The sequence below is a fragment of the Dipodomys merriami genome, unplaced genomic scaffold (genome assembly GCF_024711535.1).
Source record: "Dipodomys merriami isolate MVZ:Mamm:240054 unplaced genomic scaffold, mDipMer1.0.p SCAF_20, whole genome shotgun sequence".
NCBI classification, from domain to species: Eukaryota; Metazoa; Chordata; class Mammalia; order Rodentia; family Heteromyidae; genus Dipodomys; species Dipodomys merriami.
The window spans coordinates 7,598,952-7,671,040 of record NW_027203382.1 but is presented as its reverse complement, the minus strand read 5'-3'; the positions used below and the strand labels follow the sequence as shown (position 1 = coordinate 7,671,040).

General features: G+C 38.3%; 1 protein-coding gene across 1 annotated transcript; it reads right to left on the bottom strand.

The window, feature by feature from the left end:
• Window positions 1-14,296: 14,296 nt before the first annotated feature.
• Window positions 14,297-70,739, bottom strand: Lix1 (limb and CNS expressed 1). Its single transcript, XM_070030946.1, has 6 exons — window positions 70,380-70,739; window positions 48,511-48,674; window positions 29,928-30,068; window positions 27,604-27,699; window positions 17,141-17,218; window positions 14,297-15,100 (listed from the first exon to the last, which is right to left on the bottom strand). Exons 1-6 carry the CDS (start codon window positions 70,459-70,461, stop codon window positions 14,813-14,815), a joined length of 849 nt encoding a protein of 282 aa, XP_069887047.1. The 5' UTR covers window positions 70,462-70,739; the 3' UTR covers window positions 14,297-14,812.
• Window positions 70,740-72,089: the final 1,350 nt, after the last annotated feature.

Sequence of the window (72,089 nt, the reverse complement as noted above, 5' to 3'; positions counted from 1 at the left end):
ACACACACACACACACACACACACACACACACACACACACACACACACACACACACACACACACACACACATTCTCAGAGGTATAGCAAAGCAGATTGAAGTAAGGTAAGAAAGCACAGGAAAGAAAAAGAGAAACTGCTAGCATCATTTGAAAGGGACCTCAAGTTTTCCTTCTGCTGTAGCCAGTCTGTCCAGAGGCAGCATAACCTCCAGAGAGCAGGGTCAGTAAAGTCGTGTGCATGCTTTAGTGTCTTTCCTTTCTTTTGGGTGTAACAAAATTGAGAGTATGGTGGAAGTATGTGAAGGAAACCCAGTGGCTGATTTGAGGATTTAAGATAAACTTTGGATAAACCTAGAGTAAATTGGTGTACATTCCCCATTTGGCAGAAATAGCAGAGATGTGATTTATTATAACCTATTTATATGTAGCCAATTTCTAAAATGAGTAAGTCTTCTTCATCTTTGTATAAATCTGATAATGATCTTTGTTAACCTGAATGACACACTTTCTGTTTACTCTTTGTTATGTTTGTGTTTAATGTTGTTGCCAACATTAGTCACTTTGTAAAAACATACATTACTTCCATATAATTTCCTCTCTATCTCTCTGAATCTCTAAACATTATATATACATAATTATTTTTCTCTCTCTTTTGGCTGAGTAAAATTTTAACAGTGAAAATAGAGAAAAACAGAAGAACACACCAATTAAACTTTTCTGAGTAGTTTGTTTTTTTATTAGATCACAACTCTAGTTTTTAAATCAAGTACTTTTATTCTTAGTGGAGTGTGTTTATGTTTTCAAAAAGAAATTTATCTGTTAAAGCAACAATAACAAGGATTCCAAGACTTTGAAAAGTTGTCATTGTAAGATGATTGGATCACATGTTATAATTGGTTTTCTATTTTTGGAGAGTATCACAAAATATGTAAGGGTATATTACATGTTATGGACTTTCCAATGTTCAAACCATTTGTCAAGTTAATTCTATTTGAGAAAATACTTACGATTTGAACATGAAAATGATTGAGGCAGTTTCTTTGAAAATATTTCAATAAGAGCATACTCAATAATATTTAAAATGAGAGGGCAGACATAGTAGAATACCCTTAGAAAAATATGTCAGACAGAAGGTAATTTGTATACCTATTTTAAGAATAGTGCTACTAAAAACTGCAAATAATGAACATTCCTCTGAAGAGCAAATAAAGTGGCTGCTGACATACTTGCAAGACAATTTTGGGAAACATGGAAGCACATGGGAAGATTTACATGAAATAATAAATGGCTACAATAGAACATAAAGTTACCATGGGCACAAATCAGAGCCATGTACATGCACGTAAACATGCCATAAAAAGTGAAACTATTTAATGTTGAGAAAACATTTTTCTCCTCCAAATCTACTTTTATAAAACATGGCGAGAATCTCCGGTCTAAAGCATGTTTAATTTGGGCTTCCCCTTAGCAAGGGAGCATGAGGTAGCTGCTTGGAATGGAATTTAAACCTTCTGTTTATTACCATCAACCCCTGAGGGAAGATTCTGATCTGCCAAACCAACTCTGCCTACCACCTAAACAAGAAATTTTGTCTGCTTATTGGCCTATTATTTTTATTGATATAAAACTGAACAAATAGTGGTAATAGGAAGACATTTTTACTATTATTTTGGGGGAAAGTTACATGATTTTGTAATATATCATCAAACGAAATTTCTATGGCTAATGAATAACAAGACAGCATACACATATTTGGATACTGACCAACATGGAATCCTGAAACTGTCATGGTTAGAACATTTTCCTGTGAGTTTGTTTTCAATCTTCTGCTTTAATTTAAACATTTCCCTTAAAATACATAGGATGTAGCTGAAAAGACAATGTAGAAAAGATTTCCTTTTTCACTCCAGTCCCTACTTCCTCAACAATTTTTGCAGCATATTCTAGCAAGTATGTCTTTACACATACCTCATCTTTAGTAGGAATTTATCCTTTCGGTATTACTTTGAAAATTGTTTTTTAGTCAATCTTAGATCTTTATGTATGTATAAATAAAATTTTGCCTTCTTTTAATAACATAATACTAAGAGAAATATATGCAGAGTTTAGATATGACTTATATGCAATTATATATATTCTACTAAAGCTAAAAAGACATTTTAACAATATATTTAGCCTAGTACAATCAAAGTGTAATTTCAGCATGTAGTCAATATAAAAATTATTAAGTATTTCACTTTGTCTTCAAATTCCACTGTTCTAAATCAGACTAGATATGCACATGAAAACACACTTCAGAAATGTATCATCAAAGTAATTATATCCATTTTGGATAACCAAAATGATTTGGTTATCCAAAATGGATATAATTATTCTCATCAACAATAAAATAAAGAATATCATTTTGCCCACACCTCTAAGAACTTGTAGGGATATATCTACAAAATGGATTTTGGCATACAAATGAAAATTTGGGTGTTAAAGGGAAAAACTCTATTAAGTTTAATAGTATTGAGTCCAAAACTATTATAAAGGTATACTCATAGCATCAATTTCTCAGACTTATGGCTGTTGAAAATTATAGTTAATTATTTTTGGCCAATCTGATAAGTGTAATTTTTATTGTTTGATAAGTCATATGGTTGAAAAATGAAATTGATTTTTCTAAAAATTACTGGTTGAGGTTGAATTCTTTTCATAACAACAACAACAAAAGCAAACCCATCTTTACTTTCTGGGTTAACCTTTTATTCTGTGGGCCCAGATTCTGAATTCTGCCCACCTCATGCATAGTGGAGCTGCTGACAATATACATCTGAGAATTGGCCCGAAAGCCTAGTGCAAGGAAGGAGGGCAGTTCTGAAACCTTTGGTTCAATATGCACATGTTGACATTGTTTGACACACATCATCATTCTCTGAAGTTCCCCATTTGCATAGAATTTAACCAGAAACATACCAGGTAACTATCTTTTCTGTGCCTCAAGTATATAAGAAGCATTGTTGTTATTAAAAGAAGAGAAGCTCCTGTGCATACAATAATATAAAATGATGTTTATCAAAATGAACTCCAAGAAATGGAATTGAGAATTTTTTGTTATTTTACTTTTCTGTGGGTTCTCCACACCCCTATCACTGTTTTTGACTTCTGTAGTTCTTGTTTCATATGTAAGTTTATCGGATTTGGGATGGTAAAGGGGAGTACAGAAGTGGTGGGACAAATGGTGAACTAATTTAGCAGTGGTACAAACTAGACACTTTGTTGAAAATGAACTATACAACTTGTAGGGGAGGGGGTTAGGAGGGAAAAACTGGGAGAAAACAAGGGAAGAGGTGACACTGTTCAAAAAGAAATGTACTCATTACCTAACTTATATAACTATAACTCCCCTGTACATCACCTTTACCATAATTTAAAAAAAAGGTAGAGGCTACTAGTGCCCATAGAAATTATATATAAAATATGAAGGATTCCAGGCACCAATAGTATGGAAATCCATTGCAAAATGAAAAAGAAAATGAGATTGTTTTAGAAATTACTTCTCTGTACATTACCTTGACAATAAAATTTTTATTGATTTGTATCATCTTATGTGGTCATATGTACATAGCTGTTGAGCTATTCTGCTCATCTGCTAAGATTATCCTAGATGTATACTAATTATTACAAATAAGGGAAACCCTGGGGCCTATGTTTCTTTGGGTCTGGCTTAATTCACTTAATATGATTTTTTCCAAGTCCTTCTATTTCCTTACAAATGGGGTGGTGTCATTCTTTCTGATGGAAACATAGAATTCATATCACACACACACACACACACACACACACACACACACACACATATATGTATATATATATATCACATTTTCTTGATCCATTCATCTACTGAGGGGCATCTGGGTTGGTTCCATATCTTAGTTATGGTAAATAATTTTGCTGGTAGCTTTAGTGTGGCCTTATTTGTGGTCATTTGGGTAAATGCCTAGAAGTGGGATTGCTGAGTCATAGGGGAGCTCTATGAGGAACCTCCATACTGCTTTAGAGAGTGGTTGAACAAGTTTACACTCCCACCCAACAGTGTAGTAGTGTTCCCTTTAAGCCACATCCCCTCCACCATCTGTTGGTACTAGATTTCTTGATGATAGCCATTCTAACTGGGTAAGGTAGAATCTCAATATCGTTTTGATTTTCTTTTATGGCCAGAGATGTTGAGCATTTCTTAATGTGTCTATTCTTTAAGTCTCTCTTTAAGTCTTTAGCCCACTTATTAATCGGGTGGTAAGACAAGAGGTTTTTCTTTATTGTTGTTCTGTACGTGATTTCTGTTTTCTTTTATGTTTTTCTCCCTATGCTTTTTTTTTCTTTTTTTGGGGGGGGTCTGGTCATGGGGCCTGAACTCTGGGCCTGGGCACTGTCCCTCAGCTCTTCAGCTCAAGGCTAGCACTCTACCATTTGAGCCACAGCGCCACTCCTGGCTTTTTTCTTATGTGGTGCTGAGGAATCGAACCCAGGGCCTCGAGCATGCAAGGCAAGTGCTCTACCACTGAGCCACCTTCCCAGCCCCTCTCCCTATGCTTTATCCCCTATTGTCACTGTATTTATTTTTGGTACCGGGGTACTATATATAAGTTTATCTGAACTAGGGAAGGAATGGGGAACAACAAAATGGTGAGACAGGACAAAGTGAGAACGTATGCAACAGCAATACAGGAAATGATTTGTACAACTTCGGGGGTGTTAGGGGGAGGGAAAGAGGGAGAAAAATGAGGGGAGAGTAACAAGTTAGACAAGAAATGTATTCACTATCTTACTTATGTAACTGTAACCCCTCTAGACATCACCTTGACAATAAAATAAAAATTTTTAAAGAAATATACTACTTTTGCAACTGTAATCCCCCTGTTCATCATCACCTTTACAATAAACTTTTTAAAAATTAAAAAATATGAAAATGACTTGTATTTAGCATATAGATGGAAAATGTTAAGGAAATGCAAGGTATATTACCTTGATCATTTTTACATGGTTTTCATTAAATCAAAAATGGCACCTTAGATTTGTACATTACTACTTTTCACAGTTTATAAATGTTTCTATTTATAGCATTTTCCAGAATGCCTGATGTCTAACAGGTGCATTATAAAGATTGTTTGGAAACTAAGCACTAGTGGCATACACCTATAATCATAGCTACACAGCAGGTTGAGATCTGGAGAACCAACATTTGAAGCCAGCCTAGGCAGAAAATCCTGGAGACTTTACTATCAGTTAATCAGAAAAATGCTGGGCTGTAGGCATGTCTCAAGTGGTAGAGCAAGAAGCAAGCCAATGGGGGGGGGGAGGATTGGGTGGGAGGGCAGGGGGAGGCTGGGAAGGGATGTGAAGGGTAAACAAAGGAGGAGGCTACAATGCTTGATAGGAAATGTACTCATTATCTTGCCCTTGTAATTGTAACCCCTCTGTACAGTATGTTCACAATAAAAAAAAAAGAAGCAAGCCAAGCAATCTTGAGGCTTTGACTTTAAACTCTGGTATCAGAAAAAAATAGATTAATTGAACAAAAAATTATATGTATGTATTATATTGCTTGTAATCCATGAGCAGTAAAGTAATAACAACAGTAAAGTAAATTTTTAAAAAAGGAAAGAAGAGAAAAAATAAGAAAAAGCCAAAGGTAGCTTTATTGGCAGTAAATGTAAATGAGAGGGTTTTATTACCACAGAATCCGTTGCCTTTAATTAGTCCCACAGAACTTTAATTCTCAAATGTGAATAAAGAGTCATTTGAATGAAACAAAAGAACCCAGTAGACAATAGCAAAAGAAGGAAACTGGGTATTGAATTCAAGGAAAAAATGATCTTTCAAGTTAAAACAGAAAATGAGAGATCAGTCAACAGAGCAGCATCAAACATTCTATTTGTAATAGATACTGTAGGAGAGAGAAAAATGCTATCTAAAGATATGATAATTTAGTCCATAATGTAAACTGGCAGTAGACAGATTCACAAGAGAAAACCCATTTAATTATGTGCATACAAGTGGGAGTCCCATAGAACAGGACTTGAACAAAGGTCAGATGGTTGAAGCTCTTACAGCATCCTGAAGTAAGGAAGGATTAGGGCCTTAGTGCTTGCAGTGGTGGGTGGGGTGGGAACAAGTTTTGGATGGGTGGGCAGAGGAACAAGATGGAGAAGAAAGGTTCTCTAGTTATGCAAATGAGAAGTCTCTCAGGTGGTGAAAATTGTTTCAGTGGATCCTGTCAGAAGGGTGTTTGGCTATCACTAAGTTCAGTCTGTGTGAGTGTGGTATCTCCTCCCTATGAGTTAACCTGTTCTGGTTGAAATTTCTGAAAAGCAGAGCATGACAGTACAGTTCCTTTGTGGACAATCTATCTATAGGACTAAAAGGAAGCGGCTTTGGAGAACCCCATGCTCTGGGGTAAAACGGCAACAGAAGGTCAGAAAGATCTTCTTTAGCTCAGCAGATCAAACTCCTCACTCTAGGCATCATTTTCTGAGTCCCAACAGTGTGATTAGCCCTCCATGAACTTGCTTGCATCTTCCTCTTCTTTTCTTTAAAAAAAAATAATGTACTTTATTGTTATTAAAAGGTGATGTAGAGAGGGTTTGCAATGACCTGACTCAGGTAATGATACATTTGCTTTCATACAGTATCTTTTGATCCATCCCTCCCAACCCCTCCCTCCCATCTCCACCCACTCATGAGTTGTATAGTTCACTTTCATTAGTGTCCAGTGAGTCCCACTGCTGCACTTGTTCACCCTTTTTTCCTTGAGTTTTGTGCCCTCCCTCACTCCCTTCTTTACTCAGTCAGCTCCTGCTCTTAACTCTGACACGATCTCTTCTAATTGTATATGTAGTTTCTGAGTCTTACTCTTATTTTCAGACACTTATTTTAGTCCGGATCAACCCTACTGTCAATGTGAATGGCCCTTGTAATGCCGGGGATGAGGTTGCTCATGTGGCAAGATGCTATCTGTTGAAGCTTTTTCCAGTGGAATGAGAGCCAAACTCCCTTAGCTTTTCACAGACAAATGCTAAACTGGACAAAGAGACCAGTTGTGTTGTCATCAAGAAAGAAAGGAGAATGCAGAATATGTTGCCAATAAGAATGCTGTAAAGGAACGAGGTATGATGTTATCATAATTTACTTATACCTATCTTTATTTTATTAGTTTTTTTAATGAGACTGTGGTTTGCCTCACACTCACTCAGCTTGTTTGCTCAGCTGGCACTGTACCAGTTGAGCCACATCTCCAGTCTGGCTTTTTGGTGGTTATTTTGGAGATGGAGTCCCTCAGACTTTTCTTTCAAGGGTGGCTTCAAACTGCAATCGTCTGGACCTCAGCCTCTTGAATAGCCAGAACTATATCTGGCTTAACTCAATCTTTAACAAATATATTTATAAGAGTCCTAACTAATATTAAAAAGCTATATTTGTCTTTAGGATACTTGAAAAGTACCTTCCCACATTTTGTTCGTATGGTCTTATGACCTCAATTTTTAAATTGAAGAAACATAAATAAATACAGAAACAAAGAAATTTCCTAAATAATTTTAAGAGATTAACTGAATAGGTAAAAATGATCCACTTTTTGTTTCAGTTTGTTAATGGTATTAGGTTGACTTTTCAACCTTTTTGGCAGTCTGGAATTTTTCTGGATTGTGTTTTCTCCATTTCCATTTGGAAAACAGCATTCGAGCACTACTATTTACTTCCTAGGTAACACTAACAAATCAAACCATGTAACCATGTTATAGAGACACAATGATTTGCCTCAGAATACATTATTTCCCAGATCATTTATGACTATCTGACTTATAGCTGAAGGTCAGAGAGGTTTGCAAGTCACTTGATATCAATAGGAATAAATCCAGATATTGAACTGTACAGTTTTGCTCTAACTACATTCACCTGTTTTTCTTTCTATAAAGGAATATTTGCAGCCACTGATAATGAAAGCCAGGGCCCAGGGTCTATTTCTAGACCAGAAATTTCCTGACTAACTTGCATAGCACCAATTCATCAGTTCTGAAGATACATGCAGTGTGACTGAAAAATAATGTAAGTGATTAGGTTTCTCCACACAATAGAACTCTCAGATAGAAATGAGCATCTCCTTCAGGGGTCCTCAGGGAACCTGTCTACTTATTCCAAAGTAATTGGTCTGGAAACATTTGTGGATTTCCCCTCTGGGGAGGGAATATTCTTTTGAACATCTTTAATAGTGACAGTTTGTCCTTTGAGGATAGATTTGATTTTTGGAAATAGTACAATATATTCATAGTATACATCTGTTATTATTGTCTGCCCAGAAATCTTTCTCCAAACTTCTGGTGGAAAAAAAACTGAATTTCTTCTATTATTTATTCTGTCTTTGAAGATTCTCATGGAGGAAATAGTTTTGAAATGTCTTGGGAAGTGGCCATTTCCCCCCCTTCTGGTAACTGAACCCATATTTTGTATGAGTTTATTGTCCTCTCCTACTAGTTCTAAGTTGTCCAAGTGAGGTTGACTTGATCACTGGTTCCAGAGGAACAGGCACATTGCACGGGTTGGACCACAGCCATCAATCTGGGAACAGATAGACATCTAACCAAAGCATCAAGAAGACACTCAGTTCTTGAGCATGAAGGCTACTGTGGGGTGGGGGCGGGGGGGTGGGGAGCGGAGGATGTCTCACTCTGCTCTAATGAAATCATGAAGCTGCTGGCCATCATCTCACTGCTACAAAAGCTGAATTTGTGTAAAAATGGAGCCAACACAAAAGAAAACCAATCTAAGACATGAGCAATAATACAGGGATATGTAAATATCTGAACACAAGTTTTTGTTTTTGTTTTTTGTTTCTTGGGGGTTTTTTGGTCAGTTGTGGGGCTTGAACTCCAGTCCTGGGCGCTGTCCCTGAACTCTTCAGTTCAAGGCAAGCACTCTACCACTTGAGCCACAGCGCCACTTCCTAAACACAAGTATTTGAGAGACCAAAGTTATAACCTACACTGCTAGACCGTGATGTACCAACAGCAAGAACGATCTTGGGTAATTTTTGTGTCCTTATCCCTTTCTGCCAATAGTGTTGATATGAGCTTTTGTTTTGTAACCAAGAGAGATAATCCAGTAGAAGAGAATTAATGAACCCATCAGGCATAGATATGCATGGCAACCTACCATGGAAGGCATTGATGACAAACTTCTCAAAAAACATTCACTAAGCACCTGCTAAGGGTTGCACTTGGTACCTGAGATGCTAAGATGAGACAGTCAGTTGAGTACCAAGGGGCTTGCAGCCTACAAAAGTGCTGGATTCTCTTCCTCTGCTCTCAGACGTTACGCTCCTCAGGGAGGGCTAAGTGCAGGCAGGGCTTTGTCTAAGATGGCATGTTTAGGCACAGCCAAACATGTTATTGATTTCCCAAGGTGACTAATTGTTGAAAAAAGACAGCAAATATTTGAGGTCATGAATTGTAATGAAAGTCTGTTTACCCTCTGTAGTCCCACATCTTGTGAAACATGAGAAGACAGGAATTTCTATGTAGGGGAGTAAGGGGGGAAGTGTTCGTGCCCATAATGCATAGGTTTATTTCAGAACTAAGAACGACTCTGGACTGATGAGAGATCTTGCATTGGAATGGGAGTCCGGTGACCCTGTCATTAGTCCTAGTTTTCTCAACAGCATTTCTGTTGCTCACACAGGATTCGTGTGTCAGTGGGTTTTTGGGTTTGGGGGGAGGTTGTGTGTTTTTACAAAGAAAAGAAACAAATGTCATTTTGCTCCAAAGTAATAAAGTGATATTCCTTGTTTCCAAGGTGTTTCATTTGCTTAAGTAAAACATAAATAAAGTAAAATTATATCAAAAGGTAGGTGTGTGTGTGTGTGTGTGTGTGTGTGTGTGTGTGTGTGTGTGTGTGTGTGTGTGTGTGTGTGTGTGTGTGTGTGTGTGTGTGTAGTTCTTTTAGTTCTGGGTTCCGTGGACCTCTTGTCCATGTAAAAGGTTTTGTTCTTTCCTTGACCTGAGGTATCCACATTTGAGTTTGGGACCAAAATCAAATGGAGCTGCCACTGCTTAGACAACAGACCTGTATTCCCTTAAGCCTCCACTTTCTGGGAAAAGCAAAGGCTCTCAATCTTGTTGTTTTAAAAATTCTTGAAAAGCTTTGAACTGGGCCACCCTCCTGAAAAGTCAGATTTCACCAGCCTGGAATCTGTCTGGGCATTAAAGACTTAAAACTCTTACATACTTCTTCTAATGTATAACCCAAACAGAATTACTGGTATAGGAAAACTAGTTTTGTTTTACTGGAGCTCTTGTTAAAAACAACCTTCATATTAGCTCTTAAGAAAATTCACTGTTAAGTTTCATTATATTAGAAGGTTTAAATGTGCATTTCTTTTATAGAAAAAAAACAAATAAACAACAAAAACAGTGGGAAAAGTTATCTTGAATAGTACCTGAAAATACAATCAAAGATAATGAAAGGTAGTCTAGCTTCCTTTGTCTCTTGACTATTATCGCATGGCATAATAAAGCTCAGAACCCTCTAAAGCATATCAACTGTGGATGAAGTTATCTTAGCCATTCTTTTGGCATCAAATGTAATCATCTATCATTTTCTAGGTAGTCAGATTCATAATTGAGCACATTTCAAGGATAGTTAAGGGATTGTTTTCCTTGTTAGAAATAAATGGAGAAATTTAGCAACAAAATACAAGTAAACTATAGCTTTTGAACAAATGGAAAATGGGATTCTAAATATTCAACAGCAATTGTATTAAATCTGTCATTTCTGATACATCCAACCAAGTTACTTTTTAATGATGAATCCATACTGTTTTCTCATAGCAATAAGGTATATTTTGGTTTTGTGAAAATTATACTCTCTTTTTTTCAAAAAAAGTTTGGGCTGGGAAGGTGGCTCAGTGGTAGAGTGCTTGCCTTGCATGCATGAGGTCCTGGGTTCAATTTCTTAGCACCACATACACAGAAAAAGCCAAAGTGGTGCTGTAGCTCAAGTGGTAGATTGCTAGCCTTGCTGAAGAGCTGAGGGACAGCGCCCAGGTCCAGAGTTCAGGCCCCAAGACTGACAAAAAAAAAAGTGCAAGTTTGTATTTCAGGACAATATGTTTGTCTCAGAAATAGGATAAATAGACTGTATCCAAGCTTCGCTGGATACAGTTTAAGAGATCATGTGCATGTTCGAATTTATGAGTTCTAAACTAGAGACCAAGGATCATCTGGAACAGTCCATGAAGTTCTTGGGTTCCATGTCCTCTTCAAATCTTAATTTGACATTTTTGCTCTATTTTTTTCTACAAATAATCTATAACTTGTATTAGATTCTCAAAGAGTGGATAATAAAAAACAAAAAATAAGGGAGGAGCAAGAGGGAATAGGAGAAAGAGGAGAAGGGAGAGGAGGAGGTAGAAGAAGAGAAGAACAAGGAGTAGGAGGAGGAGGAGGAGGAGGAGGAGGAGGAAGAGGAGGAGGAGGAGGAGGAGGAGGAGGAGGAGGAGGAGGAGGAGGAGGAGGAGGAGGAGGAGAAGGAGGAGGAGGAGGAGGAAGAAAAGGAGAAAGAAGAGGAGGAAAAGGAGGAAGAAGAGGAGGAAGAAGAGGAGGGCAGGAGGAGCAGGAGGAGGAGGAAGAAGAGGAAAGAGGTTTGGAGCTCCACACATTTAGTCTTGGCCCCTTTACTGCAGTGTATGTGTATTAAGAACAAGACATAAGGGCTGGGAAGGTGGCACAGTGGTAGAGTGCTTGCCTTGCATTCACGAGACCCTGGGTTCAATTCCTCAGCACCACATAAGCAGAAAAAGCTGGAAGTGGTGCTGTAGCTGAAATGGTAGAGCACTAGCCTGGAGCTAAAGAGCTGAAGTTTCCGCCCCAGAGTTCAGGCCCCACGACTGACCAAAACCAAAACAAAACAAAAAAAGAACAAAACATGGAAATAAAATCATTGCTCATCACCTGGGCTCCTCTCTGGGCCAGGATTACTAACATGTGTGTGAAATGCTGAGAACCATGATGTCCTGTTCAGAACTGATTTGCTATTAAATGAGTACCAAAGGGACCAGTCAAGATGTTGACATTTGTTTCTTTTGCGGTTGCTCCCTTGCAGTTCCAAGAAGAGTGGCAGTGTTGACAGTTGTAAAAAATGAATAGTGACCATTTTTAGTTTACATATGGGCACTGCTTTCTGATTGTAAGGAAGGGAATGAATTTGGCATTGTCACATCTAATCTTTGTTATTATGGCTAATTTGATTATATTTGTTTGAGAGTGCAATTGTCAAAGGCTGTAAATTTAGTAAAGGTGTACCTAAACAATCACAGACAACCTAGCAATTTTGGGTGGTTTTGAAATGATAATGTAAACTAATAATTTCCTGAAATTTTTCTTTAAGGAAAATGTTTGCCAAACATTCAAATTTATTAAAGAATGGAAACAATCTATTTCTAACTCAAGAATATGTGGTGCTCAAGTTTTTTCTTGGTAATGTTCATCCTCATGGGAAGGTATATGACTTTGTTAAAATAATATTTTAAAATAAGATTTGTATCATGTTAAATGCTGTTACCTTTTCAAGATATTAGAATGGGGGAAATTATGTAGCTAAATTTCCCCTAGTCTAAGAAATATGTTATGTGGTCATTTCATATTCAATATGAACTGCAAAAATACATACACAATATAATAATCATTATGGGGATTGAAGGAGTAAAAACTTCTGTATTTATTTAGATATGAGGTTAAAATATTTTTATAAGCCAGGCACTGGTGGCATATGCCAATAATCCTAGCTATTAGGAAACTAAGACCTGAGGATTGCAGTCCAAAACCAGCCTGTGCTGTAAACTACATGAGACTCTTATCTCCAATTAACAACTTCCCCCTCCACAACCCCCCCCCCAAAAGTCAGAAGTGGAGCTGTGGCTAAAGTGTTAAGGTGGGGTAGCAAAAAATGCTCAGGAGCCAGGCTCTAGTGGTTCATGCTTGTAAGCCTATCTACTTGGGAGGCTGATATCTGTGGATCATAGTTCGAAGCCAGCCCCAGACAGCAAAGTTCATGAGACTATTTATGTCCAATAAAGAATTCAGAAAAAGGCAGATGTGGTGCTGTGGCTCAAGTGGTAGAGTGCTAGCCTTGAGGGACAGTGCCCAGGCCCTGAGTTCAAGCCCTAGGACTAGCATTATATGTGAATGTGTCTGTGTGTGTGTGTAGATACATATTTACATATATTTATATATACTTATCTATATACTTCTTAAAATTGAACAAATTGTTTAATTTTAATTATTCAGCAAAATTCAAGAGTCATTTTCATATTGTAAACATAGAAGAACCTATTTTAAAATTGATATTGAGGGTAAATTTAATCAAAGCACACCATATGTATGCAAGAAAATGTCACAATAAAACTCCTTTGTACAGCTAGTATACACTAATAGAAAGCATTGAAATGACATTGGAGTCATTGAATTTGAGTAACTAGACAATCTAAAAGTTAGATTTTGATTTTCTAGTCTTTTCATTGATCCACAGAGATAGCCTGAGTAGAAATAACAGTGTCTCATCTTACCTTTTGAGAATATTCCAGTGACTTAAGCTTAATAATGATACTACTACTATATGATTTCTTGTGTTGTTGTCAAAAACATAGTTACAGTGTCCCTCTGATCACCTTTAAATAAAGCAAAAGCAAGTGCATTTGTTACGAGCTAAAAATTTTTGAAAGATTTACACCTTTAAAATGTGATTAATTTTCTCCATTGTAGAGTTTTATATCTTCAGTGACAAAAATGAAAGCACCTTAATTCAAGTTATCTCTTTCCAAATTAAAAATGAACACAACTGACTATAAAACTCATAGAAATTGGATATATCTTCAGGAATAAGATTAAGCATACAACACAAGGTGATATCCTCACCTATGGAACAATGTAAGTTTAAAAAATGATCACAGGGTCTGGGAAGGTGGCTCAGTATAGAGTGCTTGCCTTGCATGCCTGAGGCCCTGGGTTCGATTCCTCAGCACCACATAAGCAAAAAGAAAAAAGCCGGAAGTGGTGCTGTGGCTCAAGTGGTAGAGCACTAGCCTTGAGCTGAAGAGCTGAGGGACAACGCCCAGGCCCAGAGTTCAGGCACCACACCAGACTCCCCCCCCAAAAAAATGATCACAATGGTATTTTAATCCACATTAAATTTATCTAATATTTTATATCACTCTCACTTTAAGATCTTTGCTAGTGAAATGTCCAGATAAAATTCCCACTAATAGCCTTGAGTGATACCTAGTAGAATATAAACTATAGCTTATCATTCAAACATTAAGAAGAGACTCTAACCCTTTTATATTTTCAAAGCAATCGATTGTTTATTTAGTCTCAAATATTTTTCAAAAGTTGCTATTATGCTACTTGTCTTAATCTCTTGGCTGCTATTTTGTAGGGGTGCTATACTGGCCCATTCTTTGAAACAACATATAGAATTCTAACAAGGCACATATCAACTAAGCTTTAGATTGGAGCCAGCCCTGGAATATATGTCTCAAATGATCCTATCCTAATCTCTTCAGCTTGAGGTGAACCTCAGAGAGTGTAACAGAGCAACAACAACAAAAGCTTGGATGTCAGGTTCTATCAGAGCCCAACTACCTTCCCATTCTGGGAACAAAAGAGGTAAAGGGATTAGTACAACCTTCAGGTAGTAGCTACCAATGCTAAAAATGAATGAACTCTATCAGATAGTTTCCTAATGATAAGCATCCTGAGGGGCACCTGAGATCTTGGCTTGCTAGTGATAGCCACACAGGGCGGTGAGGCTCAGCTGGTCATCACTAGGTGAGGAAAGGTCCAGGTCACTATAGATTTGAGTGAGAGCCAAGCTCAGGATTTCTTTTTTTTCCTTGTAAAACCGTAGCTCTTGTCCAGCTTTCCTGGCTTCCTCCAGCTGCCTCAGGGCCATTCGTAGCTCTTGAGAGAGGATTCCTGGGGACTCTCGTTCCTTCATGATCCAGTCTAGGGCCATATGGCTTCGCATCTTCTCATCTAAAGAATACTGGGAATAATAGGAGATGACTTCCTAGAAGCAGAAGTTCAGAGTATCAGTAAATGAAGGTAAACATGGACATGACCTTTCATAAATTACTCCCACTGCCAGACACACACAATCATGGTTCTATTTTTTTCCCTAACAACTCTTGATATTAACAAACGCAAACAATATCCAGTTAACATACATTTTTCTCCAAAGAAATCAGGGGTTGATCTCATTCAACTATGCAAGTCATCCAAGTTTGAATCAAAACACACTCTAGGGCTGGGAGCATGTTCCCAGTAGTATAGTGCCTGCCTAGAAAGCGTGAAGCCCTTAATTCAAGCCCAATTAGGGTCTAACAACAAAAACAAAAATATGCTACTAGGAATGATGACACTGTTCACAAACAAAGCTCTAACATCTCTCAAAAATGCAAGCCCTAAAAAAATACATTCCAATGAAAATTGTTGTGATTATTACCTCATTTAATCATGGGACCCTTCTGCTTATCACTATTTCCTTTGATAAGACAGAAGGAAATAGATTGATTTGGCAGGACATGCATTGGTCACATCTACTGCAAAAATGGGAAGTATTTAGTAGGAAACAGGACCACCAACTGCCCATTTGGTTGCTGTGACCGTTAGAAAGATGACAGCCCAGATGGCTCATAGTAACTCCAGAGAGAAATGTAAGAATCTGTTATGGAATGTAGACATTATCATTATCTATATCATTGTGATACCTCCATGATACATGTGTCTCGTTGTGAGCAATTAAAACTTAGCCTCTACCTTCCATTCTATGAAAAAAAATGTCAATACATCATACTGTCATGTGTATGTTTGGTCATGTGGAGTGGATACATTGCTTATTTTTATTTTCAAGAACATATGGTATTTATTTATGACCTTAACAAATTAAAAACAATCATGGAAAAGTGTTTATAACCAATCCAACATATTTCAAAGGGCTTTTGTAAAATCAAAGCAAGGGGGAAAAAATAGCCAAAACCATTGTCAGCTACTCATTTCTTTTCCATATTTGACATTTTGAAAGCCATATTCTTTATGCAAAGAACAACTAAAAACTCCTGGGGCTGCACTGTGTGGAAAACGCTTCCATTTACCTTCCTCTTGCTGCCTAAGCCAGGGATTGTTCCCCCACTCAAATGCTTATTAGAAAATTCTCAAAAATAAACTGCCATCTTTCAAGTTCTAATCGCAGGTCAAAACAGGATAAAGCCCAGAGGACAACAGGTGAAAACCATTAAGTACATAGGAGAGACATATTTGTTATTACAAGGAGGGGAGGGAGCATCTCATATGTAATAAAGAAATAAGTGAGACTCTGTCTCTGAAAAATAAAGAAGAAATTTCTAAACCATAAAATTGAGGTGACTGAATGCTAGTTTGTTCAAGTTTACAAAGGTTTCTGTTGTTCACTGGGGACTTCTGGTGGAGTGGAAAATATGATTCTGCTACAGCCAGCTTTGCCTGTCTTCTCGGAGCTTTCAGAAGCAGTGAATTTTCAACTTGCCTTCTGTGTTTTGATGTATAAGAAGGTACAGAACCGAATTAGGCAGGTCTGATGCTCAATAAAGGTTCTGGGTTAATGATTGCTCCATTCTACACTCAATATAGGCTTATTAATCAATCCTGTGTCTAGCTAACATTTTTGTTTATGTATTTGGTTGTTCTCTGACTCATACGCATTGCTAGGTGCATTTCTTCCTGTGCTCTATGCTCTTGCTCAAAAACTATAACATGCAATGTGTGTGTGTGTGTGTGTGTGTGTGTGTGTGTGTGTGTGTGTGTGTGTGAAAATGGTACTAAGAAAATAGACAGGATGTATGGGGTTGGGAAAGATGGGAGAGAATTGTGAAAAGGATGGCATTAATTGAGATACATTGTGCTCATAAAATGACATGTTAAATTGAAAACCCTTTGCACATCCATTTAAAGATAATAATAATAAGTATAAAATTTAAACAAAAGTAGCTACATAAAGAAAATCTCCTAAATATGATAAACCATCTGTTTAGTTCACACACACTAACCTATCTTGATTGGAAAAAAATCTTACCTGTCGAGAACACTTTGTTTCACGAAGGGCTTTTAGACTCCCGTTCCAGTGCAATAGCTGGAAAATGGTCATCAGTTCCTACAAAACCCAAACATAGATCACTGGTCTTAAAGAAATGTCAGTGGGAGACAAGCAGCTCATAATTCTGATACACAACATTGTTAGAACAAATACTATGGGACTTTTGACAGAACAGAGAACCTAGGCCCTGGGATAATTAATCCTTCACTCCCTTGCTTTACATGCTTGCATAACGAGATGGCTAAAGATCCACATCAAAAATACATTTACTCCAATAATTGTTCACCCAAGAAATCACCTAAATATATTATCACTTCAGAAAAATTGATAGGCAAGTTTTTACATTATGTTATTTTTGAGATTGCCAGAGACTGGAAAGAATTTACTTGTACATTCTTTGAAAAATGCTTAAATAAAATATGATATATCCATGCCATTAAATGTATCATATTTATAAAGGATAAAAACTCATTATAGGTTCTAATGTAAAATCTTCTGTGATGTGTTATTAAAATAAAAGCAACATACAACAATATATACTTTGTGATATTAAAAAAAACAATGGAAGACCTCCTTATACCTATTGGTTTATCAATGCCTACAATAGTTCTTTTAAGATACAAAAGAAACAGTTCTGATTCTTCTCACCTATAACCCTAGCTACTCAGAAGGTTGAGATGTATGGGTCGCAGTTTAAATCCAGGCTGGACAGGAAAGTCTGTGAAACTCTTATCTTCAATCAACCACCAAAGATCGTTTTTCAATGTAATGACTTGTACATCTCATTGTTGCAATGGGTCCACCTGTATCCCTGTTTAAATGGTTTGTTTTTGCCCTTCCCCTCCACAAATTATACCAATATCAAATACAGTGAGAGCAGGGGTTATACCGTGGGGAGGGACATACAACGCAACAAAGAAATCATCTTATAAATATGTTAGAAACAATCACAAGAAAGAAAAAAACATTTGAATACATATCTTGGGGTTCATTTCACCTAACATCGACTTATCTGACCTTTTCTGCTTGTCTCAGACATATAATAGTTATTGCAAATAAGGGAAACCATGGGACCTATGTTTCTTTGGGCCTGGCTTACTTCACTTAATATAATTTTTACTTTGGCTGGGCGAGGGGTGAGGGGGGGGAGATGGGAAGGGATGGGAAGAGGAAACAAAGGAGGAGGCAACAATGCTTGATAAGAAATGTACTCATTACCTTGCCCATGTAATTGTAACCCCTCTGTACGGTATTTTCACAATAAAAAATTTAAAAAAAATTAACCACCAAAGAAACAGAGGTAGATCTCTGGCTCAAACTGGTAAAGCACTAGTCTTGAGCAAAAGAACAGCTCAGGGACTGAACACTAAACACCCAGGCTCTGTGTTCAAGCTCCATGACTGACAAAAAAAAAGAAAAATACAAAAGAATTTGATAAGGTGCTGTGGGTATGACTCAGTTGTATAACATGTGCTTATCATGTACAAAGTCTTGGGTTCCATCCCCAGCACCCGGATAAATGGAATGAATAAATAAATACTAAATTAAAAACAGAAAGAATATGATGAGCCGGGCGCTGGTGGCTCACGCCTGTAATCCTAGCTACTCAGGAGGCTGAGATCTTAGGATCGCGGTTCAAAGCCAGCCCCGGCAGGAGAGACCGTGAGACTCCTATCTCCAATAAACCACGAGAAAACCGGAAGTGGCGCTGTAGCTCAAGTGGTAGAGCACTCGCCTTGAGCTGAAGAGCTGAGGGACAGCACCCAGGCCCAGAGTCCAAGCCCCACGACCGACAAAAAAAAAAAAAAAAAGAAAGAAAGAATATGATGAAAACATTAGTCAAATAAATGTCTAAGGGACATGAGTAGGAAGGATTCCTTCCTCCCACAGAAAATTCTTTGAGATTTTGGTTTTTGTTTTGAGTTGTTGTTGCTATTACTTTGTTGCTTTTGTCTTTCTTCTTGTTTTTGTTGGTATTGTAATTTGAACTCAGGGTCTCACACTTGCTCAGTTGTCATTCTACTACTGTAGCCACACCTCTAGCTGGTTATTTCAGGAATGGAGTCTCACTGACTTTTCTGCCTGGGCTGGCTAGAAACCATGATCCATCCTCTGGATCTCATTCTTTTGAGTAGTTAGGATTACAGGAATGAGCCAACAGCACCCAACTTAACCCTTTGAGTTTTGAATTGTATGACTATATCACATATGAAAGGAAATGGTTTAAGGTTTTTGTTTTTGTTTTTGGTTGGTCATGGGGCTTGAACTCTGGGCTTGGTGGTTTAAGTTTTTCAGAATTACATAATAATATGTAAATATTGTTAAAATATATAGGCCATTGGTCTGGGCTGAATTCCTGCACTCAACCCAGTCAGGCTAAGGTTCCTTGTCTCCAAACTGAAACTAAGTTGTTTATCTAACCTTCCCAGACACCAAGAGAGGGAAGAAGGGGGAATGAGGTAAATAGACAAATCCCCAGTTTTAGCCAATGTGATAAAGGACTCCCCTCTTGCTTTCTACTTAATCTTTACAAGGAAAATAACCTTGAAAAGACTGATCCATTTGGGGCTCTGTTTCTGCTTTCTTAGCTCTTTTCTCTCCTTGAGTCTAACTGCCTCTTATCAGCTCATAAGAACACTAAGTCTAATTTTTGGAATGAAAGCTTGTCTGATCCTAGAATCACAAATGAAATTTTATTTTGTATTTTGGCAATATAAAATGCCTAAATCTATGTTACATCAAGAAGTATTCCCTAAAGGATACTACAGAAATTAAAACATCATCTAAATCTATAAGTTCCAGCTAGAAGTATTCCCTAAAATAGGGAGCATAAGGTAATATGTGCCTTAAAATACATTGTTTCCTACCCAACACCAGCACAGTAGTGCACCTAGGAACTTTATGTTTCTTTTCCCTGCTTGATAGTAAGATCAATCCCAGGTGTTTTAACATACCAAAAATTGTATTTTACTAATGTGGGCATTTACTAATGTGGGCATACTAATGTTCCATTGAAATTATCTGTGTTTCAGTAGCAGAAGGATTTTTTTCTTTATTTTTGTCAGAGAGACATCTATTATGGATGAACAGTATAAACCACAACCATGTAATTATTGGAAAAGAAGTCAATACAATTAAGAAACTTCCTGCTCATAAAAAGAGTTGTGAAAACTTAGCATTTAGATAGATGTCCCTCTGCCCATTCACAAAAACAGTCTTTTATTAACAATCTCCTTAAGTTTGCTCAGGGGACATGTTTTCATTAGGAAAATAAAGAAATGTGTAGTCTTAGATTGCTGATATTTTACAAATTATTGGTAAATAATAGAGCTATTAGATTATCAGGACAGCAAATGATACTATCTAAAATTCTTATTACAAATAAGTGGTTTTTGTTTTTCAGTCTGAGATACAACTTGACTTTTTTCTGTGTTTTATTGCATCCCAGCAGCTCCCAGATCCCTCAGTAAAAGTTTCCATTCATTGAAATATAACATGAATATCAGCCATTTCTCCTCTTGCCTAGAATAGAGAAGTCTGCCTATGGTCTTGGATCTAATGCCCAGGGAAGCGCCTTCTTGTAGACAGATTTTTACTCCATCTCATCACTACACTGGAGGAGAAAGGAAAGAGCCTTTTATTCTATAGACCAAATCTTGCTTAATTAGGGTTTTCCCAAAGTAGCCCCAAGTTGCTCAGAAGAATACATTCTTGCTACCTCACCACACCCCTCCAATCCAGTCATCCAATATTTTGTAGCCAGAGAATTAACATGAATTCTGTATGCTCTGATATGAAACAGGATCGAATATACAATGTATAATCTAATGATATGATAGAACACAAATATTTGCAAAGAAGAAATATCTCTTGGTTTCATGTTTTATAAGAATCTACTTGAAGTCAGGTGTTGGTGTCTCATGCCTTTAATCCTAGCTATTCAGGAGACTCAGATCTGAGGTTGTGGTTTGAAGCCCACCTGGGCAGGAAAGCCTTTGAGACTCATTTCCAATTAGCCAACAACAACAAGAACAGAAAGTAAAAGCCAAAATTGGAGCTGTGGCTCCAGTAAAAGAATCAATCTGGAGTGAAAAAAACTGAAGGACAGGGTACAGACCCTGAGTTCAAGCTCCAGTACTGGCCCACACACAAAAGAAAATCTACTTGCATTTTGTATTTATTTATTTTGTCAAGTTTTAATAAAGAAAGAAATGCCACCCCCTTCTCCAACTGATCCCTCACCTACCCTAAATCTTTTGCTTGCATGTTTTGAGGTACAAATGTTGGAAGCCAGGGTATTACATATGCTAGGGAAGCCTTCTCTCACTGAGCTACACCTCCTATGTTAAGATAGCAATCAGATATACTGGACGTATTTGTGGTTTCCAATATCCATCTTGACATAGACCTGCCATTGTTGATGCTCAGTTTGAGAAACACCATACAGCAAATACAGCTTAACTTCTATCTTCTTCCAGGGTCTTCTGTTTTCTCATTTTTATCTAGACACCATCGGCTGCCTCTTACAGATGTACTGCTGTCATTCCATCTTGTAATTCCCCAAAGACTTTAGAATCCATGATTAGCCAATGAATACCATCAGAAACCTTTCTCATGCCCCCTAGCAGCCTTGAACACTCAAAAATTTCCCCAAAGAGGTATGAACTATTTTTGCCTCTGGGAGAAAGTTCATCTATATCTCCCCTCTGGTTTGTCTAAATCATTCTAGTATTCTATTAACACCAAGCAGCTTTTTTTTTTTTCCATTGGCCCAAGGATCTCTTCCTCAGTGTTGCTCAGGTCCTCAAAATTCTCAAGTAAAGATGGCTCTCTTTTCATCTTTTACATTATTATACCCTTATCTCTTTTTTTTGCCTTCTATGGAGATATTAATCCCATCATAATTACATCATTAAAGGATGGTTCAGCGTTTCTGTGTGCTTTTGGTCCCAGTGCTTCATTTCCTCTCATAAGACCAAATTCTTCCCCAATCTGTCTGAGTTAGTTCTCATCCCCAGGAAATCCTTACATCCCTCTGTCTCATTCCACTGAAAATCCTGACTTCCTGCTGGCTGACATATGGGCAGGGCTATGATGTGCGCACGTCTGCGGGAATCACTTCCTAGTTTCATTGTGATTTCTCCCGGCTTCGTTTTTACCATTCCCCTTGCTCCTTGGAGAAGCCTTGTCACTCTTTAGGAAGTTAATGTTGTCTGTTCTAGGAAGGGCTGCTCTGCCTTCTCAAGACGTTTGTTATGTGGCCTAATCTAGAAGATTGGGATTCCTGGCTGGACTGGCCCGGAAAGTGAGGCACTGGCATGTTTAGAGTGAGGGAGTGAGGCATGACTTAAGCTGAGTGAGGTGATTCATGCACATTTCAGAATTGATATTTTGCTTCTCACAACCAACCTTCCTTCCTTCCTTCCTTCCTTCCTTCCTTCCTTCCTTCCTTCCTTCCTTCCATTTTGTAATTGGGGAATTGCACTATGATACTTTCTGTCTTGATCTCTGAGTTCTTTTTTCTTTTCTTTTCTTTCATTTTATTTTTTTGCCAGTCCTAGGGCTTGAACTCAGGGCCTGGGCACTGTCCCTGAACTTCTTTTGCTCAAGGCTAGCACTACCACTTTGAGATACAGTGCCATTTCCTTGATCACTAAGTTTCTTAGTGTGCCTTTCAGTTGTGTGCAAGTGACAAATGTCTCACTTTCATAACTCTAATCCTAGCCTTTCCTCCGCCTGTCTTCTCCTGGGCCCTTCTGGGTGTGTCCCAGGATTAAGCCTGGCTTCATAAATTTGAGGTCTATGCAGCCACATAGATCTCTGCCATTGGTGTGATATTCTGCTCTCTTAAAAAATTCTTACTAGGTTTCAAACAAAGGTCCCTGTATTTTTTTAAATTTTATTTTATTTGTGAACATACTGTACAGAGGGGTTACAATTACATGGGCAGGATAATGCATACATTTCTTACCAAGCATTGCAGCCTCCTCCTTTGGTTTACCCTTCACATCCCTTCCCTCCCCCCCCCCCCCCCCACATTGTAAAGCTCGTTTTCGACATGACAACTTGTACTTCTCATTGTTGCAACAGGTCCAACTATATCCTTAAACGACTGGTCTTTCCCCATCTCCTCCCCAAGTTATACTGACTTCAAATATAGTGAAAGCAGGGGTTATACTGTGGGGGAGGGACATACAAAGCAACAAAGAATCTTATAAATGTGTTAGAAACACATGCATGAAAGAAAAAAAACATTAAAATACATATCTAAGGGTTCATTTTCCTAACATCACATTATCTGACCTTTTCCGCTTGACTCTTACATATACTAGATATTGCAAATAAGGGAAACCATGGGACCTATGTTTCTTTGAGGTCCCTGTATTTTTTTATTTTGCCCTGGATCCCTTAAAATTATTTAGCTTATCTTGAACAACAAAGGAAATTTTCAACTGGATGGAGAATAAAGCAGATTGTTTTCTTTCCTTTTTTAGGGAAAATTGCAACTGGAGTTCCTATTCCACAGCTTTCCTGGTTCATTTTGTCATTTATTCCATTGAAACTGGCCACAACTGGGCTCTGTCCTCACAGCTCCGCCTGGCATTGCCTCTTGGTAGACATAATGGCTTTCCTGCTACTTTGTAGGGGAGAAAATGCTCACTGCTTCTCTCTGCAGCTTTGTCTAGGAGGCTGGCCTGGTTCTGCGATTCATCAGAAATAAGACAAACAAACACTGTAAATGGAGAACTTGGAAAACAGGTGGGTACCATCTCTTCACCCAAGAGAATGGATTTAAGAGGAAATTTGTTTATGGGATAAGGTTTTAAATGGCGACCTGGAGAATTTAGCAAAGATGTAAATAAACAACGGGTCCTTGGATTGCATTAGGCTTCAGAGTAAATATATTAACCAGCCTCAGCCCAAGTCTGCCTAGATTCTGACCTTGACAAGACCCAGCGCCTATTGCTGATCCCATCCATACCCCACCCCCCAAACAGCAGGCAGATCTCTCTCTGGCCACAGTGCCTCAAGCAGGCAGCGGCTTCCCTCCCAAGAAGGGAAGGTAAGCAGCAGCCTATCATGTTTCCTCAGAAAGCTGGCTGCAGGACGGCCCCCCTGAAAGCCTGAGGGCTGGAAGGAGACACCGTCTTGTTTTTCTACCTCGGAGTCATCCATCCCTGGATCCAAACACATGTCGATGACCCACCAGGGGGACTGAATTGCTGTGTCTCTGCAAACACAGCCCAGGCCCACGGTCACCTCCCATTATGTGAAGACACAGGCTGAGGCCTTTAGCCCAGGCCTTTAAAGGAACTAAGCCCCAGCAGGCAGGCGGAAGGAAAAGGAAATGGTCCTAGGCCTTCCTCCTGGGTTACCAGTACCCCTCCTGCAGGGATTTTTTTCCCTACCCTCCCATCCTCCCCTTTCTTTGTTCTGTCCCTGGTATTCAGCCTCCCTTTTGAGAATTTATGAAGCATTTCCATAGTACCAGTGAACGATTATTTCATTTATTTAAATACCTTACGACACAGACCACACACAGCCCCAAAGAAGGCAATTAAAGTGTAAGCAAGGAGAGGTTGACTGTAGAGCCTTTCATAGAATTCCAAAGAACATGAATGGAATTTAAAGGAAAGAAAAGTTTTCTCACCTGCTTCATCTTTGGCAGACTGCACCAATGACATTCAAAATCACTCATAACTTTACTGAGAAAAGCTATTATAGACATCCCAGCTATTGTGTGCTGGGGCAGACTTCCTTCTATAGTGAAAGAAGCACAATATTCTTTTAATGGAGTGTAAAAGGAGGCATTAAATGATTTTTTTCTTTCTTATGAGAGGGACTAGGCTACATGCTTTAGAAAATGTTACATTTTTCAGTCCTATGATATGTCACTGTTATTTCTATTTTGTGGAGGACCTGAATCTCTGAATGAATAAGCTCTTGGATGGCAAGTGACAGATAAACATCACTTGTAGTTCTGTAGGATTTTTACACACATATGTTATTACTTGTGTGACATTATCCTCTTTCATTATTCTTTATTTATTCGGTTTTAGACTGTGTGTGTTGGGGAGATAAACTGTTAAAATATTTCCACCCTTTTATTCCACAGCAGAGGGTTGAGCATTTTGGTAAGAGCTAGCTCCCTTATCCTCCTCTGAAGCTTCTAGTTTCATGAAAGCTGTCCCAGAAATGAGCTAGAATCCCCTGGCATTTCAAGTATAAAGCAATTCTTCAGAAATACACAGAACAATCATCGTTAACCTTCATGAAGCATTTTCTATATGCTGGGTATTGTCCAACCCTCTTCTTGTAGTATCCCACTTATTCACACTAGCATTCTGAGGCAGTACCATTATTTCCCTAAATTTGACACGCCAATGAGGAAACAGATTTAAATGTAAGGAACAGAGTGAGGGTAAAAGTAGCCAGTCTATGTGACTGCCTGGGCTAGAAGTGCTGAGCTCACATAAGCCCTCTTCCAACTCAGAGGACAGTGAATCCTTAAGGATACCTGGTTACTCTCAACCCAAGTCAGGCTGTCTGAGTGGTCCATCACATAGTCACTTAGGAAGAAATTGTCTACCCAAAGGTTAAAGAAGGGACAAAAGCACTTATGCTTCAATCCTATGTGCAGCTGATAAAGACAGATAGCCACATGAGAAATCACCATGCCCTTAGCCAGAAAAAGGTTTCAAAGGTAACAAAAAGGTACTTAAAAGTTGGCTTCAAGCCTCAGCTGTAACTCCATAGTAAACTTTACATGATAAACAGGTTTAGGGACTCTTTTTTTTTTTTTCGTGAAATTTTATGTCTCTGATTGCTTCTTGGATCTAATGCCATAATCTCTGATTACTTCTTGGAATTTAACCAAAGAAAATAGAATTACTTGGGGATAAAGCCCCTTGGTTAACCCACTCCATATTGATTTCTACAGCATTCCATGTTACTCAACTTCTTTCAAGCTTAGTTGTTTAGAAGGGCACAGAGGGCATACACTTCCTGCCCAATCACTATTTTCCCCCCAATCACTATTGAATGTTTATATACCCAGCCCTGCACTGGGTAGGAATCAGGTGTATGAGGTGAAAGGTCAGACTACCTGGGTCAGAAGCTTGAGCAATGACAAACTTCCTTCAATAACAGTAACAATATGTATTGTTGTAATGATTAAATTATAATAATGCTTGTTAAGAGCATTATGAAGCAATGTACTATGCCAGATGAAGAAATAATCCAATAAGCAGTTGCTATTACTATGCTTGCTATTGTTATTAATGTAACAATTTGTTTTGTAAATACATATTTATGATTGGGTTATGTCCCAGTAAACCCACTGTATACTGAAAAATATCAAGTCAAATACTTAAGACATAGGCATATGATGGAAAGGTGAATTTGCTCAAAGTAAACTATGTGCATATATGAAAACATGACAGTGAAATCCTCTCATTACAAAAGTATGCTAATTTAAAACAAAATAAATAAATAAAGAAAAAATTACATTTAATATACCTAATCCACTTAATGTTATAGTTTTGCTAAGCATACTTTAAACATGCCCAGAATGCATACATCGGCTTACAGTCATGCAAAACACCTTGCACAAAGTCTACTTTATAATAAGGTATTGAATCCCTCATGAAATTTATTGAGTACTGAATTAATGCCTACATAGGTATGCTTTTGCACCATTGTAAAGTTAAAATATAAATTGGCGCCATCTGTAGTAGGTAAATGTAGCTCTTCAGCTTTGCTGTTGCTTGTCAGCAGTAGTCTGAAAGGTTATGGGTTGCTAATTTTTTTATTTGGTTGTTGATAGGGGAAAGCAGATCTCTTAATAAATATATCAGAACTGAAGGGGCATTATTCAGTGAATGCTGTAGGAGCCCCATCTATGAATTCTGACAATTAAGAGCCAGTTGGTCACAAGGTAGACTTCAAATTTTTTATTTTGTTTAAAAAGGAACTTTGTAATAAAAATCTGATGAATTATGATAGGGTCATAAGATGTGATTGTTAAGTCTTCTACTTTCCTTCATCATAACATAGACTAAGTCTTGTTTGTTTTAGTTTACTGAACTATGCCTAAACTGGGGCTGCTACACTTAGTTCTGGGATGGTGAAACTTAAAAGTAGATTATTGGAGAGATATTTAGTAAAATGATTTGCACTTCAGCACCAGTGGCTCACCCCTGTAATCCTACTCAGGGGGCTGAGATCTGAGGATCATGGTTTGAAGCCAGCTCAGGGAGGAAAGTCTATGAGGCTCTCATCTCCAATAAACTACTCAGAAAAAGTGGAAGTGGTGTTGTGGCTCAAGTGGTAGAGCACTATCCTTGAGCACAGAGAGGCCCAGGGACAGACCTTATGCCCTGAGTTCAAGACCCAAGACCAACAAAACAAAGAAGGAGGAGGAGGAGGAGGAAGTCAGATACCTGAAACTCCAGCATGGTCTTCCCCATGTTTGACTCCAACATGTAGTGATAGGCACCAACACTTGTGCTGGGGTCATCTGCATCATCTAATGTACCCTTGAAACAGAGAACAGAAAAAGAAAATGTTGCTGATTTCTCTTCTCCTTCTTGGAAAGATCAGGTATTAATCCTATTGCTGGCTTAAGCCCAGGGCAGATATTGAATCTACAACCAAGTTTCCAGTTGGTCTGGGATACAATTGTTCACTGTGATTTATGGGGTTTCACAGTCTATTTGAATCTGTCTTTTGATTGGAATGTTAACTGATCATATACTTGATAGAATATTTATCTCAAAGCAGAAATCTCTGTGTTTTTGGTGGTTTTGATGGTTGAGGCATTAACATCTGTGTGGTTGCCGCCATTGCTTATTGAAATCTTGAAACAGTTACCTTGCTCTGATTTTAGTAATAAGCAGGCAATATGATGGAACTGAAATGGAAAGAATTCTCAATTGTATGGACTATTCATATTCTACTGCTGTGATTCTTAATGAGCAACCTTTCCTGTAGTCATGGATCTTTGTTTGCATTTCTATACTCTTTATTGGGGGGGGTCTGGTTGTGGGGCCTGAACTCTGGGCCTGGGTGCTGTCCCTCAGCTCTTCAGCTCAAGGCTAGCCTCTACCACTTGAGCCACAGCGCCACTTCTGGCTTTTTTTTCTGTTTATGTGGTGCTGAGGAATCGAACCCAGGGCCTCAGGCATGCAAGGCAAGCACTCTACCACTGAGCCACCTTCCCAGCCCTGCATTTCTATATTCTTAAACCACTTAATCTTTAGGAAACAAGGTGGGTGAGTGACAGGTAAAAATAAAATTTCCCTGAGTTTTGTTATGGGGAGTGGGGCTAAGAAGCTAACATGGGTCTGGAATGGTATTTGGGCTTTGTTCAATATCCTATGGTCTTGGATTCCCAGGAAGCAGGGCAATAGCAACTTTGTGAGACTGAAGAAACAACTGCCAGCATCAGATAGCAGTGGATTTATAGCTTTCAAATGCAATAACATTAACACACTGCTGCTGGAATATTTATGTTGGCTTTTTAAATACCCCAGAGGAAATCCTTGCAGAAGCCTGCAAGCTATATATATATATTCTCTTTCTTTAGAATTCTCCATGAGAAAAAATGATAAATTACATTTACACTGAGGACCCTTCCCTGCTCCTGAGTAAATTCCACACTTATATAAATCAGGCATCATTTTCCAAACTTCTCTTCCTCAAAGGCACTTGAAATTTACAGAGCTGGAAAATAAAGGCTTCCTTTCATCCTCATACCAGATACAGAGCAGAGCTTTCTACTTTCTCCCTGCCAGACCAGTCATTCTTCTTCTGCCCCTTCCCAATCTCCCCTCCAATAGATAAAAGCATTTATAAGTGGGAAATGGTCACTGATAGTCTGATATCGCTCCTTCTTTTATCAGCAGCTGCTCCAGAATAATAGAACATTTCTAGCCTAATTAAGCAAAAACGAAGAAGGAAAGATTCAGATCAAGTTTATGCATGTTAAAGGCAAGCCGGAGGTGGCTACTGGCTTTGATAATGCAAGTTCCTGTCACAGGTGGCGGCCCAAGGTTTCCTTTGTGATGGTCATGGGAATCAGAAGCACCCCATTACTTATGGGAGTAAATAAGTAATCTAGTGCTAGATGACTAGGGAAATGCATCATTTACATTTCTAAGACGGATTTTTTTGTTGTTTTTGAAGCAGCACACACATACATATATAAACACATATAAACACACACACAGGCATGCATGAGTGCTTTCACATAAATCAAGATGGATCAAATCATCTATCAAGACTTAGAGCTTGATTAATTGTGATCCAGTGAGATGAAGAATACGACTGAGTTGTAGAATTAGGAGTCAGTTCAATTTTTTTTTTTTTTTGTCGGTCGTGGGGCTTGAACTCTGGGCCTGGGCGCTGTCCCTCAGCTCTTCAGCTCAAGGCGAGCGCTCTACCACTTGAGCTACAGCGCCACTTCCGGTTTTCTGGTGGTTTATTGGAGATAGGAGTCTCACGGTCTCTCCTGCCCGGGCTGGCTTTGAACCGCGATCCTCAGATCTCAGCCTCCTGAGTAGCTAGGATTAGAGGCGTGAGCCACCAGCGCCCGGCTAGTCAGTTCAAATTTTATGACTTCCAACTCAACCATTCTTTTTTTTTTCTCCTGAAAAGTAACCTACACCATTTTAAAGTTAAGAGTTTGCTCAGTGTAGCATCCCACTTTTCAAATGGCTATGGCTCTCACCGCGGTTGGCTCCTTCCTCCCCTCTCAGATACTCACGCTGGTGGAGGCCACTGCTTCCTGAACACTTTCCATAATGAATTCCTTGGTGATCCTGCGAGAGGGCAGCTCATTGAAGAGGGAGTTGATTAGGGCCACTTTCGCTGCATCTCGTCTGGCCTCAGCTCTACTTAAGCAGCACTTAAGAAGGTAAGGTGAAAATGACTCATTAAAGAATTCGTAATCTCAGCATTTCCTGCTTACATCAATGAGTCTCTGGACAGTTCCATTCACAGTTTTACTGTCATGCTAACTGTTAATTTCCCTTGAAGATCATATAGACTTTCTCTCCCAGCTATGGAGCTCATTCAAATATCTTGGTTACCTTCAATTGTTTTTTGTCTTATTTCATAGTCATGAAATGCCCTCTATGAGCAGAGGCTTCACATATTATATTAATAAGGAATAATAAAAGTAATAATGCCTACCATTGTAGGCTAGTTGACTTACATTCTTTACCAGACTTTACTCAGATCTTCACTTTAGAGGGAAAAAGTAAGAAAAGGAGAAAACCAGAGAAACTAGAAATAGTTGTACCAATAATTAAGAGAACACGAGAACTGCAGTGAGGCTGCTAGCGTCAAGTCCCAGGTCTAGCAATTTCCTAGCTGTAAGATCTTCAACAATTGAATTAGTTTCTGTTTGCCTCAATTTCCTCTTCAGTAAAATGGAAATAACAGGGTTAAAGTCAAGACCAATTGGTCAATTCCCATACAGCACTAGAATAGCTGCTGACGGCAGCTATATACATGAAGCTAGATATTTTTACCTGAGTTTAGAACAGGAGTCTTGCTGCTCCGATCCACTGTTTTTGACTTTCCAACATTCACCGCCCCCCTCCCCTTCCTTCTAGTAACTGTGCCCTGATTTTTTTTTTAGGAATACCCACCCTTTCTCTTTTGCTCCTAATCTATGCAGTTTGCTTGAGACAAACTCCATTAGGCCTTCCCAACATGAGAGGCTGCAGAAAACCCATGAATAGTAAAACATATTAACATATTTTCATTACTAAATGTAATCTTGCTTCCCATCCTCTTTGCCTGTCTTCCTCATCTGCCTGCAAGCCTCATAGTTTTCTCTCTTCTCTGACTCTTTAAGAGCTAATAATTGCCATTCTACTCTACAAGTTCACATTTGGTGTGAATCTTTGAGTTCCAGAATGAAAGTGCTGAAGCCCTATGAGTACTCTGCTGAGCCCACACAATTAGAGGGCTCCAGGGTATGGTGACAATTTCAGGAGAGACTTCCAGAATTCATAGAAGAAAACCCATCCCAGGGAAAATAAAGCCCAGGCTCAGGATAGATGAATGGGGTAGCCAGGAAACCATGGGTCTACCACTCACTGGCTGTGAAACCTAGGCTACCTGCACTATAGGAACTAATTTTCTCATCCAAGGCCTCTACTTCCTAGAATAGATGATTTTCAGGATTCCCTTGCTCACTAACATAAAAAAAGAAAATAACAAGGATAGCACTTCATTTTGTTAATTCATAGCTCAAAGACTTTGTACCACCCACTGAAAAAATCCAGATCCTTCTAATTTGCTTTTAGTACATTCCTGTCTTCACCCCATCTACCCTATACATGAACCATCTTTGCCCCATCGTAGAAATACTCTAAACTTATGTCCTTGTGGCCTCCAGTGGCCCACTTCCCCTCTACAAATCCACAAGCCCAGTTTGAGTCCTCCAAATCAGGTTCCTGGTCCCCCGGGACTGTTCCCCCAAACTCTTAGGCAATTGGGGTGACATGTTGTATAGATCATGTAGTTGACTACTGATCACTCCTTTTCACCCTCCCCACCTTCAGTTCCAGATGGGGAGGTTTGAATACTTTCTCAACATCCTTCCCAGGGCCTAAGCCTTGGCTAACATATGAAGATGCTTATATGGTTAGTCCATGGATGAAGAAATTATAAGATGTCTAAGATGGCATAATATCCAGGAGAATGAAAAAAATAAACATTATCTATCAGGGACTTAAAAACATATAAACAGCAAAGAATGCTATACTCATGGTTTAGCTGTAACCAGTGGTGACAGCTAAGTGGAGCCTTTAAGCTGTGGGACCTAGTGGAAATCAAGTCCTTCAAGAACTACCCTTAAAAGAGATATCAGGACCCATCTCCTACACTCTCCTTCACTTCCTGGACACCATGAGTGGAGCAAATTTGCCGCCATTTATCTCTGGCCATGATGCTTTGCTTCACCATAGGATCAGAGCTATGGAGTCAATTGACTATGGACTGAAACCTTTGAAACCATGAGCAGAGAACATGGTTCCTCCTTCTAAGTTGATTTTTGTCAGGTAGTTTGTCACACTGAGGGGAAGCTTACCATCTCAACTCTTTAGATGAACAGAGCTAAACTCCTAAAATATATATGGAAAATAATTATGATTTTTCTCTTTGGTGTTGCATGATGGCAAGCAAGAAGGATTTCAGTATAGCTTTAGGCAGCAAGGCCATTTAAAGTTTCAACCTCTTCCAAGGTTTGGGCCACCCTGTATTGAGCTCGCAGGGTTTAGGGCAGACAGTTTGACTTTGTGTTGTGGATTTGTTTGGAAAGTTATAGGATGCTGAGTTCTTTTTTAATATTTTTCTGTTTGACATTTTTGGGGCATGGGCAGTGTTAGATTGAAGTCAGACTTTACAATTGCTAGGCAAGCATCCTAGCTCTTGAGCCATATCTAGCCTTTAGGATACTGTTTCGAGTCAGCAGTCTTTCATTGAAGCTTTGCTGTTTTGTCTCTTCCAAGAAGCTTTGCTTGACTTTTTTCAAGGCCAGCTTGGGAGGACCACTGCCCAGGGGAGATACTGACCATGCTTGATTGTAATTATTTGTTCATATACTGTTTTCCCCTTCATCCCCAGCTTGTGAGTCCTCTAAGGAAAGAATTTTTGCTGTAATTGCTGTTATGGCCCTGCCTCTGTAACAGGATAAAGGATAAAGGAGAATTCAACTTAAGAAACTCAGAAACAAATAAAGCACTAAGAAATCCTGTAAAAGACTGAAAGATGTGTGTATATGTATGTGTGCGTGTGTGTTTGTGTATGTGTGTGCACTCATATTTCTTATTCTTAAAAAATGAGAGTATCATTTCAATACACTTTCTATGGCATATATAACCTAGTAATGCAATGTATTCAATCCTGGATTACATAGGGATAATTGGCTACTATGTTTAAACTCTCTCCTTTAAGCATTTTTGCCTAAGTGCAGAATGTGTTTGCTATTCTTTAGAAAAGTCAGTTCTTCATTAAAAAGCAAACAAATTTCTTGCAAGTATTACCTGACATCTGTAGCAGCAGCTCATTTTAATAGCAATTTGGCTTTACAAAATCTACAATAGAGCTGCTAGGACTTTACAATTTGGAGAATTAGATTCAGATCCCAACACTCTTAAGAAACCACTTTCTATCTAAATAATAGCATTTAAAGCATCTTTCATAGAAAAAGAGCCCTAGTAAACACTACTAGATAAAAGAAGTTATCTATTTTAAATAAGACCAGCTAAGTACTAGATCAAAGGCGCCACATACATTTACAACCAAATAGCACTGCTTCAGAGATCAAAGTGCAGCTGGGCGGCCTGCAAACAGAAAAAGCACTTACCCAGGAAGCACGGAAAAATGACTAGGGGAGACCCAACCAATATCAAGATGTTAAAGTAGACACATGTCTTTACTTATTTTGTTCTTTGAATGCACAGGATCTTTCCGTACAATGAGGGAGAAAGTGTACTGATTAATAAGTACATAAAATAAAATAAATTCTGATCCATCAAAGTACTTTTTTTTTTTGCCACTGCTCTTTACATTTTTGAAAGACAAGTACTTCAAAACATCTATAATGTTAACCAGCCACTTTTCTCTAAATTCTGAAACTACAAATACAAGCCAGTCAATGTTGAATATTTTTTCTTTCAGGATTTTTTAAGAGGGTCTTTTGTCCCATAAAAACCTGTGCTTGGGCAAGAACTTAGTCCAACTGCAGCCTGTTTGATATATGTAAATCAGAGTGGAGATTCTGTATAAGAAAAGTACTGTTGGAGTTTCCATCAAGCAGTGGGAAGCACTGTAAAATAAATAAATAAATAAAATATGGCAAGGGACAGAACATTTTTATTGTTGTCCATACTAGCCTGGTGGTCAAAGACATCAATAGGAAAGTGAGTGAAGTATGATTTTATTTCAAAGCAACTTCCTTCTGGAATAGACTTCCCAGGTTGTATGGTTTACTCTTGCTTTTTTTAGCCAAACCCCCTCATAAATACAGATTTGTAATGTGTGCCTTGTCTGCTAACCATTCTTACTTGTAATGCAGAGACAACTTCTGTCCTTTGCACTTCGTGAAAGTGCAGAGCTGGAATATTAATGGTTGAGATTTTACCAAAATCAGCTGTGGATTTCTTTGGCATGTGGAACCACATGCTTGCCAAGTGGCCAACAGACCCCACTCAGACATTTGTCTTGATGCTCAGATGCCTTTCATTTGCCGGTAGATTATAAACCATTATACTCATTTCAAAGACTCCTAAAATTAAAAATAAGAGTGACTGTGGCATTGCTTAGAGAAGCTATTTAAAGGCAATGGTAGCAAGTTTGCAAGATGGCCCCAGTGATTCCTCACTCTCGGAATGCATACCTTTTGTAGTCCTTTCCACACAGCACTAGGTAATATCATGTCACTTCTGCAATTAGATTACTTCCATCTTGGTGCTGCTGCTTACCATTGCTCTTTGATTATCTGCTTGAGGAAAAGACAGCTGCCATGTTTTGAGCAGCTTTATGGAAAGACACCCATGATGGCAAGAAACAAAAGTCTTTTCCACCACAAACCACCCAAGGAAGAGTGGAGCTGATCCTCCAGAGTGACACGCTTTTAGATGACAACAGTTCAACCTCACAGCAATGCCAAATGTCAGCTTGACAGGAAAGCAGAACTACCCAGCTAAAATGCTTCTAGGTTCCCACTGCTCATGAATTGTATGAGACAGTAAATGTTTGTAGGTTTTGAGGCCAGTTGTTGTTCAGTAATATGTAACTACTGCAAAGTTTTTACTGCAGGTAATTAGGAATTCCCTTAGCATACACTCTTGAGGGAAAGCTCAATAACCCTAAGTTCACTGCTGAAACTCTGTGCTCTGTATTATGCTAAGTATTAAACTTTATGTTTTTAAATCATGTTTTGTTATCATAGCCATCCTACAAAGCTGTTTAGTTATCATTCTTATTTTGCGATTGTGGAAACAGAGGCTTTAAAGGTTTTGTATCCAAGATCAAGCAAATGAAAAAATGAACACAAGATTCACATCAAGTCTAATAACTTCAGTGTTGGATTTTGAATACAGACTATTGACTCTTATTTTTTTTTCCTCACAGAAATTGGTCACCCACTTTGGAAGACAGAGAATATGTTATTTGGCTAAGGTCACATAACATTCCCTAAACCAGAACAATACTCCAGATAATACAACTTTAATATCCCATGGATTATTTTGGCAGAAGTTTCCACAATTGCCTCCTGTCCCTGATTGACAAACTTGACTTCCTTTAAAAGTAAAAGCCAAGAAGCCTTCAGTGCACTGTGGCAATAGATTGCTCATTAAGGAGGAAACTGCACTGAGGTTAACCTTGATATCATGCTTTTGGGACTGTAGGAGGAAGGAAAACAGATGGAAGGGATATCTGTGAATAGACTAGAGAGGAAATTTCCTATCCTGCAGGAAATATCTCTTGTGCAATCCCTCTTGCTTAAGTCCAGAGACAAGAGTTTTGGGAATTCTACCACATTGGTTTGCTCAATAATTTTAAGAAATATTTGGTAACTGTTCAAGAGCAAAAGTCATTTGTATTAAACTTCCCCAGTTGTACTAAATATGAACTTCTTCCCCACTAGTCCATCTTGTTCTAGCTTTGTATTTTATTTTGAAGTTTATATCAACAAATCACTGGGGCCCCATAAGTTAACCTCCAAAAATCACCCTCAAGCATAGGTCGAGTCTGGATGCATAGTTTAACATTTTTTTATGGTTCACATTGTAGTCATTGGGAACTTGTTAAAGCCGTATATTCTCACGATCTATCTTGACCTGCTGAATCAGAAAGTCAAAAGCTAGCATTGTGATTCACATGGAAGTTATATAGAAGCTTCTTTGTCTTTGTGGCAAATTGTCCTCTGTTAACATCCCAAATGCTGAGATATCACTAAAGAAAGTACTTCTACGAACTATCAAAAAAGCAGAATTCTAGTCTATTGTTTTGTTTTGCTTGTTTGCTGGGGTTTGAACTCAGGGCCTGGGCACTATCCCTGTGCTCTTTTTTACTCAATGCTAGCATTCTACCACTTTGAGCCACAGCCACTTCTGGTTCTCTGGTGGTTAATTGGAGATAAGAGTCTCACAAACTTTTCTGTCTGGGCTGACTTTGAACTGTGATCCTCAGATCTCAGTCTCCTGAGTAACTAGGATTACAGGTGTGAGCCACCAGCTCCATGCTGTAGTTTTTTTCTTTTTTAAAACCCTTTATGATAATTTTCCTAAATTTGTCTACGTCAGTTCTCAATTTTATTTTTCTGCTTAGCAGTTTGACTTTTTTTTAATCTAGTGATCATTTCCTACAATGCAATGGCAAGATCCAACCAAGATTAATTGTAGGCTATACTTAAATAAAGTAGTTGCTAGTCGCTTTTTAGGCTGGACAATTCTTTTTTTTTTTTTTTTTTGTCGGTTGTCAGGGCTGAACTCTGGGCCTGGGCGCTGTCCCTCAGCTCTTCAGCTCAAGGCTAGCCCTCTACCACTCGAGCCACAGCACCACTTCCACCTTTTTTCTGCTTATGTGGTGCTGAGGAATCGAACCCAGGGCCTCATGTTTGCGAGGCAAACACTCTACCACTGAGCCAACTTCCAAGCCCAGGTGGATAGTTCATAAAAGAATTGAAACAAAATAATAACAGACAAGTTATTAATAAGAAATTGATTTTTTGTTAATTATTAAAGTAGGTTACTTAAAGAACATCTTTTAGCCAAATTGACACAATATAGACCCTGAACAGAAACTTTGCTGGTCACTCATTTGGTTAGATTTTTTTTTCCATGCTTTAGTTTTGAAAGCATATTGAGGCATTTTTGTACCATAAGATTTTACTGAACATATCTCCCAACTACAATCCTTTCTTTAAGGACATAGGAGGAAGTACATTGACACAAGAGACTGTTCTTCATTCTAAGCAACAGACTTTCCAGGATTGTTCTTCTATGTGTTTTAAAGATTAAGGGAAAACAGCTCAGTAGATGAATGGATCAAGAAAATGTGGTATATATACACAATGGAATTCTATGCCTCCATCAGAAAGAATGACATTTCCCCATTTGTTAGGAAATGGAAAGGTTTGGAAAAAATTATATTAAGTGAAGTAAGCCAGGCCCAAAGAAGCATAGGTCCCATGGTTTCCCTTATTTGCAATATCTAGTATAGGTATGAGTCAAGCGGAAAAGGTCAGATAATGTGATGTTAGGAAAATGAACCCTTAAATATGTATTTTAATGTTTTCGTTTCTTTCATGCATGTGTTTCTAACGCATTTATAAGATTATTTCTTTGTTGCTTTGTATGTCCCTCCCCCACAGTGTAACCCCCGCTTTCAGTATATTTGATATCAGTATAACATGTGGAGGAGATGGGGACAAACAAGTCGTTTAAGGATTCAGGTGGACCTGTTGCAACAATGAGAAGTACAAAATGTCATGTCAAAACCAGCTTTACAATGTCGGTGTGGGGGGGGGAGGGGGTATAATTGGGTGGGGGGAGGGGGGTATAATTGGGTGGGGGGAGGGGGGTAAAATTGGGTGGGGGGAGGGGGGTGGCGGGGAAGGGAAGTGAAGGGTAAACAAAGGAGGAGGCTGCAATGCTTGGTAAGAAATGTATGCATTATCCTGCCCATGTAATTGTAGCCCCCCTGTACAGTATGTTCTCAAATAAAATAAAATACAATTAAAAAAAAAAAGAAAAAAAAAAGATTAAGGGAAAACAGGCCTTTAGATCTAAAATCTATAAAACCAAGTTAGGGCATACTTCATTCAGTGTCTATCAAGAGTACCTAAGGAGTTGCAACATTAATAGCAAAGTTTTTGAAAAACAGTAACAGAATAGCAAAAGCATCAGATTGTATTAGTTAAAGATAGCCTCCTCTCTGGGGTCAAGGATAGGTCAGTGATATTTAGATGGCACCATTCATTCAACAGCATGTTATACCCAAGGGATTTTCCCAGACCCGGGACATTGCAGGTGGCAAAACCAAATAAACTGACAGTGAGAGGTGAGAATTCTTGCTCAAATCCTGTAGGCTGTTCTTTTTTGGGGGGAGTGGCGGGGGGGTCCAGTCGTGGGGCCTGAACTCTGGGCCTGGGCGCTGTCCCTCAGCTCTTCAGCTCAAGGCTAGCGCTCTACCACTTGAGCCACAGTGCCACTTCTGGCTTTTTTCTTTTTGCTTATGTGGTACTGAGGAATCGAACCCAGGGCCTCATGCATGCAAGGCAAGCACTCTACCACTGAGCCACCTTCCCAGCCCCCTGTAGGCTGTTCTATCTGTCATTCAGGTGGTGGTGGTTAAGAGCATTTTACTTTTGCAACTTGTAGTTTGAGTCTCAGCAAGTGACTTGGAGAGTTATGTGTATGGCCTGTTAGGTCTGGTCAGTGTCACCAACACCTCCGTTGCACCTTGACAGAAAAAGAAAAAGGAAAAGAAAAAAAAAACCTCCAAAAAAAATTACCACAAGCCAGGCTCTGTAAGACCTTGCCTGCCCTGGCCAAAGCATGAATATTTGCATGTGTTCCAGTTTCTCTAATTGTGGATATATTAGTATTTCCTCCCATCCAGATGGGGATATGAAAAAGGGCAACGGTTGAAATTCAGTCACCCAAGTCCACATTGTGTCTCTGCACACGTCAGGCTGACAGTGGATATGCGGGGAACAATTTAGAGGTCTGTGTGTGTGGGGGGAACACGTGTCTTTGCTAGGTAGGGGGGAGGGGACTGGTTTGGGAGTCCAATTTTCAGAGAAACCTCACCAGTTCCTGTCAAGTGAAAGAAACATTTGAGGCACATGGTGGGTCAGAATGTTAGTTTTATAATATAAACCACCTGGCCTCCTCCTCATTTACCTCTGCTGCAAATGCTATTCTACAGACATACCTAAACCCAAGCCCCTGGTAACTATTACAAACCCATATTGTATAAGGCTCCTTGAGGGTTTTTTCTTTCTTTTTTATTGTTATCTTCCTTTCTTCTTCTTTTTTTAAAAAAAAATCATCATTTTCTTTTTTCAAGTTAAGGTGCAGACAAGATGAATCGATTAAGGCTCACAATTTTGGTTTATTTTTATAAGACCTTAGATGTAAAGGATTACATAAAAGAGAAATGAGGAGATGGGGGAGTCAGATGGCTGCTCTACTTAGTAACCTATAGTGATGGAGAACATCTTTCTAATGTTTATGTACTAGGATAGGACAGTTCACGAGAGATAGTATGAAGTCTTTCTATTCACTATGGGGCTTCTCTGAGTTTTCCTTTTATGCCATTCTACTGCTCTATTTGGAGCCCAAGCATCTCTATGCACTTTGTCTCATAAGAAAAAAAAAAAGACTAAAGCTAGGGAAGGAATCTGGGGAATTAAAAAAAAAAGGATCTCATTAAGACAATATGCCCAGCCAACCATCAGTGGCTCATGCCAGCAATCCTAGCTACTCAGGAGGCTGAGATCTGAGGATCTCGGTTCAGAGCCAGCCGTGGCAGAAAAGTCCATGAGGCTATCTCCAGTAAACCACCAGAAAACCAGAAGTGGCGCTGTGGCTCAGTGGTAGAGCACTTGCTTTGAGCTGAAGAGCTGAGGGACAGCGCCCAAGCCCAGAGTTCAAGCCCCATGACCAACCAAACTAAAACCCCAAAAAACAAACAGAAAAATATGCCCTTCCAATTTAAATTAAGACATGCTATTGAAGTTTGATAATTCACTAACATTACTTAGTGGGGTTTTAGCTACCATTTTATTGTTTTGTCTTTTTAGTTATAAAAACAAGACATTTTTCTGAACTGATTTTTCAGCATGAAATACCTTCTTTAGAAGTAATGTGTGGTGCATCTCAGCCTAGGTACATAGCTTTAAAGGCATACAAGACATCATGAATGATTTCATAAAGAAATACTTACCGTTGAAACAGCATTAGTGCTATATAATAATCTCAATTTTATAGAAGAGACTGAACCTCTCTTTGGAGTACAGAATATTAAAACATCTGTGATTTAATTTTAGGCAAAAGGAGCATTACAATTCTATTTAGTCAAGTATATGAATTGATCAAATTTTCTCTTAGTCATTCCCACCTGGGGAAAGTTGAGTTTTATAAACATATCATTGTGATTTAAATATACTTTTACTTCCTTAAACTTTAAGAAGAGTCATATAATACATGAGAGTGTAAAACGTGATTTTTAAAAAAAAATCTTCTCATACTTACTTTCTTAAGTAACTAAAATAAGACAAAATTGAATACGTCTATCTTGTTTTAGGCAGTACAATCCATGCCAATGTCATTTTTTTCAAGATATATTGCTAGGCAAGGACTTTAGTTTGACCATCAGAGTGACATAGTAATCAAAGGCCATTAAATAAAGTCAATGTCTTTCAGAGAAAAACTCCTCTGCCCTGATCCCTCCCAATCTCTCTATCTTGCAGGGTGCTACCTGGTAATTAAGGGAGAAAAAGTCAATTCACAGTTTTCCTGTGGAGATATTGAATGTTTCAATTTCAAGTGCTACAACTATGGTTATTTTCTGTGAAGCCATTTTAACAACAGCAACAAAATACTCACATGAAAAAGAACACTACCTAATGGGCAAATGGCTACATTTCCAATAAGTCAAGCACCCACATCAACCAAGCTGGATTCATATGTGTGTGCCACATTTTAGAATTTAATTATAATTCATGCATGTAAGTAATTGAATAGTAGTACCAAATCCAATGGAACTTGTGCTTTTACTCAAAATAAGAATGAATAATTTAAGTCCACAGCATATTCTGTATAGAAGCTCACACCATGAATGTGGAAACAAAACTTGAATCACAAACCTTCTAAATCAAAATACAAAATAAGACAAAATACTCAATTTCCCTTTTGGATTTAGAAACAAAAACAGTTGTGAAAACAATGGCTGACTTTCCTTCTGTTTCATCAGGAGGTGATGTGATGCTCCTGAGTTGCTCTTATTGTAAAACATGGAAATTATTGCAATTGTTCATGGTCATGATAGGGAAGGATTAACTGCCCAGACAGAAGTGGCAGAGAAATATGTTCAGAATGCATGGGTTTCTATTTAATGCCTGTAATATTAGAAGGGCTTCTTGAGAAAAAGCACAGTTCATAATATGGTGTTTCAATATGACTTCCTGAAAAATAATTTATTGTTTGAAAATTCAAAAATAAATTCATAGTTTTACTTCTCATTCTCTACACTATGGTAATGCATCAAGGCCAGAGTTTAAGGCAGACTCTCTCTCTCTCTCTCTCTCTCTCTCTCTGTCTCTCTCTCTCTCTCTCTCTCTCTCTCTCTCTCTCTCTCTCTCTCTGTCTCTTTCTCTGTCTTTGTCTCTGTCTCTCTCTGTCTCTCTCTATCTCTCTCTCTGTTGTAGTATTAGGCATAACTAAAAATTCTTTAGTTTTCAAGGGAAAAGCCTCCAATTACCTGAATGGAAAGTTTCTTTGCATAAAACCAGTAGATTGTGGTTATCAGGGGCATTCACTGGACTGTTTTCCTTTGATTAATCAGAAAAAAGTTCAGTCTGAATACCACTTTTGTAAAGAATGAATGAGTATAGTCTCTTCTAGCTTTCATGAAATCTCCTGAAACCAGAGGGATTAGTCCTGCAATCTGGTCTCATACTCCACTTAAAGTATTTTCAATTACTTAGCACCATTGGAAGTGGCATCCATGGCTTAGGAAGAGGGCTACTGCTGGCATAATGGCTTCTCCATGTTTTAGAACAAGGTCCTGGCATTAATAATCCATCATGAAATGATTTGCAGTGCACAGGGGTGACATTTGATTATGTGAAAGGCATTGCAAGAATGAATATATAGGCTCTTATAGACCAACTACTGGCAAAAACATGAAATACTATATGGTGAAAATAGCATTTAGGATGGTTTCTGAGCTGACAAAGAAAGTGTAAGGATACTACTTTTAGAAAAATTTTGCTTTTTTCCTATTTTTTTCCTTTTTTTCATATTTTGGAGGTCCAAATGGGTTAAGGGGCCCAATTTGGCAACTAACCATCCAAGTATATTTTTAAAACATATTTGCTTCAGGAAATTCTGGATCTTTTTAAGCAAGGATGTTAACAATCCTCTAGAGAACTTTAAAATATAATGGTTTAAACATAAGGAGAAGGAGACCCTAAAATGATCAGAGAAATCACCAAGGGGGCCTCCCTGCTGAGAAGTTCCATTTTTCATCTTATTTTTTGTTTTTGTAAAGGCCACAAGGAAGATGCTGGATCTGCTACCTGTGGGAAATCCTATCATTGTGGGTCAAAATTTATGAAATGATAGGCAAATTCATTGTTCTCAGGGTAACAGAAATAAGAACAATAGGATTTCTAAGACCAAATATAGTTTTAGTCACTGATCTGCCAAATATGTTATAGTCTAAATAGAGTCTAGATGCATTTATTAATTATGAACAAATATAATGTATGCTTATGAGTGAGTATAGTCATAGTTGGTTATTCATGGTATGAGAGTAGGGAAAGTTAGTATGCATAAATTAAATCCATAGAGAATTAAAAGGCCCTAAATCAATATTTTCAAATGCATCCACTCTCAATTTAAGCACAGATATGAACAAAATAATATCAACTGATTTCAGTTTTAGTGACTCTGTCTTTCTAGCATATTGCCATGCAGAACTAGGTGAAATGTTGTTGCTCACTATTGATTATATATGAGACTGGCAAACATTAAAGTCACTTATTCATTCTTAGAATTTGTTATTCACTTGAGTATGGATTCAACAAAATTTATTAGGTCATAACTCATAAAAAGCACAGTGCTTGAAGTCATAAGGATCTAGACCCTATCCTTGAGGAATTTACATTTTCATGGACAGACAGAACATGCAAATAATAAGTAACCTTAGCATAAGGTAGGAAACATCAAACGCCAGTAGAAAGATAGATAACTGTTTGGGGAAATCACAGGAGGTAGAAATTTCTAGAGGGGAGATTCAGAGAATATTCATGGAGAATGTGACCTAAGTGGAGTACTGGAAGCTAAGACTGAGTTAGACAGGAAGAGAAGGTAGGTAGCATCAACCCTCATCAGTAGGTCACAAAGGTGAGTATGGAAATGATAAGAGGTCAGTTCAAGCCCCACGACCAACCCAAAAAAAAAAAAAAAACCAACAAAAAGAATGCTAGAGGATTAAATGGATTGAACCTCCTGGAGTTATTCAGAAAGAGTTCTAATGTTCTACTGCCGGGCACCAGTGGCTCATGCCTGTAATCCTAGCTACTCAGGAGGCTGAGATCTGAGGATCTCGGTTCAAAGCCAACCTGGGTAGGAAAGTCCGTGAGACTCTTATCTCCAATAAACACTAGAAAACCGGAAGTGGTGCTGTGGCTCAAGCGGTAGAGCTCTCGCCTTGAGCTAAAGAGCTGAGGGACAGCGCCCAAGCCCAGAGTTCAAGCCCCACGACCGACAACAACAACAACAAAAAGAGGTCAGGAATGGCTAGGCACGTTGTCAGAAGACAGATTCTAGGAGATAAAACTTGAAGGAAACTGGAGACTATTTGACAGAGTAAGGCTTTTAGACTTTGACAAGTCTATAGTATGTATCTGTAATGCTAGATAAACAAGACATGGAAGCCATGTGGTGAAGGGGGTAAGGCCAACCCTAGCAAAGACCCTAATTCAAAAGTAAAATATATACCAACAAGATAGGGGTATGGGGGGCTGGGAAGGTGGCTCAGTGGTAGAGCGCTTGCCTTGCATGCCTGAGGACCTGGGTTCAATTCCTCAGCACCACATAAGCAAAAAGAAAAAAAACCAGAAGTGGTGCTGCGGCTCAAGTGGTAGCGTGCTAGCCTTGAGCTGAAGAGCTGAGGAACAGTGCCCAGGCCCAGAGTTCAGGCCTCAAATTGGGTCAAGATAGGAGTATGACTTAAAGGCCCAGGTTCAACCTCTAATATTAAAAAAAAAAAGATGGTACTAGGAAACTATTGAGATCTATCACCCCTCAAACAAAACAAAACATTTTTTGAAATAGCTTCCTATGTATAGAAGAATTGCAAAGATAATACAGCTCTTACTCTCTAGAATGTAGTCAATATAAATTTTCTGCTCTTTATTGTGACTTACTTATATAACATTCTCCTATGGTACCCTCCTCTCTCATAGCTAATGTGGCGTGTCTTGGTGTTTTCCTTAATTAGATATGCAAAAGTCGTGTCTTTCTCATTTACCTTTTCAAAGACATAGATTATGATTTTCTTAACCAAGTTTGCTAGTTTTTGTTCCATTTCATCAATTGTTATAAAATTCCCCTAAAGCTATTGATCCATTAAAAATGTAAACAGTAGATATCCTTAGAAAATTGTGAGAGGATATTGATCCTCCAAATAGATATAAAAGGAGCAAGCAGGACACAAGAAAGTTAACATTGGTCTGCCAAGTTAGAATAACATAAACAAAAAATAAAACAGTAAATAGAGGAGAAAGCACAAATCAAAAGCAGATTAGTAAAGAATAGCAAAGCTGAAAAATAATAAAGAATGGTCAAAGGACTGAGATGGAAAAAGACAGTACAGGAGAAGAGATAAATCCTAAAGGTGAAATACCAATTTAATCATAGTTCTAGAAAGAGACCGAAGAAAACAGGGGACGGAATAAGTAACAGAAGCAATTTCTTTGGGCTAGAACAATCACAAACTTTCAGAATGGAATGTCCCATCACATTCTCCACAAGATCATGACAAAAGAATCACGTAGTTCTGAGGCTGTGCAGCAGTCTGCTTAAAAGATAGGTCCAGGCAGGTGCTTTCCAATACTGCATTTATATATGAACCTATTTCTAAAATGAGATTTTTCCTTGTGTGTTGTTCTTGTGCTCTTGTTTCTTTTGTCATCTTTTGTCATACTTTGCTCATTTGTTCACTTGCCTTTTTTCTTATAAAATTTTATTGTTGTTATTTTGCTTCCTAAGTGCAGTCCACCAAATTCTGGCCCATCTCTTCAGGGTATTTGAGGATTATTTGAATATTAGGACTCAGCCTTAGTGGTCTTTCCCGGTTTTAATTACAGCTTAGATTTCAGGAAGCCCTGGTGACAATTAAAACAGAACAGCTTCCCCATTTCCCCCAAGCAGACCTTCATTGCTTGTCTGTAGTGTGGTTGAGTGCAGGTCTCTGCATCTCAGTCTCAAGTTATATCACCTGCCTTCAATTCTATAAATCCCCTCTTCTAGTTCTTCATTTTTTTCTATAATCTTCCCACTTCAGAGAAGTGGGTTTTTTTCATTCTTTTATTTCTTAACTCCCAAACCATTCCTAACATCAATTCTTGATCTTCTCATGCTATGTATATTCACTTGGTGGTAATTCCTATAGCCATAGCTGCAGTTCAGACTTTTAGAAATACAATTCATATTTCTCTGGAATTTCAGGTCATATGCTTTTTTTTTTTGGGGGGGGGTCTGGTCGTGGGGCCTGAATTCTGGGTCAGGGCACTGTCCCTCAGCTATTCAGCTCAAGGCTAGTGCTCTACTACTTGAGCCACAGCACCACTTCCGGCTTCTTTTTGCTTATGTGGTGCTGAGGAATCGAACCCAGGGCCTCATGCATGCAAGGCAAGCGCTCTACCACTGAGCCACCTTCCCAGCCCCAGGTCATATGCTTTTTGTCTGGGTTGAACTTCTCTGTCTGGTGGGTTCCTGACATGTCATGCTGACTGTTTTCATTCCCCACAGTCCCCAATTTTCTTCCTCCTTTGTTCCTTGTCCAGTGGTGAAGGCCAAAGCTGAGGTGCATCCCAAATCCTGAATCCCATCCTACAGAAGCTCTTTCACTTTTCCTTCCTAACTATACTACATATTCAGCTCATCTGAATGGGCATTGAATGAGTAATGGGTGCTCATCACTCATCTCCTGTCAGCCTCTTCATTTTTTAGCTTAATTTACATGTAAAGCATCTTTATGACACTGCCACAGTGATCCTTCTGAAACACATTCTGTTCTTATACAACATAGAACCTTTACTCCTTTGCAAGACATTGTGCTCTCTTAACTGTCCCCCAAATGTACTTTCCCATGGATCTTTGCCATACAGACTGACACTTACGCTCCCATAATTCTGAACGTGCTTGTGGTTTGTTTTTTGTTTTTCCTTGCCGAATGCCTCTGCACACACCATTCCTCATGAAGAGAATAATGTCAGCTTTCCTTTTCTGACTGGCCAACATACCCTTAGCTGCTTGACTCAGCATGCACTTACATTCCTTAGAATCCTTTGATGTCTAGGAATTATGGGTTTGTGATCTATTTATTAAGTTAAACCCTTCTTCACTCCATGAAGGATTTGAGACTATGTAAAACATCTACCAGGCCACAGGGTAAAATAAATGAGTAAGGCAATAAATTTAAAGGGTTGAGTACAGTAGAAATATGAATAATATCAGTTATGATATTAGCCTCAAAATATGACATTAAGTTCTATAGACTTATACTATAAAAACATATGCTGATAGTTTGCCTGTGGACTTCTTAGTTGTCAAAGATAAGAAAGAAAATTGATGGTATATGAATTTCCCAAAGTTCATAGCTATAAGAAACATATCTGTGCCAGTTACTGAAAATTAAGAGTTTATTACATTAAAGAGGTACTTATAAAGGAGACTCATAAAATTGAAGTTCCTTTCCTATGCTTTCATTAACCCTTAGATATGGCTCTATCGTTACTATAACTTTTTGTGCATTGATCTCTTAGGTTATGGACCCTATTCTTAGATGACTGCTTGATAGTTCTTAGTCAATGAGTATTTGTTATATACAGTATAACCAGATATAAACAGTAATATAGGCAAATGTTTTTGTGTAAGCATATAACTAGAAAGAAATCATTTATATACCCTCATCAGCATAAAAATTTAACCAGGTGGCTGATTTATTTTTAATTTTTAATTTTTTAATTTAATTTAATTTAATTTGTGAACATACTGTACAGAGGGGTTACAATTACATGGGCAGAAAGAAATGCGTACATTTCTTACCAAGCATTGCAGCCTCCTCCTTTGGTTTACCCTTCACATCCCTTCCCAGCCTCCCCCCTCCCCCCCAATCCCAATCCTTCTCCTTCCTCCCCCTTCCCCCCCCATCCCCCGCACCGACGTTGTAAAGCTCGTTTTGGACATGACAACTTGTACTTCTCATTGTTGCAACAGGTCCACCTGTATCCTTAAACAACTGGTTTTTCCCCATCTCCTCCACAAGTTATACTGACATCAAATATAGTGAAAGCAGGGGTTATACTGTGGGGGAGGGACATACAAAGCAACAAAGAGATAATCTTATATGATGTCAGGAAAATGAACCCTTAGATATGTATTTTAATGTTTTTTTCTTTCATGCATGTGTTTCTAATTTTTAAATTTTTAAAATTTTTTTTATTTTTGCAAGTTGTGGGGTTTGAACTCTGGGCCTGGGAACTGTCCTTCAGCTCTTCAGCTCAAAGCTAGAGCTCTACCACTTGAGCCACAGTGCCACTTCTGGCTTTTTCTGCTTATGTGGTGCTGAGGAATAGAGCCCAGGGCCTCATGCATGCAAGGCAAACACTCTACCAATGAGCCACCTTCCCAGTCCTCTTTAAAATTTTTGTAAGAATGATGTAGAAACTCCTCTAAGGCTTATACAATATACTATACTTATACTATACTTATATACTGTATATACTACTTATATATCTCATAATATCTCTAAATATTTCATATGCACATTTTACATGACTTCCAACCATCTCTGTCGATATTATTTTGTATCTCAAAGTTGGGGAATTTGGGGAGTTAATTCAGTTTTTCAAGGGTATTACAGATAGATAGAGGAAAAAGTTGGCCTAAGCAAAGGTGATCCAGTTTTCAATCTTGTGTTGTTGGCTCATGCTCTTTTTGCATCCTATGTTAATTAAGGCACATTATATTTGATTGCAAAATTCCTGGAAGTGGATGCTTCAGACTATTGGAAGGGTTTTGCTACTGTTTCCTTGTTTTGTAAATTATATTCCAGAGTCTTTGTTGAAAGAGAAGCAGCAGTGGCCACTTAGTCTATAAAAAGTACATGACAAAATTCATGTTTTATAAAGAAATATGAGAGCATATCCTCAGAACATCTGATTGATTTTTCAGCAAATATAGTAGCATATGGCACAAATTTGCTTACTCTCTCCAAACAAAGTAAGTTCATCATTTTACAATGACTTTGTTTTTACTATTTTAACCCAGTTAACTTTCACTGAACACTTGATGGCTGCTCCTTACCTGAAAGTTGCCAAAGCAGCTTCCCCCTGGAAGAGTCACATAGCTCACAAAGGGGGGCCCAGAAGATGGCAGGGACTCATACACCACCAGGCCTTCACTGGGAAAGGTGGCTCTCTGCTGCTGCTTGCTTTCCCAGAACTCCTGTAACATTGACACAACATTCACTGCAAAAGACAAGACACATCACCAATTATTAGTGAGAATGGCCATGCACAAGAAAAAGAACATTTTTGAGACTGGATTCTGTAACATGAAATTTTCATCTGAGCTGAGTCTCTATAAGATGTAGCCTACTTTTAGCTATTAAAGAACATACTTTACATATATTTAGAATATGTTAATAATACAATATTAAAGCTGGGCACTGGTGGCTCACACCTAATAATCCTAGCTTCTCAGGGGTCAGAGATCTGAGGATCGTGGTTTGAAGCCAGCCTGGGCAATAAAGTCTGTGAGACTTTTATTTTTATTTTATTATAAAGATGCTGTACAGAGGGGTTACAGTTACTCGAGTAAGGTAATGAGTGCATTTTTTGTCAAACATTGGTACCTACTCCTTTGTTTTTCTCCCACTATCCCTTTCCTCCTTTCCACTCCCCACCCACACCTCCCATGACCCCGTAAGACTTTTATCTCTAGTAAATTACTCAGAAAAAGCCAGAAGTGGCAATGTGACTCAAGGATAGGGTTCAGGCCCCAGGACTGGCAAACACACACACACACACACACACACACACACACACACACACACACACACACACACACACACACACACACACACACCAATATTAACACACATGTACATTTCTTAATGGACAACTCTCAGTTTTAGTATTCAAATTCTAACAACAGTGATCATAACAGAATACTTTATAAATTAATGCTAATATAAAAACGGTAAATCTTGTTTCTCTGTTTGAAATTTTGCTTTAACAAAACTTTGTTCAGCCGGAGCTGGTGGCTCACATTTTTAATCCTACCTGCTCAGGAGGCTGAAATCTGAGGAATGCAGTTGGAAGCTAGCCCAGATAGGAAATTTCATAAAACTCTTACCTCCAATGTAACCACCCAAAAGCCAAAAGTAGGATGGTGGCTCAAGTGGTCGAGTGCCAGCGTTGAACACAAAAACTAAGCACCAAGATTTTTGTGACTCTCTCTCTTACTTCTCATTGATTCTTGAACCTTCAAAGTGAAAGCCAAGTTGCAAAATAAAGATGTAAGCAGTTTAATTTTAATCTGTATTCACCATTCAGAAGGAAGAAAATTCCCTCTGCTTCATGCTAAAGAAGAATGAAAAGCTATTGTGGAATAAGCAAAGAGGATGGAAAGAGCCATGGCTGAGACTGGTAACATGAAGACCTTGTTAAGGACAAGGCCTGTTAGATGACTTCAGACAATGCAGCAATGGCCAGTGACATGTGTTTTAGATTAAATGACCTGTGATAGCCCGCAGAAGTTCCAGATCAAATTAGGCTGGTTTATTTATCCTGTACTGCAAATTGAATTGGGAAAATTAACAAGGATAATAGAATTTTAGAGTCAAAACTGACCTTATGAGTCATCTAGGCAAAGCTCTACCAAATGCAGGAATTCTTGTAAACACTCCTGATAACTGCCCATCTGGCCTGTACCTGAACATACAGAAGAACCTGGCATTTGCTACATCTGAAGTAACCTCTTTCCACTGCTAGTAGTTTTGAGTACAGGGGAGCTGCAATCTGATTTTCTATGGCTTGTAGAAGGAATTTACTTCTCACTTCTGGGGCTTGAAAATGGTTTATCTCCTTACTCACAGGATAGCATATCACATATTTGAAGGCAGTGTTGGACATCTGTTGGTTTTTGTTGTTGTTGTTGTTTTGATTGACATTTACTTACCTTCTTGTGTGAATAGACCACAGGTTTACCTTAAGGAATCACAGCCTCCAGGGGAACTGGAGATCTGGCCAAAATCAAGCTATTTTGAGGTAAACAGCCAGGGACTTTTGTTCAAAGTTTCTTCCTTTACACAAAGATCATTGTGGGAATAAATCAGGAAGGAAAGCAGGCAAGAGAAGGAAATCAACACAGAGAAGCATAGAACCAAGAAATGGAGATAGAAAGACTTTTCTGGTCAGACACCAGTGGCTCATGCCTATGATTCCTAGCTAGTAAGGGAGATCTGAGAATTGCAGTTTGAAGCCAGACCAGAAGACAAATCTGAGAGACCCTTACCAATGAACCAGCAAAAAGCCAAAGTGGAAGCCTAGTTCAGATGATAGAGCACCAGCTGTGAGTGACAAAGTTGAGCAAGGATTCAAGCCTCAGTACAAGAAAAGAAAGCAAGCAAGAAGACACGGAAGAAAGGGAGGAAGATGAGAGAAAAGAAAGGAATGAATAAAGGGAAAGGAAAAAAGAAGAAAGGAATGATGGAAAGCAAGGGAAAGGAAGGGAAAGGAAAAGAAAAAAAATAAAAGAAGCAAGTAAGCTTGAGTTTTTTCTCCTAACTTCATACAAATTCAGGATCCTTGATTGAGTATACTTTTCCTTTAAAACATTTTGAATTGACATCTTTTATTTGCATATAAGAGATTTGTATTTAGCGCAGTGTCAGAGCAATTTCCTAGAATAAATGAGGGCCTTGGTTAGATCTCTGGCTCCAGAAATACACTATAACACACACACACACACACACACACACACACACACACACACACACACACACACACACACACACACACACACACACACACACACACACACACACACACACACACACACACACACACACACACACCCCAATACAGGCAATTGTATTTTTTTTTAAATTCTAGATTGATCACTTTTGCTGTCTCAAACATTTTTTGTATAAGGTAATGTTTATGCCCTTTGTTTTTATGGTCAATACATTCTTGGACATGCTTCAAAATGTTGGATATTGATAAGTTCCTATGAGTCAGGAATATTGTAGAACTTGATTTGGAGTCAAAAACATTGGGTTATCATTTTCTGAGCTGTTAATAAAGCACTGGTGTCTTTTACATCCTAGCTCACATCACTGATCACCTACATGGTGCCATTCTGTGTTATAAATGACTGGTTAGAATTTAAAAAATTGAGAGACTATCACATGATCAAAGACTATATAAAATGAGTAAAATACATATGCAAGGGATCATATTGAAACGTGGTCACTGTAGAGCCTTTAATTTCATTTATAAATATTGAAACAAAACTTTCCACCTGTTTCTGTAACTGAAAATAGAATGTTCAGATTGTAAACCATATTTCTGTCCCCAGCCCCTTTCTCCTTCCCACTTCTGAGGAAACAGTGATATATGAACTGACTGATTTGTGTCTCTACTTGCAGTTGACCTTCCGAATTCAGCAGAGATGTTCTGAAGTTTGAACCCTGAAATGTAGCCAGTGGCCTGCTGCTCTGCTAGTCATCAAGGGCCATTAGCTTCCTATTTTAATTCCATTTATCACTGAATGAGATTAAGTTGAGAACTAAAATATAGGAAGCAGAGAAATCATGATTAGATAACATGACCGGAAGAATTTTTGGCATAAACAGCTCCTTGGATTACAGAATTTGAAGGCATGCCTTAAGTAGTAATTCTGTATAAATAAAAGCTACAACTTTCAAAATTTTTGCTCTGCAACTTCAGAAGATTTCTTTGATGGTACCACAGATGTCATCACCCTTAAGAAGTCCAACATATGGGTCTGCACACACACCATCCATCTTTCCATCTCTACCTACTCTTATTGACTACAAAAACAGACAAATAGAGTGAGGAGGGATAAAGGCCAACTTGCTGTTTGAAATCTCAAAGATTGGTGTATCAGATGATGAGGTATTTATGAAACACATGTGCCTTTTTTTTGAGGTATCATCAGCAAGCTATATGGACATCTCAAAGAAAATATGAGCAGAGGGACAGGTGCTCTGAGAAAAATGGTGAATAGTATGAGGCTATCCTTCACTGCAGTTTAGCATTTAGCTGCACACACTTAATGACTCCACCTTCCATGAGGTGTTATTGTCATCTCTATATACAAGGATACCTCTGTGAAAGTGTCCAGCTCCACCTTCATTCCTGCAGTCTCAAATGAATTGTGATGCTGCTTCTCCTGGCAATTATTCTCTTAGTTCTCTTGATTCATTTTCAAGTGTTTCCTCTTTATTTAGTATTTTCAAACTTCTGTAAGTATGCTTAAGACAATGACTTAATGAATAAATACACAAAAATGTTAAATGAAACAATCTTGGAACTATTTCTGATTACTCATTATTAACATTTTCTCAGTGTAGCCAATCTTCTAGAAACAATATGCTACATTCTCATATTTGTACATGATTTTATATGACCATACTTCTCCCTGATTATGAGTCTCTCTAATAATTTCTTGTAGGTATTACATGGATTTCTCTTCCTCTGCTCATTCTTCATGTTTGTATCCATGAGAACCTTGTTTTGCTTTCTCTTGTTTCTCTCTGCTGTTCTCCTGGAGTGGTGGGTCCTCCTATCTCTATGGTATGTATCATAAACTCAACAACAGCTCCCAAACTTCTCTGCTTTAAATCAGACTTTAGTAATCGATACTTCTAGTTGCATGGTATACAAATTCAAAATATTTCCATAGATTCTTTCCTTCCTTCTAAATTCCTTGGAAATTGATGTCATCATCAACACATTGACATACTCACTAATCATAAATCTTAAAGTAACCCATATCTTCATTTCCTCTCCATATCTAATTAATGCATACGTTTTTGTCTCCCACAGGTATCATTGCTTCTTGGTCCAAACTAATATTGTGCTGCATTAGCCCAGATCATATTAGCTCACTAAGTGATTCACAAAACCCTCGCGATTCTGGTCATCTATCATCCAATCAATCTTCCCAGTGTTTCCAGAGTAACATTTAAATTGCATAGCTCATCAGATCCTTCAGATCTTAAAATTCTTCTGTGATTCCTTCATTACCTGTGGCATAAATAACTCCTTGACAAGGCATAGAAGATTCTAATCTATTCATTTTCTTTTCTCCAAGTTCATTGTCTGGCTGTTCATTGCCCCTGTGATTCCTATAGCATTGGCAATACTCATATCTGCTTTCATCCCGTGGCAATGCCTTTCTACTGCCCAATATCTTCTTGGATGTATGGAAACTACTCATTTTCCAAGATTCATTTCCAGCATCTATTCCTTACAAATAAAAACAGAAGCAATGAAAAAAGAAATCTCTGAACTCTTGCTAATGAAAGGGCAGACACCAAGGATGATTAATACCTGGGAATTTGCTATAAATCCAGCCCTCCATGCCCAATCTAAAACCTATTACCAAATTTTTATTTATTTATTTATTGGGGGGTGGTCCAGTCATGGGGCCTTAACTCTGGGCCTGGGCGCTGTCCCTCAGCTCTTCAGCTCAAGGCTAGCCCTCTACCACTTGAGCCACAGCACCACTTCCGGCTTTTTTCTTTTTGCTTATGTGATGCTGAGGAATCGAACCCAGAGCCTCAGGCATGCAAGGCAAGCACTCTACCACTGAGTCACCTTCCCAGCCGCCCAAATTTTTATTTTAAAAAGATTCTTAAGAAATTGGATACAACTGAAGTCTAAGAAGCCCTACTGTAGAAAGAAGTGACTGCTCCCATCTCTCCTATGTACAAATATGCTGTATGTGTTCTCACTTAATCCTGCTGGTTCTCCCTTGAAGTCTTCTCATTCACAATTTACAAATCAGAAATGAAGAAGGTCAAGGTGTAATTATGGAATTACAAAATGTAAGATGGGATGTTTAATGTAGGTCTGTTTGTGTGTCTAGTCTATCTTCTTTGCTCATCCTAAGTTATCCCAGAATAGAATAGAATAAAATAGAACAGAACTCTTTTCATGCCTGTCTCCTTCTACTAGAGGCCTTGTATGGAGGAATTATACAACTTTTCCCACAATTCTGGGACATAATAGGAGGGTAATGAATATTAATCAGGTATTAGAATGCCATCAAAGAGATACAAGGCATGTTGCATTTGTGAGACTATTGATAGAGTAGGCATAGAGAGCTCTACACAAACATTTTTTCACTTCCTTTTTCACATTATCCATTTTTCTGACATCTGTTCTTGACAGAGTCAAGTAAAACAAAGGCTCACATATGTACTTTTTTACATAAGTAATGTGAGATCATTCCTGCCCAGAACTGTAGTCTTTAATGATAGTCTGCGCTCATGTGAATGTATAGTTTCACGATCAATCTTCAGCAACACCCTGCTGTAGTCATAGCAGTGGTAGAAATATCCACCAGCCATGTGGTTTAGGAGGGATTGTTACAGATCGGGGTCTCAAGAGGATTACAAGGACATGTCAATAAATATTAAATAAACAAATATAAAATAAACTAACTTCCTAGGCAAAGAATCATAAGGAAAAGGCAAAGTCAGGACTGTCTACCTAGCTGTGCCCAGTACCTATACCAGGAAGCTATGGTCTAGAACACATATCAGTCTTAGCTCTGCATTATTTCTCTTGAAGTTTAGTAATGCTCCTTTTGAAGTTTCTAATCTCTTGCAATAGATACTGAAGGAAAAGGCTTTTATCCCCAGCCAGGACATGATAAACCAGTCATCTGGTGAATCTGACAAGAGATGTGAGGGTAGTAATGACACCGTGCTGGAGACCTGGAAAAAGCACATGGGAGCAATCTAGCTGGTGCTGGAGTCTGGATAAAAGAAACAGCACTTTAAGTGCTCAACACTATTCATCTTTTGTCACAGTAACTGCTGTTTAACAGACAAAATTGTGAAGAAGATATAGAACATCAAATGGCTGAGGCTAGGGTTGTGGGAAGAAGTAACAAGAAAATTGTTGGAAGATCCTTAGGAATAACAACATGACATACTTACTTCTTGTGGTTGTGATAATCTTATAATATCTAAGAGTAAATGTTATTGACATGGAAGATCCCCCTTCTTCAGCTACCTCCTTGCCTTGGATTGTAAATCTTGAAGACAAGTTATAAATAAATAGTACACAAATCAACAAGATAATTTGCTATGTAGGCATTGAGATGACCATCTTCTTCAATGTGTTTTGAAATTTGAACCTGAATAAGTTTTCAGAGAAGTAATTAGATCCCTTGTCAGGTCTCTTATGAATGAGATTTATATTTTCTCCCTCCTAATGCAAGTTCAGCATTAAGGTTTTCTCAGCTAACCAATGAAGACATCAACAATGCGGAATACCTTGGCTACTTAACCTTTGACCCCCACCAGTAGAAATCCTACACTGGCACCAGCCAGGATTCTCTTTTCTTGTCTTCAAACACATGGGGCTTATTTGTTATCTGTATCTTAGTTTAAGTTTTCCCTCCTACCTGGAGTGTATTTCTGCCCCTCCCCTCTCCTGCCCTTCAATTTACTCCTACACTTCAGAAGAAACACCGCCCCCCCCCCATCATGCCAAACTCACTGACTATAGTTCACATACATCTCCTTTTCTGAGCTCTTATTCCATTAGCGTCCCTGAGTCTTAGCACTTAATCTCCTATAAACCATGCTAATAAAATGGATATGGTGCTCCTGGCTAAATTTATCAAGTCAGACTTGGCTGGACTTCTTTCTGGCCAGAAGAGTTTAATGCCTTGTGGTAACAATTCATCTAATAGAGTACAGTTTTCTGCGACTTAACTCACAGCAGACTGAGAATCTAGAGGGCAAAGACTTTGGTTCATTCTTTGCTGTAGATTCCTTCATATCTAGCCCAAAGCTATTTGCCTAGAAGCAGTCATTGAATGCAGTATTTGTAAACTAAGAACACTCCACATACCTGAACAGTTGTAGCTGCACCTGAATTTGAACAATTAATATATACTTAAAAAGATGAATGACAAAAATTTAAACCAAGTCCTTGTCTAGGATGTGGCCCCCACTGCAGAGAGGGAGAAGAAGCATGAATATGATTTTAAAAAATAAGTACCCATGTGAAAATGGAACATGAAACTTGGTGAGATGGGTTTGGGGAATGAGGGCGGGGAGGGGGGACAGTAATGAAGAGGTGACTCTAATTAAGATATGTTGCATGCATCAATGGGCATGTCAAAATGAAACTCCTTTGTACAACTACTTGATTTAAAAAATGGGGGGCTAGCCCAGGCCCAGACTCTCTCTCTCTCTCTTTCTCTTTCCCTCTCTCTCTCTCTCTGTTCTATTCTAGCTCTCTCTGCTACCTAGCTCTCTCTGTTCTTTTCTAGCTCTCTCTGCTCTCTCTCTACCTCTCTCTCTCTGCCTTTTTCTAGCTCTCTCTGCTCTCTCTCTCTCTGTTCTTTTCTTGCTCTCTCTGCTCTCTCTACTCTTTTCTAGCTCTTTTTTCTCTTTCCTCTCTCTTTCCTCTCTCTTTCCTCTCTCTTTTGCCAGCCAAGTGGAGTGCCAACCTCGTCTGGTCCCAGCAAGTCTACTGAATAAACCTACCCCTTACCTGAAAAAAAAATGGGGGAAAAAGAAAATAAGTGAAGCTCTATGACTCATGTAAACAAATCTTTTTTCTTTGATAGGAGGTTTTATGTATGAATCTTTGTAGTGCCCACAAAGCCTGTCTCTGATGGTAGCATCTATGTCCAAATAGAGATATACAAGAGGGCCAAAAGATAAAAAGCCTAGTCAGACCAGGTACCTAGTCAGAGTGGCCACTTGTTCACTTGAGTGGTACATTTAAAGTAACTGTGGCTTAGGAAAATGCTAAATGGGGATGATTAGTCCATTTGTCTCCAATGCCAACTCTAATTCATTTATGTGAACAGCCTGTAATGCTCTGCTGAAAATGTTTGAAAATAGCTCCTAGGATCAGTAGAACAGAACACCATAATTAACCATCAATGAGGCACTGTTACAGTCTGTGTATCACTCCTGACCTTGATAAAATAAAGTAGTAAGTACATTCAAGATAGGTCTCTCCCCACAGACATCTATAATCTGTCTGGAGAAATAATATAGTCATCATATAATTAGTGAACGAAATATTAGAGTGCTAAATTGTAGAACAGAGAAGATGTTAAAGTAATATTTAAAGCTTTAAAAATTGTGGCGTAGTAATTAAATAAGCACAAGGGCAAAAGTAGGAAAATGTGGGCTGAGAATGTCAAGAAAAATTGAGCTAGGAGGAAAGCCTGAGTTGCATTCTTGGAATGAGATTTAGATGGGGGGCGGGGGGATGGCAGAGAAGCTGTGCTGTCAAAGGAGCAAGTATGGTATTAAACAGAAAAAAAGATAAATAGTTATGCTTTCACTGAAGAATTATGTAAGGAGGTGGAAAGGTGACAGGTTAGAGACACATCACTTTCCAATGTCTCAACAAGTCTGAAACAAAACTTGGGATGCTTGCTTTTAGGGAGAGGGGTGTCGTGTGGAAATACATGGGAGTACAACCCTAATCAGTATAAGCAGAGAACAGGTGAAATCCAAAGATACTGAACTTTAGAGTTGTAGAGAAACAGGCAGTAAACCAAATGGTAGCAAATGGAGGAAGGGAAGGGAACTCTCCTCACTTGGGCTTCAGGAAAGAGAAAAAGAGAACTTTCATGAGCTCTATAGGCTCACAGTTTAACACGCTACAAAAATACTGTTTATGATGGGAGATCTGCAATCTACAGAGCAAGCATATGCTGGAGAATGGTCTGTCAGTGTTTTCTAGCCTGCTCTGTGGGTGGGGAATCACCTTAAAGAGACATGTACTATAATCATTTTGGCTGTGGGGAGCCAAAACCTACCCATTCTTACATAGCCAAGCCTCAAATAGCTCCACTTTGCACTAGCTAAGCCAGTCACCACAGCAAGGATCAGTGTAGATGAAAGAAAGTAATTGTGACTTGGATGCAGAGCCAGAGACACAACTCTCCAAGGTGGGAAAGGGTAGCCATACTGAAGAAGGGTGTTTATTACTTGGCAACTACAGCCTGAACTCTGAGGAGGGAAAGTTAGCTGCATGTGCATTTGAAGAGGGGCCCTGGGACAAAGACAGACATGGTCAGGACGCACGGGTTCATTCAGTGCCTACGCCTCACCATCTCAGCACAGATTGCTTTTTTGTTTGATTCCTTCCTATAATTTCACATCTCTAAAAACTATTAGTGGCAATGACACCATTGCTCGGGCAATTTCCATACCTATGCATGCACAGGCTGAGCACCTCTGGTGTGAGATGATAGCTAAACAGACAGTGCTCCAGTTCAGCTGATGAAGAGGCTTGAGCTGGATTGCATACAAAGGCTACTGACAGTAATTTAACCAGCAGCTGGCCATAGGAGCTAATGTGCCTAAACAGCAAGTCAGCAAATAGCTCAAAGAGAAAATGATTCAATGTCCCCTTACCTCCATAACAGTTAGAGTGCAAAACAACAGGCCTAGAAACAAAAGGAAAAGATTTTCATCCTCCTCAACAGAAAAGAAATCTTGACATATATACATATATAGTCTTCTTTATCTGCTTTTATTGTATTTTCCTTCACTATTATTTCTAATATTTCTACCCCATATACTTTTTGACTCTCCTAAGTTGCTTTCTCTCTCTTTTGTTCTCTCTTTCCTATTTTTTATTACCCAAGTACAAATATTTTGTCTTTACTTATTTTTAACTTGCTAGTTAATCCTATAAGTAACCTAATTACTTTCTCTGTCATCCTTATTGGAGATGTAGTTTCCTTTCTTCCTTCCTTCTTTCCTTCCTTCCCTTCTTCCTTCCTTCCTTCCTTTCCCCCTTCCTTCCTTCCCTCCCTCCTTCCTTCCTTCTTTCCTTTCCTTCTTTTTCTCTTTCTTTTATTTCCTTCTTTCCTTCTTTCCTTCCCTCCTTCCTTCCTTCTTTGCTTCCTTCTTTCCTTTCCTTCTTTTTCTCTTTCTTTTATTTCCTTCCTTCCTTCTTTGATCCTTCTTTCCTTTCTTTCCTTCTTTTTCTTTCTTTTCTTTCTTTCTTTCCTTCCTTCCATCTCTCTTTCCTTCTTCTTTATTACTATACTTAAATACTTTACTTTTGAAATATTGCAAAATGAAATTGTTAGAAAAGGAGAAGGGGAGAAATAAGGGCAGATACTAAAGGCCAAACAAAGCAGTAGATAAAATCAATATATACTATATGATTATATGAAAATACCACAATGTCACTCACTAGTTTATACAATTGATACAAGCTAATAAAGAATTGCATTCATAGTGAAGGAATCCAGGAGTTGCCACCCCAAAATATAACACTTTATTATTGATTGCTTTAAAGTGATTGCACTTGAGACCTGTTAGATGCAGATCCAGGCTTTTTCTGAACTATTCTTATCTGCCAGAAGATGTGTCTTCCAAAAGAATTCAGTGGTCCTAACTCAAATCAAATAGGATCACAGAAGATGACCTGTTATTTGAGGTTTGTTCTGAGATATTGGAGAAACTGTTGAATCTGCATGAAACATACATTTTATTCATCATACATTCCCGTATCACATTCAAATAACATGTCTCTACCTAGAAGCCCCAAGCCCCTGTTCCTTCCCATAATTTAGGGAGCTAGGTAAACCTCAATTATCTGACCTTTATTCAAGTCTCATATTTTGTGGGAAGATCTTGCATACATCTGTCATTAAATACAGTTTTTCTCCCATTAATCTGGATTTTTATCATCTTGGTTCATAGCCTAGCCAGGGAATCTAAAAGGGTGGTGGGAGCCATTTTTCACTCTCCAGTGGGAGTGATAGGAAAGGTTGCCATTAAGAAAGAGATTGGACTTGACAAAAAACAGTGAAGTTGCTTAGCTTCATTTTGTAATTGGACATAACATCATTGCCTTAGTGTGACAGCTTGACCCAGGAGGGAGACAAAAGCAGGAATACAGACTTCTTTTCCCTCTGTTATGGCGTAACGTGGTATATATGCTATCTATAGTTGATGGGTCTACCATGAATAAGTGGAGCCAAAAGGAAGGACTCAGACTCAGAGAAAGTGTACTTGTTTCTGCACACGTGGAAAGTTCAAGGTAAAATGTTCCTCTAAAGTTCAAGGTAAAATGTTCCTCTAAGAGGAGCATGGGCGAACAACTCATGAGGAGTGTCTAGGAGATGAAGCAACCAAGAGTTCTCCTTCCGCAAACGAAGAATCCTGGCCTTGTCAGAGAAGGACATCAGCATTTATATACCGAGAGAACATTCACCCTAAAATTTCAGAGCTTGCTGAGTGTCTGTATATACACTACATATATGTAGATAGCTATATGTCATCTACATCTAGATGTCAACTACATATTTGTATATATCTATAATAGTTGTATTTTCATATTTATAAGTTGGACATGATGGGGATACTGATAGGAAAACATGACCTGTGTTTTCATTTGGGAAATGAGATATAGATAGTTAAAATACCCAGTGGATTACAGAGTATATTATAGAACACTCTTTTTATATATGTGCTAGTTGATATACAATAAACTATCTGCTGAATCTTGTCTCTCTCTATTTTATCATTAGGCAGGCAGTTTACTAAGTGATTTAAAGCTCATTCTCTGGAGCCATATGGTCTGGGTTTGACTATTGCAAGATACCTAACTGTTCCCTGACTCAGTTCCTCATCTGTGACATTCAATGCCTACATCATAGAATTGCTTTAAAGATTAAAATTAAACATGGTCAGAAATTCACACATGGTAAGCACTATCATGTTATCTATTATTTGTGATTATAGTAGGTAAAGACAGAAAAGAAAAGGCATAATTATATGTTTGTTATTGCATCTTTGAAACTGTTTCTAGATTGGAAGCCCTATTATTATTCTAAAAATAGTCTGAAGATTCTCTGATTGAACACAGTGTTCTATTTGTCACCAAGATACATGAAGAGCTCAAATATGGAAAAAAAGATAGCTTGTGTGATAACATTCATTGGTAAAGTCAAAACTTCAGAATAGCCAGAAAATAGATGAAATGTCACATTCCTCAGGGTTAAATATGGATTTTTTGCCCAAATTGTTCACTTTCTAATAGATGCTAAAGGCAATACGATGAACAAAAATTCCAGAGGACTTAGCCTTTATTTTACATTAATGCTTAATAAATGAATGTGCCTCAGGAAAGTAAAAACAATATAGCTTAATGCTCAGTTCAATAACCTGATAGAAGTCTTGCATAGAAGATAGCCATTAGTCCACAAAAAAAGAGATCTTAAATGCCTACTATAAATCTGCCAAGAGTGGGGGGAACACAATTTCTTATAATTCTTTCACTAGGAAAAATTCTAGTGGGTAAAATTTTCCTTGCCAAAAACAATTAGAGACAAATTGGAAAGGCTGTGATTTGAGCATAATCATTAAGAGGCTTCCAAGATGATTTCCATATTTTCAAATAGCTTTTTTACCTCTAAACAGATGGATTTATGTTATGCAATATTTTAAATATAATCTTCAATTAAATTACTCTTAGCAGGTGATATGTTAAAATAAAGTTAATTAATGCTTTCTAGCAATTCAGTCACGATTAACTTGTTCTTAACAATGTGATTTCCTAATTTTGTTGAGGAGAAACAGGAAAAATGACTTTCAAATTATTTAAGGGACAAACTCACTATAAGATGCCTTTGTGATTCATTAAAAATAAATTGAAAAGTGAGGTGCCTTTGTGTGTTATGCTGGGTTTGGTTGAATCCCAGGGCACTGAGTAATCAAGTCTAGCTAGATGTTTGCAACCTTCTTCAGCCTTGCTTAGACCAGGCTAATGGAATCTTGCAGACACAGCTTGTGTGTCCAGTAGTGCATGTAGGAATCCTGGGCCCCACTTGCTTTTGTGTGGGCAGTCTTTTAAAGGTAGCCACAGCTGCACAGCAAGACCCAGGCAACTTGGAGTCCTGCTTTGTTCCCAGCAGAAAGAATGGTTGTGTTCTCAGTCAGTGTTAGCTCCTTCAGCAGCTGGAGAGCTGGTAGTGCTTCTTTTGTTTTCTTTCCCTTTTCTTCTTTCACCTCTATCCCAAACCCCAAGGATTTTCCTGAAGGAACTTTGATCCTGGGGTGTTTTTTCCTTAATCTCTCAGGAGATTTTACAACATATGCAAATAGGATGCCATTTATTCTTTTATGGATTTTAACCCCTAAAATTTGAAATTGAAAAAAAATTGAAGTGTAAATCCTTTTCTTTGGTGGGGGAAAGGAGGGTGGAATTTAAGTAAAAAAAATTTATATTTACAATAATATGAAGGAGTAAGAAGGAATCACAAAAGCAAAATAAAAAGTGATTAGGTATATCACACTTAAACAGCAGTGGCATTCCATAGTTCTCATATGTGGTTTATATGTGCACCATGGGTCAGATGACATCATCAATCTCTAAAGCTGCAGAAAATAAAAACCTGATGTAACCTATTTACCAATCAGGAAGTATGTATCTCTCCTATACATCACTGGGCACTGACATTATACTGTATTTAAAGAGACTTTGTAGGAACATTGATTTTAGACAATTAAGTAAGGATTAACCACACTGGTTGATTGGCTGGTTAGTTCTACTTTGTTAAAACAGCAAATCTGGAGCCATGCTCCTGTGGTTTACATTTGTAACCCTAGCTATTTAGGAGCCTGAGATCTGAGGATCATGGTTCAAAGCTAGCCCTGGCAGGAAAGTCCATTAGCCTTGTCTTCAATAAACTACTCAGAAAATCCAGAAGTAGAGCTATAGCTCAAGCCGCAGAGTGCTAGCCTTGAGCAAAAGAGCTCACCGGCAGTGCCCAGACACCAAACAGCAGCAGCAGCAGCAGCAGCAGCAGCAGCAGCAGCAGCAGCAGGAGGAGGAGGAGGAGGAGGAGGAGGAGGAGGAGGAGGAGGAGGAGGAGGAGGAGGAGGAGGAGGAGGAGGAGGAGGAGGAGGAGGAGGAGGAGGAGGAGGAGAGAACCTGGGTACATATTACTTTAGGTATATAAAGTATCTTCTTCTCCTGGACATAGTGATATTAAGAGTACTCCCCGATACCTGCCACAGCTGTCTAAATAAATAAATAAATTGTATGTACAGGCTCAGATAGTATTTGTTCATAAACAGACCCTTGGTGACCTACATCTGGAGGTAGGTTCTGAAGAGGAATGTTAGGACTGGTAATTTAAGTCACTGTGCCAGTGTGGTATATGGGATAAGAGCTGTTTTGCAAGGCCAGCTAGAGGCAACTCTCTGGTTAAGTTGCCTGATATAGCTCTGTTTGTCTTTAGGGCCCCCTCTTCCATGCTCTCTCCTGTCTATTTGGCTGTTAATTTATTCCTGCATGCAGTTTGCCTGTGATCATGATGTCAGTGAATTAGTGAGAATTAGAAGAGCCCTGGCAAAGCTTATTTTATTATAAAAGAGAGGATATCTGAGCTGAGCACTGGTGGCTCATGTCTATAATCCTAGCTACTCAGAAGGCTGAGATTTGAGGATCACTGTTTGAAGCTAGCCCAGGCAGGAAAGTCAGTGAGACTTTTTTCTCCCCCCCAAATATGTTTTATTGTCAAGGTGATGTATAGAGAAGTTATTGTTATATAAGTAAGGTAATAAATACATTTCTTGTGAGACTCAACTCTAATTAATCACCAAAAAAGGCAGAAATGGGGCTGTAGCTCAAGTGATAGAATGCTAGCCTTGAGCACAAAAGCTCAGGGATAGTGCCCATGCTCTGAGTTCTGAGTTCAATCCCAGGACCAAAATGAGAGAAGCAAGAGGAGAGGAGAGAAGCGAGAAAAGAGAGAAGGGGGTAGGGAGAGAGGGAGAGAGAGAATATACGTGACAATAGGAAACCCTTCCCCCCTTTTCATGAGGGAGGAATATAATGCAATAGACAGAAAATAACTGCTGTGCACCTGTCCTGTAGAAGACAACATAGGACTGGAAAAAAGTACAAGGTCTAGCCCTTCTCTGAGACTTACAACTAAGGTGTCTACCAAAGCACCCTGGAGAAACACTAGCAGGCAGTGCAAAGCCATGTCAGAGAAATGTGAACAAAGCAGTACAGGCCATAAGTGCCAACAGAATGGTGACTAATGATGGGTTTCCACAGCTGCTTAATGAGATGAGATCAAAATGGGGATCAACTGATTATCATCGCACCACAATGAAAATGCAAAAAGCAAAACCATAACTCCAACAACATTCCATAGACACCAGAGGAAAAACATAGAGAGCTATAGAGAGGATAATAAGTGTCTATGTGGTTAATGTTCAACTTTCAACCTTCTTTTAAAATAGAATTGTTTTAACTATCGCCACAGATTCAACTACTTGGGCATTTGAACTTGGAAGAAAAGAAGAGAGTTTGGGGTTAAAATATCAATATGAAATGTATTAAATAAAGATGATTCTTTTATGAAAGGCTTCTAAAGTTGTCTTACATTTCTTAAATCAATCTGTAGCACATAATCAGTAAAACCGTATCATTTAAACAGAAAGATCATAACTTAGAAACTCACCCTAAGGCAGCTGTATCCTATTATAGGCTGTAACTTAACACATGAGTTTCAGAAGTTGTTAAAGTTGAGTTCAGGCTAACATATCTCAACTGCTTAAAAAAATAGCCCTCTGGTGAGATGGAAATCCATGAAGACTTACCATATTGGTCTTAAAGGATGAAAGACATATCATACATTTTATTTTGGTTTGTTAAAATGTGCATCTCTATGAGAAATAAATGCATCAGGACTGGTATGGCTTTTATGTGATTGTGATTGTGATTGTGACTCCAATTTTGAAAATTTTTCCTTTCGGACTGAGACTATTAGTCTTAACTTCTGGCAAAAGACTACTTGCTGAGAAAAGAAGAGAACACCTCTTATGTCACTGACAGCCGAACCAAAGCCTCCATTTTTCTCTTAGTATTAATCTAAATAACTGTATGTTTTCATAAATACAGTAACAGTATTAGAATAGGCTTCTATATAAAAACAGGCACTGCTAGTTCAATGGTAAAATCATGAGAGTTTAATTTACTGTAATTAAGATGTGGTCATTATTCTAAAATGAGTTCAAAAAAGAATGGAGGATTTTTTACTCTTTTCTTTTGGTTGTTTAATTTATTGAATGGAATGCAACGCAATATATGTAGGATTTTAAAGCACAAGGAATTTCATCCCTTGTATCCTATTCCATTCTTTTCTTGAAATGTGAAAACTATAAATGTATCATCAAATTTATAGATACCTTAAAAAGCATGGATTTAAAAAAGTACTTGACTCAAGGATTCTTGTGCTTAGGCCACATATAACTAAGTTCATGACTACTAAAATATTTTTAATAGCCTTATATAGTTGGTCCAATTTTTTTTCAAAGTGTAAAAATATGCTCTTTGAAGAGTCACCTATATGATACATGTGTCTATATACAAAACTTTTTTTTTGGGGGGGGGTCCGGTCGTGGGGCCTGAACTCTGGGCCTGGGCGCTGTCCCTCAGCTCTTCAGCTCAAGGCTAGCACTCTACCACTTGAGCCACAGCACCACTTCTGGCTTTTTTTCCTGCTTATGTGGTGCTGAGGAATCGAACCCAGGACCTTATGCATGCAAGGCAAGCGCTCTACCACTGAGCCACCTTCCCAGCCCTACAAAACTTCTTGTACAGAAAAAAATATTTCCCCAAATAAAAGAGAAACTTACTTCCACTTGAGTAATATTTAGTAAGGGTTCCATCCTACTTTCTGATTATAAAATTTGGAGAAGATATTAATGTAATCTAACATTTCACTTTGTAAAGCTGACTTTGTAAAGTTAACTTAGGAACCAACACAGCAATGGCAATCAAGATAACGTTTAAACAATCTGAGTCAGTTTTTCTTGATTTTGGCCTTTAGTCAGTGAGAATGGTCTCTCCACACAGGCATGTGTGGTATTTACAAATCTTACATCTTGCCAGAGTTGGCAAATGATTCTTGCTAAGAAAAAAACGGCAATTCTCCTTAACTTCAGAGTACACCTAAGTTACCTCCAACAGATGTCAATATAAACGTGCCCCTAATGCACATAAGGACAGAAATTTACAGAACTAAGCTAAGAGCATGGCTAACTTCACTGGCTCCTGACTGCCTGCATATTAGCAACAGTCAAACTGCCTTCTCTGCCCTTCTGACTTCCCCAACGTGTATTTCTTATCTGCCATTGAACAGATTAGTTCCCTTCCTTAAAATACCATTCCCCTTTGCACTTTCCTCTCACACACTGCTCAGAGGTGACTGCTTAATAGGTTCCTCTCTACACCTAAGAGAGTCCATTTCTTTCATTTCCCCAACAGCTTCAGCCATTACAAGGCTTACAGCATGGCCCACAACTCTAAGAGGCACCATCTTGTAGTTACTAAAAGCAAGGAGGTGAAGCCAGAATTTATACCTTGCCTCCATTATTTACTTGTTGTGTGGCCTTGAGAAACTACCTTAACTGCCATTAATATCAATTCTCTCATCTCTAAATACCAATAATATCTACTTTGCTGTAACAGTATTACCTATCATCTTGCTATGAAAAATCAATGGTTCTAGGGCGGTGCCTGTCACATGATGCAGACTTAATGTCCTATTCTTACAAGTAAATGGGTAAAAGAAGAGCCCAAAAATGCGAGGTAAGTGTCTTGTGGATCCGGAAGTGCAGCCATTTTGAAATAGTATTGTTGCTTCTTCAGAAAAAGCATTCAAGTACTGTCAAACAGGGGCAAATGACAAGTTCACACAGTCCCTAGAAGGAGAAGATAGGAGCTGTTTTTATGACAGTTTATCTTTTGCTGTGGCAAATCACACAAGAAAAAGAAATAAGATGTTTCACAAAGCCAAGAATAGATGGCAAAGTCAGGCATTAGTGGCTTATGCCTGTAATCCTAGCGACTCAGGAGGCTGAGTAGTCAGACCAGGCAGTAAAGTCCCCGTGAGACTTATCTCCAATTAACTACTCAAAAAAGCTGGAAGTGGGGCTGTGGTTCAAGTTGTAGAACGTTAGTTTTGAGCACAAAGAGGCTCAGGGATAGCACCTAGGCCCTGAGTTCAAGTCCTACCACCAGCAAAAATAAATAAATAAATAAAAGGTGGCATCATAAAAATGTGCCATACTTTCATTGCAAAGAGATTCTGTCTGATGGTGTGGAGCTATCCAGTACTACTCTTCTGAAGCAGAGACAGTTTTGTAGTGGAGAATGTCCACTGTGTTACCCTATAGAAACAAACTTCAAGTAGGATCTCACCATATTTAGAACCTCTTTTAATCATTTTTTCACTTGGTAGGTGAATTAAGAAAAAAACCTGAAGAAAAAGTGTTATGGAAGTCATTTCCTTTCAAGAGAAAATAAAAAGCAATCACAACAATTTCCAGATGAACACCTTGTCTAAAATAAAATGACAGACTTATATATTGTAATATGTCATTTGAAGCAAGGGCCCTTGGCTGAGAAAAACATTCAATGTTTATTTCCTTAAATTAATATAACTATTCGCACATGCATCTAAGACCAATAAAACAAAACAAAACAAAACAAAAAAACCTCTGAGTGCCTTTTTCTGACCAACTTGAAAAGAAAACTCAGTCACTCTTGATTGTTTGTAAGCAAATCAAAAGGAAACTGAGGAGAAAAAAAATAATCAGTGACTATTTCCACTCCCTGCAGTATGTGTATACAAAGAGTAAAGTGAGAAGAAGGTGCTTTTGCATTCACAGAAGAAAAATTCAGAAAAGCTTGCACACCTTTCCTTTTTTTTTTTTTTTTTAATAATGCTCCTTTGTTCAATAGGGCTGAGCTTGAAATTTTTTTGGATTAGCTTTTCATCTTGTAGAAAAGCAAGGTAGCAATTTCGCTTAAGTAATTGGCAGTGATATGTTCCTGTACTCAATCACTTCCTTCTGGCAGAAAGAGATTGGAGGAGGAGCGTAGCAGGGGAGGAGCCAGGGAATGAGCAGAAGGCCAAGAGACTACTCAGAACCTGCCATTCAAAACCAGGGCAGCTTTTAACAGACTGTCAGCAGAAGTATGGTGGCAGCCACTTATTGGTATGCCAAAATAAAAAAGACCTACAGGCCAAACTGCCACATGAAGGCAGCATTGCCTAGGCGTGATTTAGCTCCTCCCCTCCCCCCCACAAACCTTTGATGTCCTACACCAGAAAGTAAATCCATTTCCATTCCCTCCACCTGGATTGTGAATGTTTGAATTCTCCAGTGCCATGAAAACTCCTATATAGAAATTTGCCATCTGATTTAATCTTTCTGATTAGAAAAACCAGAAGAACGAGGACCAGAAGTTTAACGTTCACATCCACTAAGCTAGGCAAGCAATTGGCAGTGACAGTGTACTCTAGGGTAAGCAGAAATGTTGTGTAGTCATATTTAGTTTTTATATTAATAAATGAAATATATAAAATAGGGCACTTTTTGTCTTTCAATAAAGGTCCAGGTGACAGAGTTTAATGTATGCTTTATTATTACCCCATTAAAAATTCTATTCTCTCTTATAAACTGTAAGCATTCCAGGAATTGAGCTCAGGTTAAAGAGTGGGTCATGTAATCTCAAACTTCTTCCTGCTATTTCGTTTTGTTGGAGAGTAGAAACTCTCCAAACCCTCAGCATAAGTTCCATACAGTTTATCCAAAGCTTTGGGAAACCCTAGAGCCCTTTTATCCATCAAGAGGAATTCAATGCTATTGTAGTAGAGAGACATTCTTTCCTTGTCTTTTCATTTAAAGAAACATACCAAGCCTGAATAGACTCCAGGCTGGGCTGGAAGATGGAGTGATTTTTATTAGGACTCTACTAATGCTTGAAGACAATATTTTTAAAAAGAGGAAAGAAAGAAAAGATTTTTCACTTTATGCCTTGGAGGGTAGATTGGTTACAATTTAATTTCTAAGAGGAAAAATTTATGGAATAGAATGGCCCAACATTTCTCTTTCTTCCTCTCACATATGAGAAATATAAACTAGAAGGACATCTGGAAAGGAACAGTAATCAGAAAGCAAAAATCCAAACCATTGATGTTTTGATGGAGACAAACATAACTAGATTCACAAGGAGAAAAGCTGTAACCTATTGAAGTTAGAAAAAAAATTCCATATGCATTTTACCTTTTGGGCAGTTCCAAAGCAAAGTTCTATTTCAGAAGCCCTTTGTAATATGAAACCCACTGTAGATAAGATATAAGTGAGGAGAGTCTGTTTTGCAGCAGCAGGAAATCAAATTGGTTCCAGAAACGAAGTTACATGACAAATGGTTTACTAGTATTGCTGGAATTGGAAAGCTTGATTGAATTATTTTCCATAATCATCTTTAAAAAAAGATTTTGAAATAACGTTGCCATACTTGGGTGGGGGGGAGGGTTGGTCAGTGTGTGCTGCTGACTTTGAGAGGTTTCTCATTTTATTGTGCTTTTAACGAGAGTATTGTAATTTGTTGTCAAAAATTTAAGAGCTCAGTGGTAATTTATAAATTTTGTTCAAGCCACAGTTTTTTAAATAAAAATCTCAATTTCACTTCACTAAGACATATTGTCAAAGATTAAACAGGTTAACATGTAGATGTATTTTATTGTCTCTTACAAGTGAGTTTTCGTTCTAATCTCAGTTCCAGTCAGTCTTGCTTTATTTAAAAAAGCATCTGGAAAAGTTCATTAAGACTTGATTGGTTTTAGATTTTAGAAGAAGGGACTTATAAACAGCAAGAAATCTTGCTTCAACATAACCCAGAGTTTTTTTTTTTTACTTATGCTTGAAGGTAAAATGAAATCATTCCTCTGACTGAAGTCAGGAACAAGTTAACTATCACTTAGACCACAGCACACGACTACAGAGATTTAGAAGAAATCACAGTTCAATAAGATGTGACTAGACGTTTAAGACTATTTTCCAACAAGAAAAAAAAAAAAACTTTTTCCCCTTCAATACTTACAGTCTTTGAAGACTACAGCCGGGTCTCTGTGAGGCAAGACTTGGGCAATGATGTGTCTCAGAGATTCCAAGGTCCTGTCCATCTCGGGTCTGCCTGTGTGAGCCTGCTGTACAAAGTGTCCTCATGCCTGAATTCTTGCAGTTCTGAACTGAATTTGTGCAGCTCATTGATGCACTGGATTACCAAAGAATCCCTTTTAACATCTGCCAATCAGACATTTCCCAGAATCTAAAGACCCCTTAGGGGGCCCTCCTCTCAGGCTTACTTATCTTTGTTGTATGCTGAGCTAATTAGCTCGAAAGGCTGGCTGACAGGCAAGTTCCCATTGCTTCCTTCTGTTAAACACACCCACCTACAGGCTAGCAAGGGAAGCTCAATAATCATGGGAACAGATTTCCTCTCCAACCAGATTTTGCCTGAGTGCCGTGCAGCTTCTCATTTGAATTCTTTCTTTAGGCCCTCCATCTTCAAGTGTGCTGTCCCTGGAACATGGAATTAAGGAATTTATTTCTCAAGGCAGTTTCCTAAATAACAAAGGAGCAGTTCAATATTGCTAGCAATATATAATCAGTATGATTAACATAAATTTTCTTTCAGAAAAGGAATATTATGAAGATTGTAGTGATAGTTGGATTATGTTTTGTAACTGAACTTAAGAACATCTCTTTTGTCAACTGTAGTTTTGTGCCCTTCAAGCCCCTTACACCATTGTGATCATTTCTGGTGAGCCAGTAGCAAGCAAAACTACAGATTGTGTGAGAAAACGTGTTTCCCTATTTACCCTTCAAGGCAAATCAATCCCACGGTTGACATTAATTAATTTTGATATCATTCATTTTCTTTCATCTCACAATAATTATACTCTATTAAAAATTCAGGAGAAGCGAAGATGTATGTTTTCAAAGAATATAGTTGGTAGTTTCAAGATCCTAAGGAAACCATTTTTTATGGTCTACACCCCCTATAACAATTTGTTAAATAATTTTTTCACAGGAGACACAAATCTGCCATGCAATCTCATTGCAATAATAAGGAATTAGGCTAGATACCACATAACTTATTTCAATGGCTCTAAGCTATGTTAGTTGTTAAAGCATGTGGAGGTCTTCTTTGCTTTTACTTAGAAGCATTTTTCCACAGGAGACGAGATTATTTACTAATGTTCCTTCTGATATTCAGATTTTATAATTATGTAATATTTTATGAAGAACTAAAACTAGTTTTATAAAGACTATATAAAAATAAAATGTCTTCCATGTGATCAGCCTCTCCAGATGGTTGTAGGAAGGTGGGCTTAGTAAAAGAAAAAGGAGCCATGGGGATGTAATAATAATCCTTTTTATAATAACTATCATCTGGCAAAACTCAGAGAGTTTATAAGCCACACAGATTACAAATACAATTTTCTCCATGGAACAAACACATCAAAATCACACATATATACACGTGCACACCCTTGTGCACATACACACTTGCAGGAAATTATTACTTCATGCTAAGATACAATTTTCCTGACCTGAACCAAATACAAAGTTTTTACTTGTATTTACTTGTGCAGTGCTGCAGATTGAATCCAAGGCCTTGTATTCTATCAACGAACAATACTTCCAGAGTAAAAAATTTGTTAATGTTCTTGCACTCCAGGAGTTTTTGTGTATTTATTTTTATTTTGGGAGAAGGGAGTTTGTAATTTAATGCATTTGAGTTTTG

Coding starts and splice junctions, on each gene's coding strand:
- Lix1 (XM_070030946.1), bottom strand. CDS start 70,461: ATGGACAGGACCTTGGAATCTCTGAGACACATCATTGCCCAAGTCTTG. Junction 48,675..70,379: donor GGCTGTAGTCTTCAAAGACT/GTAAGTATTGAA, acceptor TGTCTTTTGCAG/TGAATGTTGTGTCAATGTTA. Junction 15,101..17,140: donor AAACAAAGTGTTCTCGACAG/GTAAGATTTTTT, acceptor TTCTGCTTCTAG/GAAGTCATCTCCTATTATTC.